At 50.9% G+C, this 60,076-nt stretch overlaps 2 protein-coding genes across 2 annotated transcripts; both read left to right on the top strand.

Moving 5' to 3' along the window:
* The first annotated feature begins 1,842 nt into the window (after positions 1-1,842).
* Positions 1,843-4,625, top strand: Myod1 (myogenic differentiation 1). The gene is made up of 3 exons (XM_076844245.2): positions 1,843-2,657; positions 3,302-3,380; positions 3,674-4,625. The coding sequence occupies exons 1-3, from the start codon at positions 2,031-2,033 to the stop codon at positions 3,922-3,924; spliced, it is 957 nt and encodes a 318-aa protein (XP_076700360.1). The 5' UTR covers positions 1,843-2,030; the 3' UTR covers positions 3,925-4,625.
* An 11,957-nt stretch (positions 4,626-16,582) lies between these two features.
* Positions 16,583-59,561, top strand: Kcnc1 (potassium voltage-gated channel subfamily C member 1). Its single transcript, XM_076846960.2, has 4 exons — positions 16,583-18,290; positions 48,399-49,332; positions 56,112-56,300; positions 58,295-59,561. Exons 1-4 carry the CDS (start codon positions 17,721-17,723, stop codon positions 58,357-58,359), a joined length of 1,758 nt encoding a protein of 585 aa, XP_076703075.1. The 5' UTR covers positions 16,583-17,720; the 3' UTR covers positions 58,360-59,561.
* The last annotated feature ends 515 nt before the right edge of the window (positions 59,562-60,076 follow it).

Raw genomic sequence — 60,076 nt, forward strand, 5'->3', positions numbered from 1 at the left:
ATATGAACAGGGCCTTGGTCTTTTTCCTTGTTACATCTCCAATACCTGCACCAGTCCCTGGCATATAGTGAATACTACACCCAAGTAGCGTCAGTCAACAACGGTGATGTAATACATGAAGAGGGACTTTTGACACTACTCCCAGTGTCAGAGAAGTAAAGAAGGTAGGTCCCCCATGAGCCTTCTGGGTTTGATGGAAAGAAAGAGCTTCCCAAGACCCAGAAAGGCCAACTAGAATAGCTTCCCCAGAAGTTAATGGGAAAGGCACAAAGATCACACTCGCTTAAATTTCTGGTGTACTGGAGGGAAGACCAGGCAAGGGTGGCTACATACATGATTAGACAAACATCTTTCCCAGGTAAGACCTGAGGCATACCCCCTTCTGTTGGGTGCCCCAGAGCTGCGAACTGCAGATTCAGAAAGAGGCTGCACAACCTCATGGGAGTGGGATATGCTGGGGCTTGTAGGGGAGCCAGAGCTCTTGGGAGGTTGTGACCTCCCCATTCTGTTCCCAACCTCTCCAGTGAGTTGCAAGGAAGAGACACAGCTGAGGCCTCCAGAGCAATAGATCCTGGAGACTTCACAGGTCCCTGCCAGGACTTAGTGCCCCAGACAAAGGCTAGGAAGCTGCTGGACATAACACTCACGCAAGTGCAGGGGACAGAAGCAAGACTCTAGTTAGCATACCCCTGCACCTCCACTGAGGGCTTCCACATGCTCCCTCTATTCAGATTCTCATCACCACCACAATGTCTTCAAGACACAGTTATTATTCCCAGGTTTATAAAGTGGAAACTGCGGGTCTGGAGGAGATGTGTCTTCCACAAAATCCCCAAAAGACTCCTCTGATGGTAGGTGGGGTGGTCTTCAGGCCAGGTCCTGGGTCTGGTGATCTTTACAAAAGGCACATCCCAAGGCTTTGCACAGTGAAAGAAAAAACAAGCCCCCCTGGCAGAGGGAGTTTTCTTCCCAACTAAAGAGGCATCTCAGCCTACCCCCAAGTCATGGCTCGGGACACCCGACAGGTTAAGGTGGGCAGGAAACATGCAGGTTAAGGTGGGCAGGAATCTGCCTCCTTTCCTTTGGACCTCTGGACCTGGGCAGGATCCGAGTTTTAGCATCGATTCCCAACTCCTGTACAGACGCAGCAGAGTTCCTAAGCTTCCAAGAAATATGGCTAAGTTCACATCCCGCAGAGCTACTCCCTGGGTAGACAGGTCGAGTGTTATGGCCTCCACGTCGTTTGTCTCAGACTCGCCCACTTGGATCTCCGACTCTCACTGTCTCTCATAGGCTTCTTGGCCCCTGACTCTAGCTTTCTGCTCTCTCAGCTTCTTTGGGTGACTCTTTCACCATCAATCTTAGGTCTAGGTGTATCTGCCCTATTGCCCTGCGTCTCCCTCCGAGCTCTCCTAGTCTGATTTCTACCTTTGTCCTGCTTCTACTTTCCTCTAAAAAACAGGCGACAGACTGGGGTCCAAAGTAAACTCCGAGATGAATGCTCCCAGACAGCATTCCCAGTGGACGCAAGTGTCCTGTGCTGGGGAGGCTTGGAAAGGGTGTGCTGGACAACGACGCGCTACTGGCTTTGGGCTGCCAGTCCGCCTCTCTCCCTATCTAGGGAGGGGCCAGAGCAAAAGCGCACTAGTACAGAGGGAGGGGCGGGGGGGGCACTCTAAGGCCACAGCGGCCACCCTGGGGACCCCAAGCTCCGCCCCGCTCCGTTCCTATTGGCCTTAGGCTCCCCCGCCCCCAGCCGCCTGCTCCAGCACCCGGGCATTTAGGCTACCACAGATAAATAGCCCAGAGCTCCTGGCGCGCGCGCTAAGTTAGGGGTAAGGAAGCCCCAGAGCGCTCGGTTTCTTTGCCACACGTCCCGCCCCACAGGACAGGGCGGGGTGAGGACAGTCGGGCGTGCATTCAAACGCCCGGCACTTTGCCACTGCACCACCGGGACTTTGGAGTGACAAGAAAGTTCTGGGCAACTCCTGCCCTTTCAAGTTGGGCGAGGCCAGGTTCCCTGCTGGGATATGGAGCTACTGTCGCCCCCGCTCCGAGACGTGGACTTGACGGGCCCAGACGGCTCCCTCTGCTCTTTTGCCACAGCAGACGACTTCTACGACGACCCGTGTTTCGACTCCCCGGACCTGCGCTTTTTCGAGGATCTTGACCCGCGCCTTGTGCACGTGGGAGCGCTCCTGAAGCCCGAGGAGCACTCCCACTTCCCTGCAGCTGTTCTCCCGGCCCCCGGCGCGCGCGAGGATGAGCATGTGCGCGCGCCCAGCGGGCACCACCAGGCGGGCCGCTGCCTTCTGTGGGCCTGCAAGGCTTGCAAGCGCAAGACTACCAACGCAGACCGCCGCAAGGCTGCCACCATGCGTGAGCGGCGCCGCCTGAGTAAAGTTAATGAGGCCTTTGAGACGCTCAAGCGCTGCACGTCCAGCAACCCCAACCAGCGGCTGCCTAAGGTGGAAATCCTGCGCAATGCCATCCGCTACATCGAGGGCCTTCAGGCTCTGCTGCGCGACCAAGACGCCGCGCCCCCTGGTGCTACTGCCTTCTATGCGCCGGGCCCGCTGCCCCCAGGCCGCAGCGGCGAGCACTACAGCGGCGACTCAGACGTGTCCAGCCCACGCTCCAACTGCTCTGACGGCATGGTAAGGCCGGCTCCCCAGGGGGGAGGAGAAAAGAAGGCAGCGCTGGGGATATGTGCGACGCATTCTGAACACAGGGAACTGAACCCTGAGGGGTGGGCCTTCCAGGTGTACTGGGCAGCGGTCGCGGGGGTCGGGGGCGTGGATCCCGGTGTACTGGGCAGCTGTCGCAGGAGTAGCCTACTACTGTGGAGGTGCGCAGGACTTCCGCGATCCGCGGTATTGGCGGAGCTATTAGAATACTGCTCCGCGAACATAAAGGCACGCTTTTTCTTCACTTTTCCCTACTTCCAAAACGCAGATACTGGCGGGGGGCGGGGGGAGGCTGGGGTTGTGGCTCAGTAGTACAGTGCTCGCCTAACATGCTTGAGGCACTGAGTTCAATCCTCAGCACCATATAAATGTAAAATAAAGATATTGTGTCCAGTAAAAACTTAAAATTTAATATTTTTTAAAATGCAGATACGTCCGTCCTTCATTTGTTTGGCCCTGCATAATGCAGATCTGAGCTCATGCCAGACGAACAGACGCGGTCCCGGAATTCGTGGCTGAAATTTTGGGAGTTGGGGAGGGGGCAGCTATAGGGAGTGGTGCTCGGGCTCCTCGCGGTCCCACCGACCTGACGTGGTCATCCTTGCGGTTTACAGATGGACTATAGCGGCCCCCCAAGCGGCGCCCGGCGGCGGACCTGCTACGACGGCGCCTACTACAATGAAGCACCCAACGGTGCGTATACCCGGCCTAGCCCTGCTCGTGCCTCCTTCGCCCGTTCCCTTTGAGAGGTTCCGTCTTCCCTCTAACTAGTACCTCCACCCCAGCACACATATATGTTGGGTGATGATGCAGGGAATGAAAACCTAAACGTTCAGCTACTTCCCCTTTCGCCCCCCACTCTCTCTGGACAGTCCCAGACTCTGGTAGGTCCTCAGTTTTCCCTCTGCCCCAAAGCACTGGACCCATGGGGTGAGAGACTTGCTTCGGTTCAACCCCTGCTTACTAGCCTACTCCTCCCCGAGCAGAGCCCAGGCCCGGGAAGAGTGCTGCGGTGTCGAGCCTCGACTGCCTGTCCAGCATTGTGGAGCGCATCTCCACTGAGAGTCCTGCGGCGCCCGCGCTCCTGCTGACTGATGCGACACCAGAGTCACCTTCACTCCAACAAGAGGCAGCTGACTCCAGTGAGGGCGAGCGTGGAACCCCTGCCCCGTCCCCGGAAGCCGCCCCGCAGTGCCCTGCAGGCACGAACCCCAACCCGATCTACCAAGTGCTCTGAAAGGGACAGGCTGCAGTGCCAGAGGGCGCCGCTGCCTACCCAAGAGATGGTACCCTTAGGGTATCTCGCACCCAAAAGATAGAACTTAAATGCCACTCCTCCCAACTGCGCTTGAAAAGCGACCCCCTCCCGAGGTGGGAGAACCGAAATGTTCTTCCTGTCCCTCCAACAGGACAAGAACTTAGCCCGTGTTTTCCACGAAGCACCCTGCCCTGATACCTACGTAATGGCCATTTGGGGTTTCTCCATGAGCCATAGCTGATCCTTGAGGAGCCAGGTTCCCTTTCCTTGCTGCCTCCCACTCCATTTGGGTTGAGACCCTCCCAAACCTAAGCCCCGCCCCTTTCCCCATGCCCAGGTTTTTTTTTTTTTTTTTTTTTTTTTTTGGAGTGGCGTGTCCCCTCTTTTCCGAAGCCCTCGCGACACCCACTCTTTCCCATAGCCGACGAGGTGCGCTCCAGTCCCAAAGGTAACTGGTGTAACCGTACCCCACCCTTACCCCGCCGCGGTTCAGGACCACTTTTTGTAATACTTTTGTAATCTACTCCTGTAAATAAGAGTTGCTTTGCCAGAGCAGGAGCCCCTAGGGCTGTATTTATCTCTGAGGCATGGTGTGTGGTGCAACAGGGACTTTGTATGTTTATAAGTCGGGCGGGAGAGCCGCGGGCGCTCACTTGCTCAGGTGTTCGAAATAAAAACGCTAATTTATACCACGGTGGCTCGGTGGCTCGGCTTTCCCTGGGCGTGGGAGCAGGATCCGAGGAAACTCCGCAGGCTGAGCCAGCTGTCCCGCAGCGACCCCTGTAGGCGGCTGACGGTTGCAAGGAGGCAGCAAGAAAGGAAGATGCTTGTCTCTATTGATAGGAGGGGAGGTTCCTCCACCCTTGAGGTATATCACCACACACAAGTCAGTGGTTCTCCCAGAAGGATGGGAGGGTGCTCATGGCATTAGAAGTAAAAACTAAATGCCCCTGGAGGAGCATTGCAAGCTGTATGGCACTTAAAGGCTCTTAATGATAGGTGTAACCACAAGGGGAGGGCACAAACAGAAAGGCTTCTCTACTCAGGAACCATGCTTGAAACATCTTTGTACTGTCTCATCTCAAGGACACAGGGCCCAAAGCCTGTGAGGAGAGGGCACAGGAACACAGTGGGTATAGGTGTTCATCAGGCTATAAACTCTCCAAGAGCACAGGAGGGGTCATTGTTTTAGCCAGAGCATGAGGAATACTTCCTGAATGAGGCACCAGTTGAGCTGTAGCTTGAGAAACAAGAGAAGACAAAGCCCACAGAGGGACACCACATACACATAGCCACCTCTGTGCGTCCTTGACCCCAGAGAGATGGCTTGGATAAAGTTTCTCCCTGTCCACATATACCTCCACCCATGCAAACCCTCTTCTCGAAAACCTACAGGCCCACTTTCAAGGCGTTGATTATGGAGTCCTGGGCCTGTGCCAGAAGGACCAGCCTTGTGCCACACATAAGGATCCACTCTCTGATCTGAGGAGAGCCTCTGTTCTCTCAACACAGGGTCCCCAAGCAGCCACCTGGAGCATTCTGTTACTAGTGATGCTCTGCTTGTCTTTTGGCTGCTTCCTCGGATGCTCCTCAGGGTTCTTTACACTCCTTTGAGGCCCTTGAGAGCTCATTCAGGACTTTACCTGTTCAACAGATGGCAAGTCCTGTGTTGGGGAAAAACAGAGAACGTTGGATGCTGTTCCTGCCCTTGGGAAACATTTGGAGCGTGTTATATTTCAAAGAATGAAGCACTATAATAGGGGTGTGTGTGCCATGGGATCAGAGGAGAGGGTTCCCTAACCATTCTAGGGAAGGTATAGACAAACACATAAACTCTAAAAACAGTCTTGAAGAAACTGGTCAGGAAAGAGGGATCAAAGGAGGGTGCTCCAAGCTGAGAAAACAGCAAGTGCAAAGACCCAGAGGTGAGAAAAAGCCATGCCTTCATAGAACTATGTGCTTAAAGGGAAGGGGCTAGAGGTGAAATGGGGGAAAAGGCAGAGACAGAGCCACAGTGGGCCTCATTTGGTCTTTATCCTGAGGGTAATAGGGAGTCACAGAAGAATCAAAGTGGGGAAAGGATATAAATAAACCTATATTTTAGAAAGGTCAGTTTGGGTTGGCAGAATGGATAAGAGGGAACAAAACTTGAAATAGGAAGATCTGTCATGAGATTATTGATTTTGCTCAGAGAAGATATGACATGTCCTGAAATGGGGCAGTGATGGGGATGGAAAGGAGGCATAGAATTGGAGACTGTTGTGCCAAATAATTACAGGTGTTGTGGGTACAGTGGAGACCTCTGATGACAGACTCCCTATTTTCATACAGCTTAAAAGCTGAGGAGGAAATGGCCATTAGACAAAGAATCAAGTGAATAAATTTAATGTTACAAATGGTGAGAAATGCTCTAAGGAAAAGCAAAGGGTGCAAGGAGAGATGAAAGTGGGGAATGAGAAGGTAATCAGGTGACAAGAGGAGGAAGCAGGATTTCTGCACTGAGTTTCACTCCTGGGGAAACTGCCTTGCAGCAGGGATCACAGCTCAGTAAGCAGAGAGTAAGCTGGACCTCAGCCCCCACTCACCTCCTTATCCAGTTGCTCTTGCACAATGACCAACCTGCATAACTGTTCACAGCCCCTTGTATGTGGAGACTGTAGGGAAGTGAAGAGAAAGAAGAACCCATGAATGACTTCAGGCTCTGGTTCACTTTGGTGCCATTATAAGGATGTGTATTTTGGTGCCATTATAAGGATGGGGACATCCGAAGGAGAAACAGGTATAGTGATACATTTAGACTGGATGCTTCTGGTCATGAATAATGGAAACCACATTCAAACTAGCTTACACCCCACAAGGAGGTGGTCTGAAAGGACAATTTGGAAGTAAAGCTGTAAGCACCACTCTATCCATGGGTGTCAGGAGCTGGGACTAGAGCCCTTTCACTTTTTCATGCCTCTCCCTCTTTGTCTCTACTCAGCTTTACCCTCTCCTAGTCCAGCAACTCATCTCAACATTGAATTCCAGTTAGAAGATTCCCAGAAGAACTCTAACTGGACCAAGTCAGTCGTGAAGCCAGGTTTGCACTCAGGCTGAGAGACTCTGTACACTGTAATCTCAGCTGCCTTGCTATGCCACCTCCACAGAAGAAGTCAAGAGAGGAGTGAGGAAAGTTAGGAGATAGGGGAGCAGCTGGAGATTAGATCATTCACAGGAAAATGGGGTTCAGGCACCCTTGTGGCCTGTGTTTTACCTTAATCCCCATGGGGAACATGTAGCCGAGCTCAACTCCATTTGCAGTGTAGCTGAAACGTCTCTTGCACATGAGGCCATTTTTACCTGAGCTGCACCTGAGTAAGCACCAACGCCATGCCCTCCAGAGATGTAGCATGTGTCTTAACATATGTGCTCCTATGATTAGAGTGCATCACCAGAGGCTGATATACCAAACCGCCCACAGAGTTTAGGCTTTAGGTCCTCTCCCTTGCACGAATCCCTTCCAAGGCCCTGAAAGAAGCCCTAGAAATATGTCCACATGGCCTAGTTCTTTTTTAATTTTCCAAAGTAAATTACTCTAAGCTATTGGTTATGACCATTGCCTCTTTCTGGTTCCTTCTTGTGTTGGGTTGCATTTTGGGCACATTGAGATCCTATCTAAAGGTATAAATTTCATTTAGGATGGGTGGAGTATATTTTAAATAAATGGAATATTTTTAAAAAGGTAATAATGTTGAACAATGATGTAAATTAAAATGATTCTAACATTAAGAAGACAAACGTATCTAAATTTAGATCATTCCAAAAAGTAGTTATTACAAGAAAGGGATAGCTTTTGAATAGATGTGGAAAAGACTCTTGTATTGTTTGATAATCCAGTCAATGAAGAATAGTGAATCATATAAACACATTGGGAAAATATTTAAATTTTTTGTTCTTCTGGCACAAAATACTGACATCAACAAAGACAGCATACGATTTATAATACGCCACTATAACAAGACGTCACACCAACACAATTTTAATAAACTTTACCAATGAAAAATATTTAAAATTTATTACCATACAAGAGAATTCAAAATGCCTTGAGCTCTTACAGCCCCCAGAGGAAAGAAACTTGATTGAGATTTCCCCAAATGTGACACCAATCCTAAAAATGTACATGACATTTCTTTTTTTTTAAGAGAGAGAGAATTTTTTTAATATTTATTTTTTAGTTTTCAGCAGACACAACATCTTTGTTTGCATGTGGTGCTGAGGATCGAACCTGGGCCGCACACATGCCAGGCGAGCATGCTACCGCTTGAGCCACATCCCCAGCCCTGTACATGACATTTCTAATAGAGCTGTGAGCCTGAAAGAAGCTTCCTGAAATTATTAATTGGTACAAACAAGTTTTGATCAAAACTTTGTTGAAAGAAAGACGGAATGATCTCTCTGTTCTCTATATCAAAAAAATCTTATTATAAAACCATGGCACTTGAAGAAACAATCAAAGAATGTGCAGCCGGGTGCAGGTGGAAAGGGGTAGGCTGCAAAAGGCAAGAAAAGGGAGGAACAGGGGGAAGGCAGAAAAATGAGGAGAGGAGGAAGAACATGAGGACAAAGATGATGTGATGATGATGAAGAACGAGTTTTTTTCTCATCTGCAAAACATTTATGCCACCTGCACACAAGTCACTACTATTAAAAAAATTTTGATTTGTGATTGGGTAATATTTGTTTTAATACCATACAGGATCATTTTTGCATAGTTAATATTTTTTCAGACAACAATTAACAGTGGGTTTTAATTCCTGTAGAACTTTCCCAGGAGCAGGGAAAAGTGAGTCCAGAATAATACATGGATGGCTACATGGTGGCATGGGATTGAGGCCTGGCTGTGCCATTCATCAGCTGGGGGCCTTGGAATGTGACCTAACCTATTTGGGCTTCAGTTTTCACTTTGTAAAATAAATTAATGATTTTAAAAGGCATATCCCATGTGTTGGTCAGCTTTTTGTCACCACCACCCAAATACCTGAAAGAACAAACCAGAGGAGGAAAGGTTTATTTGGGGCACAGAGTTTCAGAGGTTCAGTCCATTGTCAGCTCACTCCATTGTTTTGGGCTTGAGGCAAGGCAGAATATCATGGCGGAAGGGTTTGGCAGAGGAGAGCAGCTCAACTCATGACAGCCAGGAAGGAGAAAGAGTGAAGAGCTAAAGAGGAAATAAAATCCCAAAGGCACACCTCCAGTGACCTGCTCCAGCAGCCACGCCTCACCTGCCTACGGTTACCATCCATTTAGTCCATTTAGATTAATACTTTAAATGGATTAATCCAGTGATTAAGTTACAGCTCTTATAATTATTCATCTCACCTCTGAACATTCCTGCATTGTCTAGCAAGAGCTTATTGTGGGACACCTCATATCCAAACCATAACATCTCACGTCTGAAATTCTTTAGTACTTCACTTAAAGCATTTCAGGAAAACAAAAAAGATAATGAAGTAGATCTTTTACAGATAAGGGATCTGGGAACATAGACTAAGATTTTTCTCTGACCTCTTGGTTAGCTGATCTTTCCTTATATTTTTTCAAAATATTTTATTGTTATAATTCATATGATATAAAACTCACCCTTTATAGTGTATATTTCATTATTTTGTACCATATTCACAGGGTTGTGCAACCATCACCACTATCTAATTCCAGAACATTTCCATCACCTCCAAAAGAAATTTATCCCCATTAGCAATCACTCCCTACTATCCTTCCTTTCCCAGACCTTGGCAACCACTGATCTATTTTCTGACTCCACGGATTTGCGTCTTTGGGACAATTTATATGAATACAAGCACACAATATGTGTTTTTTCATAGAGGACTTCTTTCACTCAGAACAATGTTTTCAAGGATAGTCCATGTTTTAGCATGTATTAGTACTTCATTTCTTTTTGTGGCTGAATAATATTCCTGTGTATGAATATATCACATTTTATTTCTCTCTTCATCAGTTGATGTACATTGCGTTTTTTCCACCTAGCTACTATGAATATCTCGAAGGAAATGCATGTACAAATTTTTGTATACATGTATACTTTTAATTCTCTAGGATATTTACTTAAAATTGAAATTTGTGGGTATATAATAACTCTATGTTTAATTTTTTAAGAACTGCCAAACTTTTTCCAAAGCAGCTGCACCATTTCACATTCCTATCAACAACGTATGAGAATTCCAATTTCTCCTTCTCCTTGACAACACTTAAAATTGTTTGTCTTTTTTATTTTAAGCATCCTAATGGGTACAAAGTAGTATCTCCTTGTGGTTTTGAGTTTCATCTCCCTAGTAATTAATGATGTTGAACATGTATTCATGTCTTATTGGCCATCTGCATATCTTTGGTAATTTTCAAATCCTTTGCCTATTTTTAAATTGGGTTGTCCTTTTATTGTTGAGTTATGGGAATTCTTTATACATTCCAGATACTACACCTTTATCAGACACATGGTTTTCAAACGTTTTCTATCGCTTTGCAGATTGTCTTTTCATGTTCTTTGAAGCACAAAAGATCCTTTTATTTCAATGAAGTCTAATTTATCTTTTGTCTTTTTTTTTTTTTTTTTTGCTTGTTTGTGGTCACATCAAGACACCATTACCTAGCCCAAGTTCTCATAAGAATCTTATAGTTTTAACTTTTACATTTAGGAATTTGATCCATTTATAGTTAATTTTTATATAGTATAAAATATAAAATCTGTTCTTTTGCACACAGGTATCCAGTTGTTCTAGCATCATTTATTGAAAAGACTATTCTTTCTCCATCCAATTGGCTTGGAATTCTTGCCAAAAATTAATTGCCCATATGTATGGGTTTATTTTCTAGATTCTCAATTCTATCTATTCTATTCTCAATTCTATTCAATTCCATCTATATATCTATTCTTATATCAGTGCCACACATTCTTGATTACTGAAGCTTTATAGTTAGTTTTGAAATTAGAAAGTGTCAGTACTCAGTTTCGTTTTTCTTTTTCAAGATTGTTTTATCTATTTGGGTCCCTTGCATTCTGTAAATACATTTATACAGCCCTGTCCTGGTGTTATTTTTCAATAGGCACTAACCTTGCCTGGTACAACTAGAGAGCTGAAAACTGGCATGAAATAATAACGTGGTTCTTTTTGGTGCTCCGCCCAAAGTTCTATAAAGAGGGGTAATATATTTTTGACTTTCAGTCATTTTTGATGCAGCTTATACAAAATATTTTTATAACTGAATATCATTGTCAAATTGCCAAAAAATATGGCAATTGATTTTGTTGGCATTCTGAATGCTTCCACATAAGTATAACTTTCTTAAAAGTATTACATAGGTGTACAAGGCAGTAAATAAAAATAAGATTAATTTCTGGATATTTTAATGTTTGTTGTTGTTATGGATCTGGAACATTCCCAAAGGCTCATGGGTTGGAAGTTTGGTCTCCAATGCAGCAATATTCAGAGATGGAGCCTTTGGGAAAGAGAGCATATCTTGGGCTCTGACCTCATCAGTGGATTAATTCATTAATGGATACATAATTTGATAGCCTTATTAAGAGGTGGTGGAAATTGTGGGAGGGGGATGTAGTTGAAGGGAGTGGGTCTTTGTGGGTATGCACTTGGGGACTGTATCTGTCCTGGCCCTTCCCTTCTCTTTCTTCTTCCTGGCCACCATGGAGTACATAGTTTTCCTCCATCCTTCAAATAAATCTTTCCTTCTCTAGGTTGCTTTTCTCAGGTATCTTGTCCCAGTGACAAAAAGCTGAATAACAGTGGAATTTGTCAGCTTTTAAAAATTTATATTTGGTCCTGATTTATTTTCTAAGTCTAAATAAAATATTCATTTTGTCCCCAATTTATATTCTTTTTTTTTTTTTTGCCTTTTTAAAAAGGAATTACTCCCCCCCACACATAAATGTCTTGACTTTAGCCCCTACATCACCTGGACCCACCCTGGCACACTGCTGACCACATGTCTCTGGGGGCTGACACATACATACACAGGTACCTACCAGTGCAGCAAGGCACACATGGAACGGCAAGGCTTTTCCCATCAGAAGAGCCACAAGTCTCTGGTTACATCTGGGAAAACTCAGTGGCCCCCTACCCAGTCTTGCTAGGGACAGGCTTGTAGAAGAGCCCGCACTCACCCATCTTCTCTGTACATGTGCATCCCTGACCATCTTCATATACCTTACCACGCCCATCATCAACTCCCATCTCCCTACCTCATTCCCACAGTCAGCACGGAGAGGAGTCAAAGCCCTTCTGAAAGGCCAAGCCCACCCAAGGAGGCCTGATGCTCTGCCCCTGGGCCACCCTGAAATGACCGGAACCTATGAGAGAGAGAGGCCAAGTGAGGGCTGGTCACAAAGAGATGGGGGCAGGTATGCAGCCCCAAGGGAGGGAGAAAAAAGAGGAGAGGATGTGAGGCAAATTCTCACAAAATAATATTCCCTTTTAAACAGATGAGGAAACAGAAACCTAGAGACACTAGCTTACATAACTAGTAAACAGCAAAAATAAGATTTGTAACCAAGTCTGTCTAGATCAGGGATTCTCTCAAATGGAGAAAACTTCAGACCCCAGGGGACACTTGGCAGACACAAGTCTATAGGTTTTTTTTATGACTGCTATTGGAGAAGAGGGTTCTAATGACATCTAGTGGATAGAGCCCTGCTGAACTTTCTACCATGCATAGTACAGCACCTTACACATCTCCAGCAAAGAATTATCTGGTCCAAAATGTCAACAGTGCAAAAGTTGAAACATTCTGGTCTAGACATCTCCCCAGAATGTTCTTCACCTTAGCCCCTTTCTAGGGTTTTCATGGCTTAAGAGATCTGGGACCTCCTACCCAAGAGTTTGCAAGAAGGAACAGCTGTACACCCTGCTCCAGCCCAGTCCTGGTTAAGTACAAGGACTTAATCTACAGATCCTATGGCCAAGATCATCAATTTCCCCCAATGGCAGCTTTAGGTTCATTCTCCTCTGCCCTCTGGAATGAGGAGGTCTGATCTGGGGAGGGAACATCTGCCAGACCTACTGTCTTCTATCACAACAGGGCTGCCCAAAGCCTACAGGGGCCAAGCCCAGCCTAGTTTAGTTTCCAGATACAGCCACAAGGTGGCAGCCCAACCCATCAGGAATACTGAGGTTGTCAGCCTGGGAGAGCAGCATGAAGACTGTTCCAACCTGGACAAAGGCCTGAGGGTTGGACTTGGGCCAGTTCCAGAGCCCAGCAGGACCAGATCTAAGGCCTGCAAGTGCCAGGTGTGAGAACATAGGCCAAATCTGGCTTCAGATCTTCCTTCACCATCTTCTAGTCCCCATCCAGTTTAGTTCCCACATGGAGCTTCCTGGAGCCCAGTGCTCCCTCCTGTCTAACCTAAGAAAGAAAAATTACAGAGCCAAGGAGTTAAGAACATAGGGATGATTATTGCTCCCATTAAGTGATAAAGAAACTAAGGCACAGGGAAGTTGAAGAATTTGCCCAGGTCACAGCTAGTCAATGGTGGAACAGGGATTTGAACCCAAGCAGCCTGGTTCATATATACTCTTTTTTTTTTTTTGTACTGAGGATTGAACTTAGGGGCACTTGACCACGGAGCCACATCATTAGCCCTATTTTGTATTTTATTTAGAGTCAGGGCATCACTGAGTTGTTTAGCACCTCACTTTTACTGAGGTTGGCTTTGAACTCACCATCCTCCTGTCTCAGTCTCCTGAGCTGCTGGGATTACAGGTGTGCAGCCACCACACCCGGCTGGTTCATATATACTCTTTTTTTTTTTTTTTTTTTTTAAAGAGAGAGTGAGAGAGGAGAGAGAGAGAGAATTTTTTTTTAATATTTATTTTTTAGTTATGGGCGGACACAACATCTTTGTACGTGGTGCTGAGAATCGAACCCGGGCCGCACGCATGCCAGGCGAGCGCGCTACCACTTGAGCCACATCCCCAGCCCGGTTCATATATACTCTTAACCACTGACCAGTATGTTCCCCACTCCCAACCCCAGGCACAGCCACCAAAGACTTCTAGCAAGGGCTTCCCTCTGCAAGGGAAGTGGCAGATGGTTATGCATGGGGAAACTGCTCAAAAATGAAAAAGAGGTGAGGTTTTTGACTGAGTTAAGGATCCGTGGTTAGTGTTTATAGGTAAGAACCCAGGACTTGGTCAACAAGTCTTCCCCCAGCCACATTTCTTGGCATTTTTTGTTTGATTTGGTTTCTTTCCCCTTGCTTCCCACCCCCACCCTGTGTTGTCCTCTTGGTTTTTCTGGGCTTTCTGCAAATGCCAGTCTTCTCATAGTGTGAAGGGGAAGTGAGAAAAGGGACTTTTATGTCCTGCTTAAGTGACAGAAGAGGAGGGGCATTCCTTGGGGCTTGGGCTGGAGAGTGTCATCAGGCTCAAAGTGAGAATCCTAAAGCGGAATGGCTGGGATATCAGGAACGGCTACCCTCTCCCACTGGGGAGGCTCCTCTGAGTGTTCTCTCTTTACCTCTTCAGGGATTTTAGGGTGTGATGGATACCCTCCCACACTCTCTCCCTCTGACCCTGGCATTACTCTCTTTTTCTAGCACAGCCTCCAGGGCCAGGCCTGACCAGAGCTTCTAATCACCCAACCTGCTGCCTACTTCTCCCCACTGTCACCTGGGTAACACTGCAGCTCCCCATTAGGAGTACCTGAGTGGAGCTCTGTATTGACCTCTGAGAAACCCTGATCAGACCCTCCCCCTGGTTTGGCCTCAAGGATTCCAGAGGCCTTTCTTGTCTCTTGGCATCTAATTGGTGGGAGTAGGTGTCCATGTCTCTATACCCATCTTTTCTCTTGCTTTATTATCTCCTAGAATTGGACCAGAGCTTTCTGAGAGCCTGTGTTCTGGAAATCTCAATATGAGTTAGGCTGGGTTGCATAAGGCCAGGCTTCCTCGTGGTTACAGGATGAGACAAATTGGTTAGGGTAAGAAGGACACTCCTTCCTGCCTTACTCTGAGATTGAAGGGGAAGCAGCTCCTATTTAGAGGAATAATGCAGATCAGTCACTGGAGGAAGGGGGTGCCATCCTGATTCCAGATTCAAGCCCTTTTTTTGTCTCTACCCATCTCTTTGTTTCTGACTTTATTGTGCCTCTCTGTGTCTCCCTTTGGCCTTCTTCCATCACTCATTCCTGGCCCTGGCCCTTGCCCCTCCCCATGCCTCCAGGTCTTCTCTCTACCACAAACAGATTCTATGTGGCTGGGTCAGTGTTCCCCTGACCAAGTGAGTAGAGAGATGTGTGTGGCAGAGCTTTGTCCCCAGGCCTACAGCAGCATCTGTGGGTCAGGGTAGAGGGACAGCTGCCTGCACAGTTAGCAACTGCCAACAGGTAAATAAGAGCTTTGTGTCTTCTTAATTAATTCGCTCTTTGTCTAGGCAGCCTGTGTTCGATTGGCCTGGGCTTGGATCAATAAATAAGTCTCTTTCTAGGCCCAGTTGACCCTGGAACTGGGCCTGACCTCCCCAGTTCTGCCCAGTCCCACCTGCCCACTTCTCCAAAAGGCTGGGAGCTCCTTGAGGGCAGGAGTTGGAGTTTGATCTGATTTGTCCCTTGTGTCCTTGTGTCTGTGACAAAGCCTGGAACAAGTAAGGAGTAAAGGAATGATTGGTCAACTAAGTAAACTGAGGCACTGGTGGCAAGCAGGGACAAGAAAGGCTTTGAGGTGAGGGCAACTTCCACCCCCACAGTCAACTGTGAAACTGCGAATCCCAGCAGGCAGCTGCTCCTAGCCAGCCCTCAGACCTGCATGGGCTTAACTCCCAGGGCAGCTGAAGCTTTAAGGACAAAGGGAATGGCAGTACTCAGGAGCCTAGGAGAAAGTGCAGCCTTTTATAAGGGATCCCCATCCAGGGATTCAGAGTTAGTGTAGGAGGGTCAGTTAGCTGGTATTCACGAGGTAGAGTCTTGTGACACTACTCATGAGAGACTAGGTCGGTCTAAGTGATTAAGGACCTAGCAACAGGAAGGGGTCGAAAGGGGTTAATGAGGTCCGGGATTGGGTGTTAATGGGGAGCTAGGAGGACATGCATATGGGTGAATGGGAAGTGTTATCTTGGAGCCCATGCAAGAGGGTACCTCTGGAAGAATCTTGGGAACTTCAGGTTCCATGGGAAAAGTCGGTATTAAAGGGTTCTTCGGAGAGCTCCGTACTAGTCCAAGTCAAGGTGTCAGGATGTCCTGTCTTACCCAGAGCTCAGACAGTCCCTGGTTTGGAAGGAGATGGGCGAGTGCCAATGCCCTTCTCACCTCAGTTTGACCTGGGTTGTGGACCCAGACGTTTCTCAGAGCCCCCGCCCATCGAGTGGCGTTCCCTAAGGGCGGAGCGTTGGCGGGTCCCCCCTAGAGCAGGAGGAGCGGTGCCCGGCAGGCGCCCCCAGTGCTGGGGTTGAAGGAGGCCGAGTTCCGCGCTGGGCTGGGAGGGGGGCGCGGAATCAGGGCTTTTTAGGACCCAGCGCGGCGCCTCCCTCCGGGGGCGAGTGCGGCTGCGCGCGCCGTGTGCCCGTGTCCGGAGAGCGGCGGGCTGGACGCGGACCGCGCGAGCGAGCAAGCAAGCAGGCAGCCGAGCAGCAGTCGGGGTGGAAGCAGCGTCGCGGCGGCGGCCGCGGCTCCGCGCCTCGCCTCCCTGGCCTCACCGGCCTTGCGGCGTCCGGACCAGCCACCCCCGCCTACCGGGCCCGACCTCCGCAGCCCCCTTCGCCTTGGCCGGCAGCGCCACCCGCCTGCCCGAAGCAGGGAGCGGAGCGCGGGGCGCCTAGGAACCGGAGCCAGTGCCCGCCGGCCCCGCAAACCAAACCCAGCCGGGAGAACCCCCGCCCGGCCCAGCGCTAGCTCCACCAACGGTCCGGGAGCTGTCCCTTCAGCACCGCCGCGGAAGCCTGCGTCCGAGCTCAGCCCAGCGGAGCCCTAGATCGAGCCTAAGCGCACCCGGCGCAGCGCTCAGCCGCTGCCCCACGGGGCTGTACCCGTGTGCCCCTACCCAGAGGACCCGCCATCTCCTCCGGGAGGCGGGGAGAAGGAACAAGGAGGGCGGGCAGGCGGGCGGGCTCGCCCGCCGCCGAGGGGAGCAGGCAGCCAGGCGTGGAGAGAGGAAAGGGGCCGGAGCCCGCCCTGCGCCCCGAGCTGCAGCCCGGCCACGCAGGGAGAAAGCAGCCGGTATCCATCTCCCCCGCGCCTAGAGCGTGCTGCGGCGACCACCGCACAGCGGAGCTCGAATTTCCCGGCCCCCTCTCTTCCCCTCCCCCTTCTGGGGGTTGGTCTGTCCCTCTGGCCCTAGGAGCTGCTGACCTTCCCCCAAAAAAGCTTTGTGTCGATTTCTCCATTTTCCCGCTGAGATGGTAAAGGGAGCCCGGCCCCCCCACCCTCTTTCCCCTCCTCCCGGGGCTCGCTGCTGAGCGCCGCCCCCCTCCCTTCTTCCCTTCCACTCTCCCTCCCCTCCTCTTCTCTGCTTCCTCCGCAACCAGACCAGCTCCCTCCCACATCTGGCGCCTAGAGACCCTTGGGATCCCGCGCACACTCCCCTGGACCAGCACCGACCGCCAGCACCCCGAGGGGTTTGGGTCACTGGTTGGGGTGGCCAGAGCCGCGCTCCTCTGTTCCCCCCGACGGCAGGGGGGAGGGGGGAGGAGGCCGCGCGCCCCCCTCCCCGGCGCCAACTCCCCCTGGCGGCCGCTCCCATGGGTGTCGCTGGGCCGCGCCATGTCTAAGGGGGCGCCGCGATGGGCCAAGGGGACGAGAGCGAGCGCATCGTGATCAACGTGGGCGGCACGCGCCACCAGACGTACCGCTCGACGCTGCGCACGCTGCCGGGCACGCGGCTCGCCTGGCTGGCGGAGCCCGACGCCCACAGCCACTTCGACTATGACCCGCGTGCCGACGAGTTCTTCTTCGACCGCCACCCAGGCGTCTTCGCGCATATCCTGAACTACTACCGCACGGGCAAGCTGCACTGCCCAGCCGACGTGTGTGGGCCGCTCTACGAGGAGGAGCTGGCCTTCTGGGGCATCGACGAGACAGACGTGGAACCCTGCTGCTGGATGACGTACCGCCAGCACCGCGACGCCGAGGAGGCGCTCGACAGCTTTGGTGGGGCGCCCCTGGACAACAGCGCTGACGACGCGGACGCCGACGGCCCCGGAGACTCAGGCGACGGTGAGGACGAGCTAGAGATGACCAAACGACTGGCGCTGAGTGACTCCCCAGATGGCCGGCCTGGCGGCTTCTGGCGCCGCTGGCAGCCGCGCATCTGGGCGCTCTTTGAGGACCCCTACTCGTCCCGCTATGCGCGGGTAAGTGACAACTTACCCATCAGAATAACCCGGCAAGGGAGGCAGCATCTCTGCCTCCAGCGGGCAGGGGTGGACTTGAAAAGTGGCACCTAGAGAGTTCAGAACTGAAGGGGTGTGTACATGTGTAAGAGAGAGAAAGGGGTGACTTTGCCAGGGTGACTGATTTTGTATGTATAAAAGAGTCTGCCTGTGTTGCCGAATTTAATATGTATGAGTGAGTATGAATGGGTGTGTTTGTGTGTATGAGTAGATCGTGTGTGCATATTTATGTAAGTGTGGTGGTGTATATTTGGGTGGGTAAAGTATGTAGTGGGAATGAGTGAGCATGTGTATGTTGAGTGTGCATGAGGGCCTGTTCGTGCATATTTGTGTCTTTGCAGATGTACATTGTGAAGGTGTGAACTGACCTCTGGCGTGAGAGAGAAGTGGGGAACCATTCCTCCCTCCCAGGTAAAGGGGTGTCTGGAGCCAGCTGCCCAGGAAGAGGGCCTCAGGCCTGCCTGGCAGCTTAAGACAGAGGGTCCCTTCCCCAGGGAGCAGCCTCAAGCCATTCTGAGGAGGTGGTCTTGGGGGGACTCTCTGTGGCTAATTAATAGTGTGGTAGTTCTCATAGCTGGGCTTCCTGGCAGGGGTGTGGTGATCCCTCTGAGACCTGCTCCTGAGATCAGAGATTGTCCTTCTTCCTGGTGGAAAGGGGAGGCACTTGGATGGGGTCATTGGGCTTTGTGCCTGTGCTTCCTTCTAACACCTGTGGGGTTGGGCAGAGAGGGGGATTTTAAGGGGGAACCTGCAAGGACAAGGTATGTGAGGTGGGTGTGTCTTTATCTGCCACTCCTCTTTAGCGACAGGAGATTGTTGTCAGGAAGAAAGGACACAAGCAGGTGTCCTTTCTTGCTGACCTTGGCCCCTCTGATGGCCTCTCTATATTAGTTTCCTCATTTACAAAATGGAGGAGGGGCCCTGGTGGATTCTTGAGGGCCTTTACTATTGGACCATCAGTCACTAAACCCAAGAGAAAGACTGATAGCAATCAACTACCTTGGAAGAGATTCTTCAGGCCTTCCTAGGCTCTGTCCTAAGAGGCCTGAGAAAGCCACAGCCTGTGAGGGAGGGACAGACTTGGGAATTTAATGCCCAGCCTCTGAGCCTCTCTGGTATCTGTGAGCTATCCCTCTTCCCACTCCCAGGCAAAACACTGCCTCTGCCCCGCTGTCTTTTACAGTTCCACATCCCTTCCCTCCTGCCAGCAGAAGCCTGTGCCAAATCCAGGGGGATGGAGCTGGGGAGGGGCAGGAGTCTGCAGAGAATCAGTGGATGAAGGACATTGGGGGAAAGGGCGGGTAAGTGGTGGTACCCAGGGGCAGATAATAGCCACTTAGGTAGAGACCTAGCAGATTTATTACTGAGATAAAACCAGCAAGGCATGTGAGGGAGGGGGCAGCAGGTCAGAATTTTACACCTTGAATTCTAGAACAGGTGTGTATATTGGGGGAAGGGCGCAATAGAGAGAGTACCGACCTCTTATCTTGCTACTGAAGATCTTGCCCAAGGTCACCCAGGGAGTTGGAGGCCAAGTAGCACTTGAACCCAAGTCTCGTGGGACCCTATCCTCTCCTGAGCTGGCCGTCAGCTTCCTGTCATTCTTGAATGGACTGGGACCCTCTGAGGCCTCTTCCCTTTCTTCCTCCTGACAGAGGCCACCAGAGCCAGAGTATTATATAACTGGAGGCTTGCCGAACTGTGGGGAGGGGCAGAAATAGGGGAACTGAGAGGTTGAGCCAGCTCATGCTAGGGAGCGGGTGGGAGCAGACTGGGCAAAAGGCCTGTGTTAGAGCAGCTGCCCATTCAGCCCACTTTGACCTTGGATAGCATTTTCTTCCTCTTGGCCCCTGGAATCAAGGGGTAGGCCCAGCTTCCTCATGACTTTCTACCTCCACTCCCCTCCTTGGATTCAACTTTAGAGCTCTGATCAATGTCCCTGAGTTTCAAGACAATCAGGGATCAATGGGATGTTCCAGCCCCCTCCTCTGTCCATCTCCTCCGACTGGACCTTCCTAGGCTCTGGGATGTCCTCTTCTCAGTGGAGACAAATAGGCCATTCATTGTGGCTTGAGGTCTCATTGGTGTATAAAACCATACTTGAAAAGTCTTGAACTGTCTCTCAAATGAATGTCCATTGAGAATCAGACTCAGGGAAATGCTGGGGGCAGTAGAGCATGTCGGGGAGTGAGGGTACCAGGGATGAAGGTGGGTGTTGGTGGGTGTCTCCCCTTAGCATACCTATGCTACTCTCCCAGTTGCTTCCTAAAAGAAAGATTGTAGTCTACCTGAGGAGTACAGGAAGATACTGAGGCCCATTGGGGAGGGGGCTTCCCAAGGACACACAGGAACTGAATGAAGAGCTGAGATTAGAACCCGGGCTCCTGCCGCCTGCCCAGCTGGCCTAGCTGCATTGCGCTGCCTCTCTGCAGCTCCCTGCGCAGAAACCAGCGGCTGCCCGCCCTCCTCCCCCTCCGTCTTTGCTCTGCCGCTGCTGCTGTCACCTTTGTTTACCCCTCCCCACCACGGGTCCCCAAGCCTCCTCAGTTGGTGGGTCAGGAGTGGAATTTTTATTCTAGATTCTAGACCAGAATCTAGTATGTGTGTGACATTGTATGCATGTGTGAAAGAAAAGCTGTATGTGTGTGAGAAAGAATCTGTGTAAGAGAGATCCTGTGTGGGTGTGAGAAACTCTTCATGTGTGTGAGAATAAAAATATGTGAGACTCTGGGTCACGCATATACGTGTGTGGTGAAAATATGAGAGACATCCCTGTGTCAGAGAAATTCTTTGTGGATGGGAGGGTCAGATTTTATGTGTTTTGTGAGGCAAACTATGTGTGTACAAGACTGTGAGGGAGATAAAGTGTATATTAAAGCAACAGTATGTGTAAGACCAATGCAATGTGTGAGACTCGAAGTGAGTGTGTCTCTGAGTGTATTGTGTGTGGCAAGTGTGAAACTGTATATGTGGAGCTCTGCATGTGAGTCTGAGTGTGTATGTAAGGCTGTGTGCGTGAGACCATCTGTGCATGGTGGATGTCTTGTGTGTGACAGACTGTGTGTTTGTGGGGCTCTGTCAGAGTCTGTGCTAGATCCTATATGTGACAGCATGTGTTGTGTGTGTGAGAGAGACCCTGGGCATGTGTGTCAATGTTGCTGTGCTTATATGAGAGAGACCCTATGTGGCCTGGGTGTAACCAGAAGATGAAATTTCAGTGCAGCATCCTGCCTGCTGCCTCTATCTCCTGGGACTCCTGAGCTGCCTTACTGAGGGCATTTCCCATCCTCATATGTCAACAGAAATGCCATTCTAGCCCAGACCAGCTGTTGGTATATGGGCCAGATGTGAGATCACCTGTCCCTGAAGAGATGCCACCTACCCCAGGCCTTGGTGTTGGCCCTGGAAGATAGGGGCAATACTTGGCTGAGGGTGGGATATTCCATCTGAGCTCTGAGGGTTATCAGTGGTGGCTGGAGCAGCTGGTTCCCTGGCCCTTCTCTACTGGACACCAACCTGAGGGGGCAAGACAGGGCGAGGTAAGCTGGGACAAGATGGTCCTCACTTGTATTCGGGGTAGGGGGTGGGGGGAGGGGGTGCGTGTACCACAGAGATACACAGAAAAGGATGATGATATTATGTGGTAAGGGGTAGAGGGACTTCCTGGGGCCATGAGAATAAGAACTGTGCCAGAGGGGGATCATGCTGGGGCAAGCATTGGGGGGGGGGGGAGCAGGAATTAGCCAGGCAGCTGGCAGTGGACAAATAGTCCTTGCATGCAGAGTCACAGTGGTGTGAGAGCAGGTATGTTGGGCAGTCTGGGGGAACTGGCTGGAAACTCACCCTTCTTTCTTTCTTGGGGGCCAGTTCAGGTGTGAAGTCTGGCCTTTTTCTATGATTTGTATGTTGTTACTAGGAGCATTATTCTTGTCACATCAGAGCCAGTGATGGTCCCTAGACTGAAAGCCAGAAACTGTCCCCACTATGTATATGGGGTATGTGAATGTGGTCACATCTGTCCCCCAAGGTCATTTGACTTTCCAGATTTCTAAGAAGTACCAATGATCTCCAAGCTGGGGAAGCCTACCTCCAGCCACCCCACTGCCCCTCTCCACTGACCCCTTATCCCAAGTCTGTCTCTTTGCCTGGTCCCCTCCTCTTTGGGACCTGATGTAGCCCTGACTCCCCCTCAGGCCTCTGGAAAGGAAACTTACCTGGTACCTAGAATGAGGAGCCTAGACATAGAATTCTGTTTATCCCTGGGGTCCCAGTAGACAGGGAGCTCTCAGCAGAGGAGAAATCAGGGATAGAGATGTTATTAGGGCTTCCTAGGTACCTGACCTCTCACCTCAGATCCCGCTATTTGGCCATGGTAATGTGTGAAGGAGACCCAAAAGCAATGAAAAAGAAGCTGGAGGGACCTCAAGAGTCTCTTGCCAGTGTGTCCTCGTTCAGTCCATGTATTCTCTTTCCCATAGTACTTTTATAGGGGTCCTTGTGTCTTTGAATGGTGCCACCAGACCCCCCACTCCACTCCTGATAATGAATATCACTGACTTAGCATCTGCTGGTCAGAGCCCTTCACCTTTCTACAGACAAATGGGGTAATGACAGAACCATCCTCAGAGGGTTCATGTAAGGACTCGCTGGGGGTAATCATGGATAGCCATGGGCACACAGTAGGTGCTCAGTAAGTGTTGGCAGCTCTTATTACTCCTGTTGCTTGTGTTACCTCATGACATCTCTAAACTCCATCTTCTTCCTACTTCAATCCACCTTCTTCCCTCAGGCCCACCTCTCTAGCAGCTTTTTGACTGTTATCCCACCTTTAGCCCCTGCTCCTGCCAGTCCATTTTCCACTTGGCGACCACAGAGGTCTTTTCAACTCATTAATCTGTCAGGTCACTACCTTGCTTGCCTAAAACCCTTCAGTGCTTCCCTGTGCATACTGTGGCCTTGCAGGCCCCATGACCTCCCCACCCCCGTCTCTCTAGTCTCCTCTGGTGGGATATCCTCAATGCCCCCAGCCTTCAGCCACCTGACCTGTTTCAGTTTTTTGCTGGTGCTGGGTTCCCCTGCCTGAAGGCCTTTGCATACACCGTTGCCTCTGGAGCTCTCTTTCCTCCTGGCTTACCCTTCTTTATCCTTCATACCCACCACAAATATCAGTTCCTCAGCAGTGTCTTTGCTGGCCCCACAGGCTGGGTCAGGGTTCAGAACCAGGACCTTCCCTTCAGAGAAGCTATCTGGTTTGTGGGGGGGGGGGGACTCATTAACAGCCTTACTTGATTTGGGTTTATCTTCCCTCAGACTGTAATCTTCCTGCATACTCAGTGTCACAGGAACTTATAATTATGACAGTAAGAAAGGTGAGGCCAAGGGAGGAGTGCTTTTCCCCAGGTCACACATGAGCAGGTTAGCTGCCCAGCTCCTTCAGAAACCAATGTCTCCTAATGCGGGGCTCGGTGCTGCTTCATGTCACACCTCAGAGAGTATTTGAGGTTTGGCACCCTGGGGGTGGCACCTGTGTTCAGGAGGTCTGGCATCTGCCAGAAACTTTGGGCTTGAGTCTCTCAAAGAAGGAGGAAATATGTTGTCTCAAAGGTGGGGGACAGGGCCTGGTGGGGGCTCACTCCAGGGCACAGTGCTATGCTAGGCCTCCCTGGACAGCTGTATGTAGTTCCTCTGGCTATTCTGAGCAGTCTCATGACCAGTGTACTTGCTCTAGACCAAAAGGTCAGGTCCTTGAGCCACTCCTTCCCGTTAATTCCTGGGCCAGGCTGGCCACCACCCCAGTTCCAGCTCCCCATCCCTGGAAGAAGCTCAGAGCAAAAGGTGGGCCCAGGGACAGTTTGCTGCCCAGTGTCTGTTCAAGGGAATCACTTGGATGAGAGAGATTTCTTTCCAGGTCCATGGAACTTTTAGGGTGCATGGATGTTCCCAGGCTACCTCTAGTCACTACTGTTAAAGAAAAAAATATTCAATGAGGTGTGTTAAAACACATATTATTCAGGACTATCATCAGAGATAAAGGGACCACTGCAATGGGGTATTGCAGTGGAGAGAGATTAGGCTCAGCTTTGAAAACAACCTGGGTCTGGGAGTTTGTAGCCAAGGAGCAGGGTGTGGGTGGGTGAATGGAAAGTTAGGACCTGGAAATATCAGGGGCAAGAAGGGGTTCTGGTTAAACCGACCTAACAGGATTCTTGCTGAAGCAAGGCCAAAGACACCACCTGGGAGTGGTAGAGGATGAGGAACCTGATCGGATGTGGAAGGTGATGATATATTGAAGATGAGGGGTTCTGGCTAACCAGACTTAAAAAGTTGCCTTTGCTAAAACTGTATTACACATGAAGTGCACAGATGGGCCTAGGAGAAGGTTCAGAAGCCTGAGCTAAAGTTTGGTCAAGCAAAAAATCTTTGTTACTATTGTCATCCAATGTTGGAGAAATAGGCTTAGAGAAGGGCAGACACTGCCCAATACCATGAGGGAGTCTCACACAAGGGTGTGTGAGATCTGTTGGCCCAGGACCTGGCCATATGTATTTCTTTTGGGTCTCAGTTTTTAAAGAACCCAAAACTGCACCTGGAATGCTATTGCCCTCTTACTGTTCCCACTGACTTCTGCTCCTAAGGGAGGGAGAGTAAGTAGTTACCTGCCCTCCCAGGCTGGTTGAGACACCCCCCCCACACACACACACTCAGGTATGTAGACTCAGACTTGGCCCAAATTCTCCTAAGCAGGATTTTCCAGAATTATCCTTTCTTTCTCAAATCATAATATTTATGGCTACTATTTGCTAAAACACTTACTATGTGTCAGGTATTGTCTTGATTTACTTATTCTCATTTAATTCTCACAAAGACACCCACAGGACTGCAGTATTATTATCATGCCAGTGTCACAACTGGGCTGCTGAGACTCAAAGGAGTGAAGTTACTTATCTAGGGTCACTCAGCTCATAAGCCACGCAGCCAACATTCAGACCTGGTCTGCCTGACACCAGAGCATTGCCTAACCACCGCACAGTGCTGCCTCCTGATCATGTTCCAGAGATGGCAGAGTCTGTAGCCTGTCATGCTCCAGGCTTGAGTTTCCATCTGGTTCCCTCCATCAGACACTTTCCCCTACAATATGTGCAAGGATCCTGCTCAGCAAGTTCTGGCCCTGGATGAAGGCAAGCGAGGGCAATGTATGACCAGCTAAGGGACTGCTGTGGCCCTCTCAAGGAAGAAGGCTTCCCCACAGTGCCTCAGCTGCCTTCTACCCATCCATACAGGCTGGGGACTCGGTATGGCTTGGCGGGAAATGACAGAGGCACTGGGGAAGCCAAGAAGTTATCCTGCATGGCAGTTCATGGAAGGAATGCTGCTGCCCCTCAGCTCAGCATTCGACGCCTTCTGCTCTGGCCCCTGGCCATGTCTCCCACTTTTCCTTTCCACCAAGGTCTCCCTGGCCTCCTCATCTTGAGCTCTCATTTTAACCTCTGGGTTTTTGCTCATCTGTTCTGCTCACTTCAGTGTGCTATTTGCTGAACATGCAGTCTGTTCCCTCAAGGTCCCTAACACTTAGCCTGGCTCCTCCTGCCCTTGCTCACTTCCTCCTCCAGAACAGAGGGCTCCCAGCTTGCATGATTCAAGTCTACTCTGAAGGCTTGGGGCTGGGGACAGACAAGCCCCAGATCCAGGACTAGCCTGGGTATGTAGAGACATGAGGCCACAAACAAAACTCAGGTTGTGGGCATCAGGCAACTAGACCTTAGGAAGATCACCAAACCAATCAGACTGCCTGGGCAAGACCCACCACCCTTCAGGCTGCAGTTTCTCTACCTGTAATCTGTAGAGATTGATCTAAATGACCAGCCCTGACATTCTGGGAGTCCAGGAATTCTGGGCTTCCACAGCCCATAGGAGCTGGGGGCACTAAAGGAGTCTTTTCCTCTCTTGTTTCACACCCCAGCCTAGCTGCTCTCCAGGACACTGGTGGGCTTTCCAGGCAAGGGTTCTGGCACCAAGAGGGTAGGAGCCCAGGGAGGGGGTCTGAAGAACTTCTCCATACATTCGGCCTCCCTCAAACCTGTGCTCATTCATCCTTTCAAAGTCTAGTAATCCAGCCCCTGTCTGATAGGCTCACCAGCCCTCTGACAGGCACAGAAACCAGGAGTACCACCTCTTTCAGGTGTGCTTACTCTGGTCCAGTAGGAAGCACCCGTTGCCCTTTTCCTCAGGCCCTATTCCTGTCTGTGGGCCCTCAGTCCAGGCATCCAGAACAGCAGAAGGCCAGTCAAAGGCCTTATTCTCATTTAATTCTCACTAAGAATTCCTGTACTAGGCTGTAGGAGAGGGCCACAATGGATGGGTGTTGTGCTGGAGGGCTAGAGTGGAGATACTGTTGTTGGATGTCATAGGAGTCGTTACTGGAGGACTCCCACCTATGACTGACCCACAAAACTACCTGGGATGCTTCGAGAAATCCAAAACTCCCAGGCACTGCCCTGGGAGGACTCAATTCCTAAATCTGTCTACTCCCAGGTGATGCTAATGCTAGCAAGGGAGACTCAATGCTACGGGACCTCGGGCACGTGGGCTCCTCCTACTCAAAGTATGGCCCTCTGACTAACATAACATCACTGGGAGCATTTCAGGCCCCACCCCAAACTGAGCAGAATCTACATTTTAACAATATCTTCAGATGTTTCATATTCATTAGAGTCTGGGAAGCACTGATGCAGACAACAGTTTCCAGCCAAGGGGTCAGGATGGAGAGGGCTATGTGAGTGTATGCAGGTTAACAGGGCTTCATAGATAATTCTGGTTTTCCTTGTGGCCAGTTGTTGGTGGCTGGGTAATGGCACCTAAATAAGGCTGAGGCCCCATCTTAGTAAATGACCACTGGCTCCATTCAGCTACTGTAACAGAGCAGGATCCTGGCCTCCTCTCCTTCTCTTACATGTCAGCAGATCCTTTTGTCTTTACGTGTAAGACACACCCAGAACCCAACTGCATCCCCTCACCCCCGCTGCTGCCTCCTTGGGTGAAGCCACCATCTTTTTGCCCCTGGATTATTGTTGAAGCTTCCCAACTGTCCTCCTGCCCCTGCCCTGGCCGCCCAGCCCTTCTCCCCAGGGCAGTCTAGGCATCCAGAAAAGTGGTACTCAGACAAATCAGCCCTCTGTCATCTCACTTGGGCTTCTTGTCTCTCTCAGAGAAGAAACCCGAGTCTTTTAGGACTGTAAGTGTCCTTTGAGTGTCCCCACCTGTCCCCTCCCTTATGTCTTCCTCTCTGTCTCCTATGCACTCATCCAGGTGCCATTGGCCTCCCTCCAGCACACTGTGCTTCCACCTCAGGACCATCCTTTCATGGGTCCTCCACCAGGAGCACCCCACCAGCAGATACTGCAGACATTTGCTCTCTCACCTCCTTCAGGTCTGTACTCAGGCATCATCATCTCAGGGTGCACCTCTCCGGTTCCTTCCCCGTGTTGTGCTTCACTGTTTCTCTCTGGCGTTTACCACCATCTAACATACAGTATATTTTACTTATTTGTTTATTGTCTGTTTTCCCCAGTAGGACGTAAGTTCCATGGGATCCGGGATTTTCGTCTCTTTTATCAATAGTGCTATCCCTGGAACCTAGAGCAGGGTGTGGTACACAGTGAATGCTAAATAAATATTGACTGAAAGAATGTAAAAGTTGGGTGGGTTTGAGACTACCCCAGGTCAGACATGGGTTCCCCAAGCCTTTGATCCTCCTATTCCTGACTGATCCCCACTTCCTTGCCTTACCTGGGAACACAGCCCTTCCCTCCCCCAGGATGGAGCAGCAGTGAACAGGCAAAGGTGGGGCAGGACCTCTGGGGTGCCCATCAGGGGAGGGTCTCACCTGCCATGGTCCCCACTGAGATGGGTCCAGATGAAGGTCTTCCCATCCTAGTCCCTCTGTCTCTCAGAGACCAACATGCTATTTTCCAAAACCAGTAAGCACAGCTCCCAAGTCCCACTTAGTACACACAACCTAAGCCCCAAGTCCAGATCTTGGGATTCTGAAGGCCAGCCAGGTTTTAATTTTTTCTCTACCTTTCCCTCTCCATCTCCTTACCTTTCCCTTTTTATTGTCCTCTTTTCTCTGGCAACTGTGTTTATGGGAAGTTCTAAGTATTAGTCACTGGCTTTCAAAATAGTCTCCTCTCCTTGAAGGCCTAGGATGATTTTTGTCCCAAACCCCCCTGCTTTAAACCTCCTCATGTGTTCAGTAAAAAAAAAAAAAAAAAAAAATGTGTGGAGTTCACATCTCCTTCCATCCCCCTCTGCTTCCTGCCTACTTGACCTTAGAAATATGACCTAGAGCCCCTTTTTCTCCTAAGAGCAGTCCTCTGCAACCAGGAAGTCTGTGTTTGAATTCCATCCCCTCCAATTTCCAGCTGTGTGACCTTGGACAAGTTCCCTAACCTGTCTGTGCCTCAAGAGAAAGATATTAATAGCATCTGACTCATGGGGAAGTCGGGAGTATTAAATGTGTTAAGCACTTAGCCCAGAACCCAGAACATAATAAGTGCTTAATTATTGTGAGTTCCATTATCTTCTTTTCACCAGTTCTTGGCCCTAGAAAATCCAAACCCTTAACTCTTCTCCACCTGCTTCCTTCTTTCAGCTTCTGACTCTTCTTACAAAGACCTCTTCTAGGGGTCACCTTTCTGACCCTGACCCCTGGGGCCCCTTCTTTCAGACTCTGTCAGGTATCAGGGGTGTCACCCTGGGAAGCAGGCCTGGATTCTCTCTTGATCCTCCCACAAAACCCTGTGCATCAGCTCGTGCTACCTCTGAGCCTTGGTCCCCCATCTGCTGTAAGGATCTGCTTATTGCTGCTGTGCCTCCCCCTCCAGGTGTAGTGGGGTTATGGGAGAGATGGATGACAGGACTTCCGCCTGCTGGGTGAGAGAGAGGGAGGGCCGCTGACATCAGGCTCTGGCTGGAAGCCAAGCATGGGGACCTGAGATGCTGACAAGTGTGCCAGCATGGTGGGCCTGGCAGGTAGGAACCACACATCACAGCTCAAGGCTTTGAAGCATCTCCTCTTAACAGGGATGCTCAGGCACAGGGAGGAGTGGCAACAGGAGCTAGACAGACCCCAGAGCTGCTGGAGCCTTGGGAAGGAGCTGGGGGCTTGTTGGTATCAGTGGGCAGTGCCTGCTGTGAGGCTGGGCTACTCCGCCAGGCTGACGCCAGGCTGGGTGGGGACAGGCTAATATTAGCTGGGGCAGCCCTGGACAGCTGAGCTCAGGGGGCCTCAGGAGCCAGCCTTGCTGCACCCAGGCTCAGATACTGCTGTGGCCTGGGCCGTAGGAGCCAAATGAAGCTTTCTTAAGCCTGTGCAGGGCCTCAGATGCCCCTACCACCCTGGCCCTACCCAGGCTCTTTCCCTGCTGGCATGCCAGCCCTGCTCCTGCCTGACCCACTGCTCATGATGTTCCCCACCTCTTCTGCTCCTCCCCCATTGCAGTGCAGGAAGGCGTTCCTCTCCCCACACCCCTGTCTACACAGGCTGCCCATGAGTAGTGTCCCTTCATGGCCGTTGTTAGCATCCATTCATTATTCATTCATTCCACAGATATTTACGAGCACCTACTAAGTGATAGGCACTTCTCTAGAGGCTGGGGGTGAAGCCAAGAACAAAATAGTCATAAATCCCTGCCCTTGAGTCCCTATATTCCAGTGCAGGGAAATGAAACTGGATTCTGAGGCTGTATGGTCTGTTTGATAGTGATGACTGCCATGGAGGTATGGACCGGAGAGAAGGTGCCTGGAGAGCTGGAGGTGGCAGTTTGAACTAGTATGACAGGGAAGGAGGTAAGGGAGGGAACCATGTGATATCTGGCCAAAAGAGGAAGTGAGATGTGCAAAAGCCCTGAGCAGGCATATGCCTGGGGTTAAAGGTGGTGAGTTTGGGGGTGTCCAGAGCCAGGCTCAGAAGCCAGGGCATCATGATAATCAGAAAAGGTAACACTCTTCACAGCCCTGGGCTCCTGACAGTGGGGTCTGCTCTTGCTGGGCCATCTCTGGGGCTCCCTGAGCATGCCAGCACAGAGCTTGTCTGTGTGTACATTTGCCTTGCCCTCCTACAGCCACATGGGCTTGCACATCTAACCCTCCATGGAGGGGGCTCGTGTCCTACCATAATGGGTGATCTCTGTCCTCTGTCTGAAGGTCATCTGTGCTCAGGGGAAGACAAGTGAGGCCACATAAGGCTGCCACCAGGCTGGGAGGTGAGCTGTTCTCTGAGCTGGGTGTGAGGCCAGAGAGGAGTTAGTGAGGGGGGGCTCTGCCAGACAAAAACCATGCCAGCCCTTTCCTGTCCTGGAGCCCTCAAAGATGGCTCACTGGTCACACTCAGGTATGCCAAGAGAAGGTGGTTTAGAGGAGAGGTTAGGGATCTGACTGGGGCTAGACTGCCTGACTCTGCTGATTATTAGCTGTGTGACCTCTGCAGTCCTCAGCCACCTCAGCTAGCTAGTGGAAATTACAAGAGTCCCCACCTCAAAGGGCTGCTGTGGGAATCTAATGAGATCTGACATAGATAGAGAACCTGGTACACAGCACACACAGGTGTGCAAGTTATACATCATGATCATTCTCATCATTTTTCAGATGAGGTATCTTTAAAGGATGCTCAGCAAACACTGGTCTTGGCCCTCCTAGGAGGTTCTGGGAATACAAACCTAAAGTTTAAAGAGGGGTTGTTGTAACTAGGGGGACTAGGCCTGTCTGATAGTTCCCTGGCCACTAATGTGGTAGAGTGGCTCCCTTGGGCCTTGTCATGGGGCAGGGTTGTGAAGTACTTCAGACCACAGTTACCGGCCAGGGTTAATGTCTCACCACTTAGAGATTAATTTTTTATGCTCAACTTCAGGGGCTCTCTGAACTGCTTATAAGGAACACTGTCACCCGCTAGGCCACCTAGAGCTAGGCAGATCCCTGGGGTGAGGACCATGGGCTGGATTTTTTTTTCTCCCAGTACTGGGAATTGAAGCCAGGGTCTACTCATGCTAGTCAAGCACTCTACCACTGAGCTATCTTCCCAGCTCTGGGCTGGGCTCTTATAAGTCCATTTGGTGGGTCAGCCCTGTACAGTGTGCTCCCCTTCACATTGCCTTAGATGCTCCTGACTTGGCCCACACACGTGGAGCATGACACGTGCTTTTCTGGGATTTTGTTTCCTTACCTATAAAGTATATACAACAGCATCACCGATTTCTCAAGAGAGGTTAGAGAATCCAGTAAGACTAGATAAAGAAAGAGATCTTTGAGAGAGAAAATGTGGCTCCGAGTAAGGCCATGTCCTGGAAAGAGACCACAATTCAAGGGCAGGAGGATTTTGGGAGGGATCAGAGGAGAGGAGAGAGCACAGAGCTTTGGGCCAGGTCAGGACTGGTTTGGGTCTCCCTTCTGCCGCAGTGTGGAATTGCAGTGTGGAGTCAGCAAGTGACATCTAGCTAAGCTTGTTTCTTCTTGTGTGAAATGGGGATGACAGTGTGTACTTTGCAGCTCAGGCAAGTCTTCTAGGGGCAAAGCCCTGAGCACAGTGCCTGGCGTCTACGAGGCACTGACTGAGGATAGGTCCTGGCTATTTGGGGCACCACTGTCACCCCAGTCCTGGGCTCAGATCCCCTGGGCTCAGATCCCCCAGAGTACAGTGAGGCTGTGACTGAGCCACAGAGACAGGGAGGTAAGCCATAGAAGCCTCATTTGGTGGCCTCACAGCCTCAGGGCCACGAACCACTGTCACCAGTGATATATTTAGCGGCACAAAGGTCAGAAATGCCAGGCACTGGCTTCCCTTCTGGGCAGCAGGAGTTGTGTCTCCTGAGACCTGGCTGTCACTAGCAGATATTTTTTCTCTCTCTGGCAGTCTGGGTAGTTGAGTGCAAGCCTGGGAGTTAGAAATCGCCAGGGTTTGCAGTGGCTTACCGAGGCTTTGCATGTCCAGGGTGCTCTCCAGAGCCTGTTGTGCTGCCCTTGGAAACCCACCCCCATTCTGTTCTCCACACCATGCATCTTGGCCTCAGGCTCCTCATCTCTTCCCCTAGCTCCCTTGCCTGCCTTTGGGTATGTTGTCTCCTGCACTAAGGATGCCCTCTCTTCCCCTCTGTGCTTCTGAACCAGACACATCCTTGGAGACTGGCTTTGATGACCCCTTCATGATGGATCCTTTCCGACCCCACCCATGAAAGAGCCTGCTCTGTCCTTAGTGCTTCCAAAAACTTTTCCTGTCTAACTTCAGGCCCCTGATCCACTGACCTACTGAGGTCATGTGTTTCTTGGACTTAACCGCGACCTCCCAGAGGAATGAGGATCAGCTTAGCAATGGTGCCTGTTACATCAATAGCCTTTGATAATGCAACATGCCTTATGAGAGCTCTGTGAGGCATAAGGATTAGATATCAGACCTATTTTATTGATGAAGGAAATGGCCCATAGAGATTAACTTATTTGCAAGTGGTAGAAGAAGGATAAGATCCCAGGTCTTCTTTGGAAATGAAGGTAAACTCAAGCCAGGCCAGGATGTTGTGGTTCTGTGATCAAGAACAACATGGGTGAATAGACAAATAGATGAAAAGGTGGATATGTGGGTGCATGTAGATGAATGGATGGAAAGAGGGACACACACAGCTGGATGGATACACAGCTGGGTGGATAAGCGAATGGGTGGTTAAAGAAATGGGTGGATGGACGGATGGAAAGATACATCTCTATTGCTTGTCTTCAAGGTGGCAGAGGAAGTCCTGCCTCTCATTCAATGAAAATGTTCTAGAGGACTTCAGGGTGGCAGTAGGGTGCAGTAACTCAGTATACATGTGCAGTAAGTGGGATTACCAGAGGCAGGGGCTGGTTTATGGACTGAGAGAGCTGGGAGCTGAGCAGTAGGCTGGCCTGAAGTATTGGCCCACTGTCTCTCCTCTGTTGGAGGAGAGAGAACCAGGCCCAGGCATGAAAGAAGTTTTAGGCAGAGTCACTTGAAAGGGAAGATTAGCCCCTCCCTACAACCACTGGAGGGCAGACAGTGAGTGCGGGATTGGCCTCTGAACCCCAGGCCCCTCTGAGCGTACCTGCAGTTTCATCTGTTCTGCAGGGAGAAGGCCTCCTTCCCTCCTCAGGCTCCACCCCTGGCCCAAGCAGCTTGTGCTCAAGGTGGCAGTGCAGCTCTGCTGGCAGGGGAGATGTTCAGAGAGGAGGATCTTCCTGGGGCCCTGGAAGACCTTGATTTGGCTACACAAAGATCCACCATCTTCCTGCTGCTTTTGCTGTCACCCTCAGCCTCTAGCCATGAGCTCCAAGGCTTTAGTTCAAATTGCCTGACAAGGGAGTAAAGGGACCATGGGCATGGATGGCCAGTAGTTGAGCTCGGCAGTGCCTAGATAAAGGCATTGGTGCTGTGGGCCTAGAGCATGTTCTTTCAGCTGGAACTAAGGCTCTGCATTTGCACAAGGCACAGCGCTGCGAGCTCCAGGCTCCCTCCCAAAGCCCTGCTCTAGTGTTCTCCAGCACCAAGCTGCACCCCCCCCACACACATCCACTGGCCCTGGCGATCTCCCTGGGAAACCAGGTCCTGATGAGTGCCTGGTGCACAGCTAACTGCTCATTACAGTCACGGCTGCAGCTAAGTATAGCTCCAGCACACACCAGACTGAGACAACAAGGGAAAGCCTTTCCATAAAAAAACCCCACGTGCAAACACACAGACATCTTCACACACGTGCTACCCACACTCAGGCACACAGTGGCCTTGCACACACAGACACATATTTGCACGAATACAAGGCTTCCCTGTTCGTTCATTCATTCATTCACATTCATTCATTCATTTAATAAATGTGTGTTGGGGGCTAGGAGAGTTGTTAAGAACATGTGTTCTAGAGCCAGGCAAAACTGGGGTGTAAATTCTAACTCCATCACTTCCCTGTTGTATGACCATGGACCACTTACCCTGAGCCTCAGTTTCCTTCTTTGTAAAATTGAGAAGGTGACCACAGTGTGGACCTGAGAGCTGGAGTAGGGCTAAACAAGATGTTCATGTAAGAGCCCTTGGAAGTGGGGTCTGGCTCGGGATCAGTGTCAGTACATGGTAGATGTCCTCATCATCCCTGATAAATACCTACTGTGTGCCAAGCTCTGTGCTAGAAGCATTATTTAAAGCAGTTATTTCTGGAAGTAGTTGTGGAAATGGGGCCTGGTGCATAACAGGCATTCAATAAATATTTTATGATTATATGAAAGGGAAAAAATGCATGAGTGCCACATCAATGGGTGGCCAGATGTCCTTGGAACTTTCTTCTCTGGAGAAGAATCCACTTTCACTTATCTGTCTCAGGCCAGTGGTTGGAGCCCAGGGTTGCCACCTTGAGCCAGCTTACCATAGTGGCCTATCACAGTGGATAGTGTCCAGTCAAGATGGAGCCCCTGAGCTGCAGGTGCTGGACACTGGATTCTGGGCGCTGGAGTCCTACTCCTGGCTAGGACTGACATAGGCATCAGGCAGCTCAGTCAGAGACCCAGCTAGGCTGCCACATAGGCTGGGGCGTCTGGCCTGGCAGGAGGAAGGTTCTATTTGCTGGGGAAGGGACCTCAGTTCAATAGGAACAAAACAGGCTTTAGGATTTGGAGACACTGTCACTGTTCCCAACCTTTGAATAAACCGGCTGCTAAAGCTGCCCAGGCCATCTCCTCCCATTACACCTCCTCAAAAAGAAAGTGACATTTCCTAGTGCTTTTTTAAGCCTAGGCTGGCTGGTCCAGACCAGGCTGTGGGGTGGGGAGGGAGCGGTTAGCACTGGGAGTCACACAGCCTGCATCTGTCCTCACCTTGAGTGATCTCAAGACACTGGGAATAGACATGGTCTCATCTCCTCACCATGCATTCCACATTCCAATTCTAATGCACAGATGCCAGATGCCCCACTCCAGTGCCTGCATCCAGGTTTCGAATTCTACATTCCCATGCCAGTTGTGCCTCATGGGTAGGACCCAGGCTGTTGAACTACACCATGGGTAGGTAGCTTGCCAACCTGCTGGGAGGGGAGGATATATCTTCCTCCTCTCTGGAAAGGAATCCTGGTGACCTTAAATCTATTCTCCATGGATGACATGTGTAGCATGTTCATGGCCGGTGAGAATTCAGGTCTTTGTTCACTGATTATACCCATTGTCAAGGAGATGGGAGTGATTATGCCTACTGCTAGTGTAGATATGAGTCTGCTGTCAATTAGTATACCCATTGCCAGTGTAGACACAAGTCTGCTCTCAATCACTTGCCCATTGTCAGCCTAACAGACCATCTCTGTGGAGACAGAGCATGCCTGTTGCCCATGAGAACATAGCTGAATGATTAGAGATTGTGTTCACGGCCCATCTAGTCACAGATTATCAGACAGAGATGATTCTTTTGCCAGTTTGGTTGTTAGATGTGCAGTCTGTGTGGTCAGTGCCAGAGTAGATGTACGTCTGAAATCAACAATTGTGCATTTTGCCAGTGTAGATACAGATATGATATCAGTGAGCCAGTGATTGTGCCCACTGCCTGTGTAGACAAGGGAAAGGATCCACCAGAGAAGTGGCTCACTTCCTAACGAGGCTGCAGGATGCAACTATATAACCATTATGCTGACAGGGGATTGAGACATGTAACCTGGGACACATGTCCATGACCTACTTTGCCTGGATGAGAGGCTGTGCTTAACTGTGCTCCCTGGTTCTGGGGAAGCAACCTCCCTTCTCTTACTAGTTGGAGAGTTTGGCTGGACTTTCACACAGGGCCAAGCCAGATCCTAGAATTGGCTACCACAGAGACTTCACCTTCTTAATGGGGAAGAGACAAACAATAAACATAAACACTAAGTAAATCAGAGAGTACAGATTACTAACACTCATCCAACTGAACTCAAAAGTGGTTGGATGTCATTGTATATAAGTTAAACTTCAGCAAAACTGGGAAAAGTTAGTGTATTTGAAAATGATGTGTGCTGTGAGAGAAAGTAGAGGAAGGAAAACAGATTACTGGAGGTGCTTGTTGAAATTTTAACAGGGTGGTTGGAGTAGACCTCATGAGATGGTGACAGAATAGGCCGTGGGGATGCTGGGCATCCTAGACAGGGGGAGAAAGGGCCCTAAGGCATGCATGTGTCCAGCACATTTGAGGAACATGTCTGAATGTGGGTATGGCTGGAGGGAGCAAAGAGGATGGTAGTAGGAGAGGAGGTCAGAGGGGTAAGGGAGGCACATGTTCAGCAGGGGTCTCCAGGCCATTTCAAAGACCTTTACCCTGGCAGGGTTCTGAGCAGAGAAATGAGGCAACTGGAGAGATGCTTTTAAAAGATCATCAGGCAGCTGTGTTGCCAACAGTCCTAGAGCACCAGGGTTGTGGGAAAGTAGGAGACAGGTTATAAGACTATGGCCACAACCCAGTGGGGGAATGACGGTAGCAAGGATGTGGGTGGTGGCTGAGGGGGCAGGGATGGGGCTCGGAATCTGGATTTAGTTTAAGCAGAGCCACCAGGATTTCCTTACAGATTAAATGCGAGGTGTGACAGAGGAGAGGTGTCAAGGCTGACTGCAAGGTTTTTGGCAAGAATGTCCTGGAAGGATGGAGATGCTGTCTCATGAGGTGGAGAAGGCTGCGGGGGTGCTCAGGAGTTCAGCTGACATGCTGAGTTTGAGCTACTAGAACTCCCCCTGGATGCCAGGAAGGTGGGTGCGGGAGTCCTGAGTTCAGGGGAAGTGCTGGGCCAGAGAGAAACACTGGGAAGTGCTGTGCAGTAGGATTTGAGGGTGGGGGGTAGCTGAAGTCTTGAAATGAATCCATCACTAAGGAATTGAAGGGTAGATGGAGAAGAGGAGCCAGTGCTACCCCGAGAGGCATGCTGACAGTGAGAGGCTGGGAGGAGAGGTTGGCAAAGGACACCGGGATGAAGCCCCAAGGAGGTGTCAAGAAAATCAGGAGAAAATCAGGTGAGGTCCTGAGAAGTGAAACATAGGACTGAGTGATCAGCACTGCCTGCCGATGTGGGCGATGAGTCTAGGGACAGGAGGATAGAGAATTGTCCCCATCTTCTGCAACTGTTCTTCCTTACACCTTGCATTTCCCTTCTCGATTGTTTCTATCCCTCCAACCTCTGCACGGTTATCACTTCCTCTTGGAAGCCACTCTCACCCCAAGGCTTCTTCAAGTCCCATCCAATGCCTTGTACATCCCCCTTGGAGCTCCTGTCAGTGCCCCCACCAGGAGCTGTGGTTATTTTGCTCACTCTGTGCAGGCCTGGGATAAGGTGGAAACATTTGTTGGAGGGCTAGCAGGCGGGCAGTCAGCTGTCTGAGAGGTCAGACTATGTCCACAGCCCTCCTCTACATGTCCCTACTAGAGCCATCTTTTAACCTCCTTCCCCAAACACTTATAGATACACATATAGGTCCACACCTACGAGAGTCATGATCCCTTAGGATGCAGGCACACAATTGAGCCCTGGTGGGGACATTTCCTAGTGAATTCCTGGTGGACCTCACACCCAACTCCTCCATGGAACTTGGAGCCTCGGTTTTCTCATTTACCAGATGGGGTAATCAGAACTGTCCTGCTGACTACCCACCTGGGTATGTTGTATGTGTATAGGGGGTATGTTCATATGAGATTCAAAATGTGAAGATGTGTTATAAACTGAAGAAGCCTGTGTCTAATGTCAGGGCTTTCTGGAATGGGTGTGAAAACATTTGTAAGGGGAAGTACTGGAGCAGAGTGGTTTTAGAGTCAGAGACCTGGTCTCTAATCCTGCCTGCCACCTCCAAATTTGTGGGATATTTTTTGCCACTCTAAACCTCAGTTTTCTCATCTGAAAAATGGAAGTGATGATATTTTCTTCAGACAGGGTTTTAGAGATAAATGATATAATGTTATAAAGCACTTAGCCTCAGGTGAGCATGAAGTTATTGCTTTATAGCAGAGGACAGTGTGGCTCAACAAACTCATTACTCCTCTAACCAAGACGGCTTGGTGAGGATGGTAAGGGTAAAATGTAGGATCCATTGTCCACACAGGGAGAGTACTTAACACAAGCAGGCCCAAGATGAGTGTGGGGGAAGTGGAGGAAGCCTGGCCTGCAGCAATGCTGGCTGTGGCTCAGGGGTGCATCCTGAGGCCTCTGCAGGACTAGGCAGGACTGTCATAGGGAGGAAAAAGAGCAGGAGTGTTCTGGTGATCCCACCAGAAGTCTCCCCTTTCTGGGAGAAAGGGACAGAAGTTCACCAAGAAACAAATGCACCTCTCTCAGAGGTGTCCAAAGACAGAATGAGTGGCCTCATGAGTGTCTCCTAACCTATAGTGACCAACAGAGATATCTATCTCAAGGTTACTGCACAGGGAATCAGGAACTGCTTCCTGGAGGCCTGTGTATGGCTTCCTTCTCGGGGGTCTTATCATGTGTTTCTTACCTCTAATTTGTGGTTTTCTTTAGTAAAAAGGTTTGAGGCAATAAGACTCACCTCAACCAGAAGCCTTAAAAATAAATCAGAAAAGAAAAGAAAGAATATTTTAATGAAAAGAAGAAATAGCTATACCCCAAACCCAGGTAAAGCATTAGCCCAGAATTGCACACTGAGCTCCTGGATGTCAGCGCAAAAGAAGAAACATGAAGAATTGCATTCACCCACTGACAGAAAGCAGACAGGGACACTGGGGACACAGGCTTGTCCTGACATATATGAAGAGTGTCCCATGTGGTATTCTGGTATATTTCTGAGTCTAAGATGAAACTGAGAAGGTGTAGGGAGACCATGCTATCTCCCCACTTCACTATTTGTTCTCCAGGACACACTCAGGCCAGGAGTGGAGGCAGGTGGTGGTTTTTGCTCCTGACAGGGTCTTTCTGTTATGGGTCCCTCTGTGACAGCACAGATCCTAAGGCCCCTGTGCCCCTCTGTTGCAATGGCTGACAAAAATCAAAACCATATTGGAGTGGCCAAATCTAGCTCATGGGGCACAGCCTTGATGGCTTGTGCCATGGGGCCCATGTCCATCCATCTGGCTGCTTACAGGAGCTTATGGAAAGAGTTGTGGAGCAGGGTGGGACTGACCCCACCGTTGAGTACTCTGAGGCCTTGACAAGATTCTTCCCTCCTTGGACCTCAAACTCCTTGTCAGAAAGAAGTCATGATAATGAAACTTGCCTCACTGAGCTGGCGTGAGGCTTAAATGAGCAAATGTATGGAAAGTACCAGAAGCAAAGCCTGCTCACCACTGGTGAAGTTGTTGTCCTTCGTCTTGTTTCCAGAATTGGGCCAGAAAGTTGGCAGGCAGCTCTGGCTCAACCCCCACTCATCATGTGACCTTGGGTGGCCTTTCCTTCTGAGTCTCAGGTCCTTTCGGCCTAGCCTGAGGCATGGGCTCATGTGGAAACCCTGTAACCATGATGATGCTAAGTCTCTCTCCCTCTGAGGACTGCAGGCCAGAGCTGGGTCTTGGATATGGCCTGGCCTTGTCCACAGGAAACAGGCTGTGGGGATAGGGCCATCAGCTCTCCCCAGGCTGTCCCTTGCTCCTGATCTGTTGTTAGCAGCAAGTGGCAGCAGGAGCAGAACAAATTAGGGGAAGAAACTTAATGAAACACATTTCTCCCTTTAGCTATTACTGCTGCTCCTCACCCCTCTTTCCATCCCCTGCTCCCCCCAGTAACTTCAGCAAAACAAAAACTGAAGTACTGTGTTGGGAGTTTTGTAGAGGAACACTGCAGCCCAGCTTTCACAATACCGAGTGCAGGGAACTGCTGTCTGGGTTTTTTCCCAGCCCCAGAACTCACTGGTGAGGAAGTCTCAGGTCTGGCCATTTCCTCCACACCTCTCAATTTTATCTTACTTCCTGGAATGTGTTATTATTGTTTCCACTTTAATAAAGATAGCACTGAGTCTCTAAGAGATTACTCATCTGCAATGACATCCCACATGGCAGAGCTGGGATTCGATCTCAGGCTCTGAGCTGATCCAGGCCTCTACTGTTCAGAGCTGCCTATTGCCCAGCACCTAACACAGTTCCTAACATATCAGAGCTACCTGGCATTTGTCTCATCCCTCATGGATCCCAAATGCCAAGATAGAGATGGTGGCATCAGAGCCATCTGGGGCACAAATCAGAGGTAAATTTCTGCTCCCAACCGTAATACTGAACCCAAGCCTTGGAGTATGGAGCAGGGCCTACATTGTATCTCCACTTGCCCAGCCCCTGCTGCTGTCCCCTCCCACAAGCCTCTTCCCTCTCCTGCCTCCTTCTTTCCCCACAGGACTCCTCCAGGACCACAACAGGCAGCAGCCAAGCTGCTCCAGGGAAGGTTCTTCCTCCCAGGTCTTTGCCCACTCTTCTAGGGGGTCTGCATTTGTACCCCACCAACTTCTTGTTACTAAATCTGGAAACTTCTCTAACCCTGTCCCACTGGAGCTCTTTAAGGCTTTTCCCTTGGCAGATGCTCTTCACCTGTACTCCAGGGCTGGCCTTCACTGGACAGCTTGGTCACTGTGCTGCTCTGTCAGACTGATTGGGAGGTGGCCTCAGCCCCATTCATACCCCATGGGTTTAGTGTGGGTCTGGAGTGGCTCTCTTGAGGACCGTGGCAGTGTTTCAGGCCTTAGTTTCCCAGATGCCTCACAGCTCATAGGTTCCTTTTCCCGGGCTGTAAGATTCTAGGCTTTTCTACATCATAGATACTCTAATGCTATGCTCAGTGCAGGATTGTGGCAGGAGCACCAGGGCAGAAGGGTAGGAGACAGCATTCTCAGGACTGATGGTGGGCTGGAACCCCCACCTCTGACCCTCTGTGTGTTGTTCAATTTCATCAGCACGGCCACCTGGGAGGCAGGGATGCTCCAAGGTCACCCAAAGACGAGCCAGACCTGAAAGTCAGGTTGGCCCAATGTCAGGGTACTGTCATTTCTGCTCCAGTTGCTACCTCCTTTGACAGAAGGACATGAGCTGCTTTTGGCCTGGGATCTAGAAGGCAGGTTGCATCTGGGGAATTCAAGAGGTCTGGAGGGTGGGGAGGATACTTGCCTGTGCAAAAGCTCAGAGGCCACAGTGACAGAAGACTACTCTGGGGACCAATGAGGGTGTTTCAGGAGAATATACCCATCTCTGGTCATCCTGAGAGCCCTGCAACATTGGATAGGTCCCATCCTTTACTGTTCCTCCATTTCTCCATTCCCTGACAAGTAGCCTCTTCATAGAAACCTCTGCAAGCTCCTCTGTCTTGGTGCCCTGTGTTTCTAGTGGTCACATTTCTGCAAGTCCATCACACCACTGACTTACGGCATATCATTATGTCAATAATATGACCATATTGAGGATGTGGGAAGAAATATTATTTTAAGGATGTGTGCATGTTATATATGCAAAATATGCTTCTTGAGGTGAAAACATCATGGGAAGCCTTAACACCTCAGGATTTCCCAGGCCAGCTGTCAGGATGGCTCTTTCCAATGTGACCTAGGTCTAGGATCATGAGAACAAATCTCAAAGGCAGTTATCACTCTGTCTGGGGGTCTGGACTCTCAGGCCTGGCTGCTGCCTGTTGTTGTCCTGGCCCCACATCAGGTTGGAAGCCAGGATGGAGAGTGTCAGTATAGGAAGCAGGGATTCTGAGCTGGGTACCCCCTAGCCAACTTCCCTGCCACCTTTTGCTGGGCCAACTCAGGGGCCTTTTCCCTATCCCACCTTGTCTGTCCTTCTTCTTGGGCTAGTGTATGAATGACCATCTTTCGGATGGAAAAGGATCAGGACCCTGGGCTGAGTTCAGTGTCCCCAGCCAGATTCTGATCTCTCTTGGAGATAATCCATACATACACACGCACCACAAATCATGCATAACCCCATACATGTGCATGTATATGCATGCATACACACTGCCCCCAAGATTTACCCCACACATGCACACACACATGCACACCACAGACCACACATGTCTTTGAATATGTACACACCCAAACATGCACATATGCCACATCCCATATAGAGCTCCATACCCACTCATGCATATACCCCTACATACCAGAAGCCACATATCCTTACCATGTGCAGACCCTTGCACACATACATGTATTTATATGCCAAAACTCACACATAGCCCAATATACAGATGCACACATACCACAAAACAAATATATCCTTATAGATGTGTATAGTTGTGAGTACACATCTACACACATGTATACAAATCATACATGTCTGCATACATGTATGTGTGTACACATAAACATACCATACCCCATGCACATGTGCACAGAGCCGTGTACACACCCCAAACCATATATTGCCTGGTACATACACCCCACCGCATACATTTCTCCATATGCATGCACACACATGCCACTCAACACCTACCCTCACACACACACTCACACACCTCATATTTTCCTCCCACCCACACTTTTCCAACCCACATGAATCACACACAGCGACCACTTAATAAGCAAAACTCTGTGGAGAGGCCTGGAGTCAGATCACAGAGAGACACCTTCGCCATGTAAACCCCTGCTCTGCATTTACACACTGCCTTCCAACAGGCTCTCATAGGGCCCAGTTCCTATACACATTCACACTCTCCCGCTCCAGCACAGGGGACTGTGCAGGGAGCTCCTCCCGCCCACCTGCAGGAGCCAGCAGGAAGGAGCAGAGAGCAGGAGCAGGTGGGACCCACACACGGTGCCCTGGCCTCTCCAGCTTCATGGTGGAGGCATTGAATAGAACAAAAAAAAAGAGACCATATCCCAAAGAGTCTCTTCCCCTCATCCTCCATCACAGCACTGGCCAGTCCAGCACACTGCGGGCACGTCCAGCCCAAGAAAGTCCAGACAACTCTAATTCAGTTTCCAAACCCAACTCAACTGACAATTTATTTAGGACAATTGCCCATCCCGTCTGCTCTGCATCACTGACTCCACATGGATTAACTCAAATGCTGCACACCCCCGTGGGGCAGATTTAATTAGGTGGAAAAATTGACCTGGAGCCTCTGGGGGCCTGGGGCCTGGACATCAGCCAGGGCTCCCCTGGTCAGCCATCATGTGCGTTACCCCCTGCCCCCACTGCCTGCAACCTTGCTTTGCCTCAGAATCCTCAGAAGGGACCAAGTCCAACCCTCACTTTAACCTTGATGACATTAAGGCCCAGAGAAGGGAAATGACATGCCAAGGTAACACAGCAAGTGAGCAGCCAGGCCAGAATGTTGGTCGCTGCACCATGTTACAACCAGCACCTTATTCCTGAAACAATGAACTGCAAGAACACGGATCCCCAAGGCAAACCCTTGAACAGCTCTGAAAGGCAAGCACAATTTTCTGAAGATGAGTGTGGCATAAATAATTCATAAATGAAAGTCATAGCACATATTGGTCATTTTAATAGATAGTAAATTGCCTTTCTGATTTATGGTTTTGGGGTGGGGTTATGATAAAAATAACTTGGTGATTTATAAAACATCTTCTTAAGTCAACAGATCGTTAGTAGGTTTGTCTGACTTTACAGCCAACAGCTTTACCACCCAGGTTACCATAGAAATGGGATGCCTCGCTCTGTTGCCATGGCTACCACTTTCTAGAACACAATTGGTGGGTCTCTCACAGTTAGTGATTTGGTTCTGGAAAAAATAAAAAGAGCCAGAAACTACCAGCTTGGGTTTATGTCACATTGTCAGGCAATCTCTCCTACATTGTCTTGAAATTTTACAGCCACAGAGTCGGCCAGGTGGTGTGACAGTTGCCCCCAGGCTGGCTGGCAAAGGTCCCTTGGTGCCTCTAGTCAGACTAGGAGCCCAGAAGGGACAGGCTTCACAACAGGCCATGGGTGTGGTGGGGCTCAGCTGCTGCAAGAGTGGGGTGGAAGAAACAAGACCTGGCAGGTGATGGGAGATCAGGAGGCCCTGGGATGAGGATCAAGGCCCAGGGACAGGAAGTCCAGAGCCAGCATTGTCTTGAGCAGGCAAGCTCAGGAAGGGCCAGGGAGGCAAAGGCAAAGAGAGCTGTACCTACCCATGGTGTGGGGGAGAGGTGAACATCACCTTCCAGTGGGGCAGGGTGGGCAGAGCAGTGCCTGGGGTCTGTGTGCTCGTAAGTATGCTGCATGGTGCCACCACTGCATCGTCTGTGTGCTCTTGTGTGTATCTGCATGAATTGTGTGTATGCACGTGCATTTGTGCCTTTTGATCTAGCACCTGGGTATATCTGTTTGGTGTACAGTGACGTGACTCAGTGACTCTACTTGGGCTCTCACATTCTATGTGTGTGACCAGGCATTGAGCTGTGGTTCGTGTGTCCTTGTGCTCAGTGTTGGTGCTTAGGTGACAGGTGAGGTATGTTCTCTGGGTAGTGGTTGTGTCTGTGGTCTGTGGGTGACAGTTTCATGTTTCTGGGTGACTGGGGATTTGGAGGCAGACAGCTCATGGGGGTGCAACCTCCCTGCCCTTGCCCTGGATTGATAAGCCCAGGGTCCTGCAGCTGCTGCTCAAGGATTATCATTCTGGGCCTGCTAAGCAGGGCTTCCCTCCCTGCCAGGGGTCAGCTGATCCCAGGCCTAAGCCCACACCTATGCCCACACCCTTCCCTGTCCCATTGGCTCAGCTCCCCAGAAAGTTCAGGTCTTCTTCTCAGTGGAAGAAAGAAACCAGGCAGGGACACAGTCTAGGCTATCGAAGGATGCTGTCATCACAGGAGCCCATCCAGAGAGCTGCTCCTGCCCCAGGTCCTAGCAAGTTGTGGGCAATGAGGCCTAAGAATGATTCCAATGTGTCTGAGCTCCTGCCTGTGGGCCCAGGTGCCATGCTGTGTCTGTCATAAGGGAGCTCTCAGGGAGAGCTGGGCTGTGGGTACCAAGCTCCAGGATGGAACCATCCAGACATAATCAGGCCAGCTGCAAAGTGGGATGAGTTGTGTTCTTTTGCCTCAGGAGCTTTGGAGACTTGGAGGTCAGAGCTCAGGTTGCAAAGCTTGGTAAACCTGGGTCCAGTCTCAGCTCCTCACTGGCTTTCAAACCTAGGCTTAGTCCTTTAACCTCTTGGTACCTGGCTTCCTTCTTAACATATGTCAGTACAAGGTTCATGGTAGGTCCTCAAGCTCTGCTTTCCTCCTTCTTGAGCTCAGCCAGCCCTAGGCATGAGCAGAGAGAACTGGAGGCTTGACTGCTGTCACTTTGGCTGTGTCCTTGGTTGTCCACCTACTAGTCTCTGGATTTGGAGAATGTTGGAGTCTGAGCGAATCAGGAGTGGCTTGCTCCACAGCCCTCTAAGGGTCCTCTCAAACCTGAATGTTGCTAGAGCTCTGCCTATGAGGGATGATGGCCATGCTTTGAGGCAGCAGAAGCCAAGAAAGCAGGCACCCAGGGAGCCTCTGTAGGGAAGAAGGCCTAGCCTCCACTCTTCTAGTTCTTCAGCAGGGGAAGAAATCTTAGGTGTCTGGCTCTAGGCTTGGTTTCTACTGCATTCCCTTCATCTCCCCACTCCTTGGGCAGTGGATATCAGGCTACAGTTAATCCTGGAAAACTAAGGACTTTTCTATACAAATCTTACAAGGCCTGACCTCCTTCTGGGCCTCAGTTTTCCCATCAGGATCTGTAGTGAGGTAGGGCAAATGAGAAGAAAGCTAGAGGGCCTGCAAGGGCACCCGGGAGTTAGAAGGCTCCTGCGATATCAATGTCCTCTCTGGTCTATTCCCACAAGCCTCCCTAGTCACTAAAGAGCCAGGGTTGGAGACAGATTCTCTGTCTCTCTAGGGTGAATATAGAGACTCCTTGGGGAGTCCCTTTATTTACAGCCTTATAGAGACCGCAGTGCCAATGAGAGCCTCACCCCAGGGGAAGAGATATTAATGAAGGATGAATGGGATTTTCCCAGACAGATTGGAAGGGACACTCTGTCTCCCATAGAAGGAATAGCAGGTGCAAAGCCATGAAAATGGGGAAGACACTGCGGTCAGAAATGGCAGAGAATTTCACATGATATGAATGTTGGGGACATGTAGGAAGAGGACCTTGAAAAGCCAAGTGAGGCCAGGGCATGGAGAGTCTCATGTTTCAGGCTGGGGAGTTCGGGCTTTTCTCTGTAGGCAGCATGGGCAGAGCTGGGATTCCCATGGGCAGCTCCTTCTGATGGCAGTGTGGCTAAGAATGAAGCCTTAAATCTGTTGATGGGGGGTGGCCCGGTTGAGAGAGAACACAGAGGGGAATGGAAGTGGGAGAGCTCGGGATAAGGATGTCCTGGCTGGTGGTGCATCAAGAAAGGAGGTACCTCCTGGCTTCACCTTTGGTCAGATCAGGAACTCCGGGTGCCATGGGCTGTGCCTCTGAGATGCCCTCAGACTTTCACAGGGTGCATATTCCTCTCCACTCAGAACAAGGCCCAGGCAAGGGGCATCACCTATCCTTAAGGAGTCTGGATCGTGAGTGCCAAGCTCCAAAATAGAGCCCCCAGAAGAAATTGGGGACCAGATACCAGCGGATGGGGATTTTTCCCCCTAGTACTAGAGATTGAACCCAGGGCCTTGTACATTCTAGGCAAGTGCTGCTCTACCACTGAGCTACATCCCCAGCCCAGGGGTGTACTTTTTAGCTCCAAGAGATTTGGTTACTCTATTGATGGAAAGAGTTCGGGAGCTTGGTGAGCTTGAGTCTGAGGTGGTAGCCTCTTCCAGTTGCCTCTGCCTTGCTTTCCTGATCTTTCTCTGTAGACTCCCAGGTCTGAACACTATCTGCATCTTGAAGACAGAGCTTTCTGGAGTTGGAAGACATGGCTGCGGCCTCTACCTGCCTCTCTCAAGGGTGTACAAATTGTTCTCACCTTTTCCCAGCCCTTCTTGGGACTGAGGGGGCTCATCTTTAAGCCCCGTGCATTGTATACTCATCTCTGTATGGTCCTTCACCACCAGCTATCAGGGTGAAGGACCATTTTTGTTCAACTCTGTGCTTGTCATAACCTTGTGCCTGGTGAAGATTGCCAAGAAAAAAGGATGGAGGAATGAACCAATAGGTGGATGGACAGGTGAAAGGAAAGGAAGGGAAAAAGAGGAAGGGGTTATAAAAAGAAAAGAGGAGGGAAGGGAAGAAGAATGGTGGTAGAAAGTAAGGGAAGGAAGGGTAGAACGAGCACACAAAGGAAGGAGGACAGGAAGGAGTGTGAATGGGTGAACAGATGGAAGAAAGGAAGGGAGGGAGAGAGGTAGAAGGAAAGAAGCATGAGTGGACAGATGGATGGTCATTCTGACAACCTGACTCTGTCCCCCCTTCTTCCCCCTCCTCTCCCCTAGTCCACAATGTGGTTTAAAAAATCCGTACAGTTCTTAGTTCCCAGATCCCTGCAAGATCAAGTGCCAGGCCCCTTGGTCACAGTCAACCCAGACTGGGTCATTCTGAGACTCCCAGTGTGGACCCCCCACAGTGGGGGGTGGTCATCATAGCAAACTCAGGCAATTGCCAGAGGCTTTGTGGCTGCCTTCTGCTGCTGACCTGGGGTGCGATCTTGACACTCCTTGATGGAAATAGACAGGAGTTGGATAAAAGAAAGATGAGAAATGCAGCCCCTGAATAGCTGATGCCCCTACAGCTGCCCCTCTCATTTCTTTGCAATCTTCAATTCCAGCAAGCCAGGTCACCATGATTAGTCAGGGTAGCTAACTCTTTAACAAATCACCTCCAAATTGCAGTAGTTTAAGACAACAGAAGTTTATTTCCCACTCAGGTTCAATGAGGGTATTTAGTGGATGTCTTTCTTTCCAGGGACCCAGGCTCCTTCCCTCTGGTGACTGCTGGCCCCTAGGGCTTCAGTGTCTGGCTGGCAATGGGGGTAAGAAAGTATGGAAGATCAAGGAGGAGGGTTTTACCAGCTGGGCCTGGCAGTAGTGCACATCCCTCTACTGAGGAAAATGTGGCATGTCAGCTAAGGTCATGTTGGAAGGGGCCCTCAGTGGGTATCTTCCCCTGCTCTGGCCCTCTGCCTGGACCCAGCTTTCTGTAGTCTGGGTGGGAGGGCTTCCCCTCTGACACTCTGTGTTTCTTGCCCACAGTATGTGGCCTTTGCCTCCCTGTTCTTCATCCTGGTCTCCATCACCACCTTCTGCCTGGAGACCCACGAGCGCTTCAATCCTATCGTGAACAAGACAGAGATTGAGAATGTTCAGAATGGCACGCAAGTGCGCTACTACAGGGAAGCGGAGACAGAGGCCTTCCTCACCTACATCGAGGGCGTCTGCGTGGTGTGGTTCACCTTTGAGTTCCTCATGCGTGTTGTCTTCTGCCCCAACAAGGTTGAGTTCATCAAGAACTCGCTCAACATCATTGACTTTGTGGCCATCCTCCCCTTCTACCTGGAGGTGGGCCTAAGCGGCCTGTCCTCCAAGGCTGCCAAGGATGTCCTGGGCTTCCTGCGTGTTGTCCGCTTCGTGCGCATCCTGCGCATCTTCAAGCTGACCCGCCACTTCGTGGGCCTGCGTGTCCTGGGCCACACACTCCGTGCCAGCACCAACGAGTTCCTGCTGCTCATCATCTTCCTGGCCCTGGGCGTGCTCATCTTTGCCACCATGATCTACTATGCCGAGAGGATAGGGGCACAGCCCAACGACCCCAGTGCCAGTGAGCACACGCACTTTAAGAACATCCCCATTGGCTTCTGGTGGGCCGTGGTCACCATGACGACACTGGGCTACGGAGACATGTACCCGCAGACATGGTCTGGCATGTTGGTGGGAGCACTGTGCGCACTGGCAGGCGTGCTGACCATTGCCATGCCCGTGCCTGTCATCGTGAACAATTTTGGGATGTATTACTCCTTAGCCATGGCTAAGCAGAAACTACCAAAGAAAAAAAAGAAGCATATTCCGCGGCCACCGCAGCTGGGATCTCCCAATTATTGTAAATCTGTCGTAAACTCTCCACACCACAGTACTCAGAGTGACACATGTCCGCTGGCCCAGGAAGAAATTTTAGAAATTAACAGAGCAGGTAGGAAACCTCTTAGAGGCATGTCGATCTGACCTTTCACCTCCGCCCCCTGTAGCGATGATTCCAGATTCAGTCAAACTGCTTCCTTAGTTCTGTGGGCGACCCCGGACCCTGCACTCAGTCTCGAGGTGTGGAGCCTGGGGGCCCAGGGAGATGCTGGCAGCCAAATTCAGAAGGCAAGAGCCTGCTAGAGGAACCTCACTGGTGGCCCCGGGTAAGGAGGTTGATGCGGTTGGTCTCGTGACGTTCTGAAGAGACCACATGGCCCGTGGAGTTACTGAGGACTATCTTAGCAGGAGCCCCGGGGGCTGCTGCTCATGTGCGCAGGAGTCAAGTGTGAGTCTCTGACTCAGGCTACTGACCCAGTGTTGGGGCAGGATGGGGGCGGGTATGATTCGGAGATGCCAGGTAGCTTCTGATTTGGTCCTTACCACAGCATCCTTTAGGCTGTGTAGACAGCAGAAATTGTTCATGGGGTCTGGGCAGGAGGATCCCTGCAAAGGCAGTAGATTCTCAGCCCCACAAGAACCGTCTCCATAGCTGAGTAGATTCCTGCTCTGATTCCGGCTGTCTAGCTCCAGGTCCTTCTTAGGAGATGCCCCTAGCCATCTGTGACAAGCTTACTTACCCATAGCATGCCGAACCAACTCATCTTCTACCACCACTCTAGAGTTTAGCATTTATCTTTAGGAACCTGTTGGAGTGACTCTGGCTTTCACGGTGTCTGTTGGGGTTGATGGTCCAGTGGGAGTTTCTGGTGACCTGATGGAAGCGGCTGGTGAGCAAAGGATTAGGGGGGCCACCACCCTGGGCAGCTTAGATGAAAGCGCTACAGACCAGCAACAGTCTCCACCAAGGGTTGTTCCCATGTCCGGTGGTAGGGACTGCAGCAGCAATACTAGACATCCCAACCAGTGTACAACCACTTTCCCGTGAATTCACTGGGGGCTGGGGGGGAGGGGGGCCATGAAACAATACTAGTCACCATGGGATATATTCTAATATTCCATGGCTAGTGGTTCATTATGGGACTATCTCAGTTTTATGAGAATCTGCACATAGCACATAAAGTTGATCATGGGGCTCTGGTCTGAAGATATAAAGCCCATAGTCTACCTCTACCCATGGAATACCATCGACTTATTCTGTGGACACAGGGATCTCAAAGGATTGGATAACCCAGAGAAGAATGACAACAATGAGCTAAGAAGGAATACCCGGGTGAGCACGAGGTTGACAGGAGAGGTTAGTCTGTGAAGGACATCCCCAAGCCCAGGTCTGGCATGGGGGTTGCAGACTAGCTCAGACCCAGATGAGGAAGTTTCCCTTTGGTTCAGTTGGCCTCCCCCAGTGGTGATTGATCTCCTTCCCTGCCCATGTGCTCTCTGACCCACTCCCTCATCCTCATCCTGTTTAGGCTTCATCCCATAGCTAGGCCAGCCAGAGCAGTATTCCCAAGGCCCGCTTCTCTGCCCCTTTGCCCTCCCCTATACCCTCTCCCCTGGGATTTCTGTAAGCACTTGAGAGGAACATGGCTAGTGTCTTGGGCTGGGCCAGAGGGTGGACAGGGGTCTCAGAGGCTGAAACAGGGGCCTGGGGTGGGGAAAGTCTTCCAGCCAAGTCATGACTGTCCATAGAAAGCCCTGCCCCACCCCTCTTCTTCAGATTAGCTAGCCATTTCACCACAGGATCCACCATCAGGGCAAGGACAGTTCCTGGGGCTCTGGGGGAAGGTCTGGGCTGGCCTAGCTTTCAGCTCCACTATGGGCCCCAGCATGCTCAGCCTGAGGGGTGCCATCATGACACTACTTAGCCCTTCCTCTGCATCCTTCTTGACTCTCCATCTTTCAGGACTGGTATCCAAGCTTAGGAGCCGCACACCAGCCAGTCAAGGATCTCCATTTCACTCCAGGCAGGCTCAGATTCCTCTGTATGCCTAGACAAATGGTGATATTATCCAAGTGCTGAGGACACACACACACAGGAACATGGATGTGTGTATTCAGGCTTACAAACCAGCTACTTCCAGGGACAAAGCCCCATTCCCATGCTGCAGCAGACCTGCACTCCTGTGGGAGGGATTCCCCTGAGTTCCACAGTCCTTCCCCAGCCTTGGCAGCCCTGCCCCTGGGAGACACTTCGCTCTGGCTTCAGGTTTCTGAGACCCCAAGAGCTCTGGGGTTTGGATAGTTCTATAGCTAAGGAGATGTTTGGGTGCCCTCTGGAACCTAGATGCCTAGACCCTCCTGCCTTCCCCCCTCTACCTCATCCCTCTTACTGTGTTCCCATCTCCTTCCCAAGCACCTGGTGGTGTTGGTGCTGACCTAATGTTCAGACGCCCCCCCCCCCCAACCAGGCTCCGAGACCCCGTTTCCACTCTGAGCCTCATCCCTCACCAGAACACACCTCCCTCCAGGCATGTGAGACCTGAATTATGTGCCACCAGTAGGATGTGGCTCCTAGGGGAGTGTCCTGCCTCATCTCTGTGTCCTGGCCTCCCTTCCCATTTTCCTCTGTTTCTGCTTGGAACCTGTGAGAGAGTGAGGGAGAAGCCAGAGGCAAGGAAGGTAGTGGTGGTGGTGGGTAGAGACCAGACCCTCCAGGGATTTTGGCAGGTGAAATGCAGCAAACTCCATCCAGGCCTTTCCAAGGGCAAGTCAATAGTTCCATAAAACCCAGGGTTCTCCAGTTTCACTTCTGAGACCTGTGGGACCAAGTGCAATATGTGGGCCCTGAGGGCATCCCACTCTCACCTTCATGCCCAGGCTGGGCCCAGGACTGAAGCAGTCCTCCTAGCTGGGCAGTTGCACCTTCCTTTCCCCTCCACCTCTTGGCCACTCCTGAAACCTCAGTCTGTGCGTCTGTCCCAGGTTTGTTCTGACCTCCTCCTCTGAGCCATGGCTGATGGCCTCGGTGTTGGGAGTCTTGTCCTGAGAAATTGTCAAGGACCTTGTTGTCAACTTGACTGTGGGTCCTCATAGGGGGAGGCCAGACAGGCCCAGCCTGGGTCACTGGTGACCCAGAAGAAGCCACCTCTTTCACTAAAAGGGGCAGCCAGGGCCAGACCACCTGTTCTAGGCAGCTTAGAGTACTCCCTTTGTTCTGCCATGTTCATTCACATGTGTCTTGTCCATCTCTGCTGCTGTGATGTGGGTTGATCCTTTGTGGTGCCGCGTTCAGGAATGCAGGGTCTCATCATAGGTGAGCAGGAATGGCGAGGAAAGAGGGATGGTGGTATGTATGCAGGGCACCAGTGAGGTCCCAGAGAAGCCCCTACCTCAGCTTACTGGGACCACTGAGGCCTCTGGGTCATTTTTGGGTGAGGGGTTCCTCCCCTGAGAGCAGAGTACAAAGTCCCCTATCTCTGATCCCTCCGCCTGTCTCCTGGTGGGCTGCAGTGGCTGCCCAGGAAGTGGTGCTAGCCTCGGGGCAGGGAGGGTGATAGGATTGGGGGCAGAGTTGACCAGGCAGGATGTGGGGCTGAAAAGTCTGTGTGGGCCCAGCAGCAGAGTTGGCAGCGTGGACCCTGAATAGGGTCCTTGTTGTCCCTAGGTGGGCTAAGGGAGAAGCAGTGGAGAAGTGCGCTGACTCGGAAGGCCAGGCATGGGTGTTCTTTTCCATGTTGTTCACATTCTGTCTTTCTCTCTCTCCACTAATCATGTCTCCCTCTCTTCTCTCTCTCTCTCTCTCTCCTCGTTTTGTTGCATGACTTGTGCTGGTTTTCGTGAATGTCTTTCTCACAGACTGTCCCCATTTAGCCCGGGATGTTTTCCCCTGAATCCCCAGCTGGGCAGATCCCTTGGGGCATACCCAGGGAAATGCCCAGAAACCCCCACCCCACCCCAGCCCTGCGTGCGCCGCGGGCGCCCATGCTGGTGTGAACAGTAAGTACGTCGCGGTGCCTGGAGACGGGCAGTAAAGGCAGCCTGCTGGCTGAGGGCCCCACCACACAGTTCTCCTTGCTCCAAAGTTTAAAAAAAAATGACCCTCTTGCGGACACTCATCTCAGCCCATTTCAAAGCCTGGAAACCATCTCTGAGATGCTGCCCATGTTGTCATTTCATCATTGCAGCCTGTGGGTCTAGTAGGGGCTCGGGGGCCCTGAGCCAGAGGAGGCAGGGCCCCCAGCCCTCTGGAAAGCTGGTGGGAACCGAGGCTTCTAGCTGCCATCTCATCCAAAGATGGACTGGGGCAGCGGGTGGGGAATCTTGGTTGAGTTTGAATCTGTGGTCCTTTTCATTGGTTCCCCAGATTTAGACAGTTGGGTCTTTCCTGTCACCCTACTGGAGATGGAGAAGGAGGATGCCCCAGTTTCTGAGAGTATCCCGAACTGCAGACAAACCAGCAGCCACTCAGTCCTAGTTTCCTCCTCAAAGATCAAGGCTGAACGAAAAAGCAGGCTCAAGAGTGTCCTGGGAATCCCCCCAAGGACCCCTGGTGGTTGCTCCTTGCCCCTGCCCCTTCAGGGAAAATGAGCCCCAACTTGGGCCCTTTAAAGTTGTGGGATTTGGGAGTCCTTGGGGCACGGGGACTTGTGGGCAGAGCTAGAGGAAAGTCTCTGCACCATCTTGGTGGAGGCAGAGGCAGAGAGGGGCAGCTCTTCTGGATAAGAACTGCAGGCCGTGGTCACTTCCATTGATAGATCATGGCCAAGAAAGAGAACAAGCTCTCAGGCCCCTCCTAGAGGGAGCTGCTGCCTGGGAGGGCCTACTGGCCTTCTCCTGAAGGGAAACTCATGCAGGGTACTAAGGTCCCAACTGCCACAGCCTCATTTACTTCCACTTCATACTGTTTCCTTCCCCTCTGCCCAGCACACTCCTCTGCCCTGAGATCCCTGGGGAGGGAGACAAGGGCCAACCAGAGTGCAGGCCCTCTAGCGTGTCTGTGAGCACACACGTGTGCCTGCAGACACGCCCCAGGGAGCTAGGCAGCCCCCAGCCCCAGTCACATGGTGTCAGAGTTTCCTTGGTAACTGGCCTTTCTGGTTCAGAGTAAATTGGGGAGTAAAGCCCCTGGGATTTGTCAAGAAACGCACTGTACGTGAAATGCTTTGCCATCTTGTATGAGAGACTTTTTTAAGTTCCAAAATTATGATGGGTTTTTTTTTTTTTTGGATTTGCTTTAATGAATAAACCTGATTGGTCCATTTCTCTTTTGACTGACTGCCTCTTTGTAGTGACATGATGTGTACACGGGTGATGATCCCACCCACGTGTACGCCAAGTGTGTGCACGCGGGAAAGGATCACTCTGCGTGTAGTTACATGATGTGAACAGGATCATGGGAAAGTGTCAACTCGGGTGGAAATTGTCTCTGGCTTTCCCCCTCTTTAATAGAGTCTCCCCTAACATGGTTGCTCATGTTGGTTTCCTTCCACAAAAGGGCTTCCACTCTAGATGCAGTGTTTAAGTTGGCTGCACCCTGGCCAGAAAGATCCTCTTTGAGAGCCGACAGCATGGGACAGGCTTAGTCCCTAAAAGTGATGGGGCAAGGGCAAAGGCCACCTTGGCCAACCCAAGCTGCCACCACTCTGCTCCTGGTATTGGGAGAGACAGGGTTCCTTGCTCTGGCCACACATTGCCCCCAGCAAATGTGCTCCCTGACCTCCTCCCAGCTTCCTTCTCAGGCGACCACAGAGGCCAAGACTTGAATTTTCTCCACCCAAGTCCATCAGCCACTGTTGTCTTCAACACATCCATTTGCTCTGCTTTGCCGGGGACACTGACAGAGGAGACAGGAATGGGAGCCCCTCCCACATCCATGTCCCACCATCAAGCCTCATGCATACATCCCTGTTGTGCCTGTGCGAGCTGACCAGGCCTGCCAGAGCCTGTGGGCAACGATGCTGGCTTGGTGTGTGTGGGGAGCAGAGTGGACTGAGTGGTCAGTGTGGGTCTGCATGGGGACCAAGCATATGGAGTGGTCAAATTGGATCTGAGTGCAGGGCAGAGTAAAATGTGTGACCAAGCCTAGTCTGCACAGGGGATGGGGAGTCAGAATGACCATATTGGGTCCTTATGGGGACAGAATAGAAGATGTACCCAGGCCTAGTCTGTACAGGGGACAGAGTGATCAGATTAGGTCCTTGTGGGGACAGAGTAACAGGTATGAGCAGGCCTAGTCTGTACAGAGGATGGGACATCAGAGCAACCAAATAGAGTCCATATGGAGTTGTGGGGGGTGGTGGGTGGCAGAGAAATCAGAGTGTGTGTATATGGGAGAACAGAATGAACCAAGTGATCAGATGGAATCCAAACAGAGGTGGAGTGGAGAAAATCAGGTGGGGTCTGGATGGGGAGAAGTCTGACTGGTTGGCTGAGTGTCAATGGAAGGTAGTTGGGCTCTGGTCAGTGGCAGAAGGGGGTCTGGAAGTCTGCCTCTTTGGATTGGAGCATTTCTGCGTGTCTGTCTGTCTTCTCCCTGAGCTCTGTGTCTGGCCCTCTCCCCATGACCACATCCACACCATGCTGTCTCATTGGCCCTGCCTTGGGCCCTGGGCCTGGCCCCCAGCACTGCATGCGGGGCCCATCACCAATTCATCTTTTTGCAAACTTTGAGCAAACCCAGGAGCCCCTTCTCCCTTCCCAGCACGGTGGGCAGCCTGTGGGCTGCCTGAACGAGCTGAGGCCTCCCCAAACCTTGCACCCTACTCCATGACCTGCCCACTTTTCCATCCTTAGGGATGGGCTTCCCTTTGTCAAATGCCCCTCCTCTGGCCTGTCCCCCCGCTCACTAAACAGTTTTCAGTGTCTCAATAGCTTCTGCTTATATGTTTGAAGATTCCAAACTGAATGGGGAGGTGGCGAAGGCCGCGCTGGCGAACGAAGACTGCCCCCACATAGACCAGGCCCTCACTCCCGATGAGGGCCTGCCCTTTACGCGCTCGGGCACCCGCGAGAGATACGGACCCTGCTTCCTCTTATCAACCGGGGAGTACGCGTGCCCACCTGGTGGAGGAATGAGAAAGGGTATGTAGAGGAAGCTGGAGCACTATGCATCGGCCGGGCCCGCCTCGCGCTCCTGCAGGTGGGTGGGCAGGGCGGCGGGCAAGGGATGCTGAGGGGCAGGCAGGCACAGTAAGGGGGGCAAGGATGGAGGGAGTCCCCCAGGGTTGGTCAGAGTTCCTTTCTCCCAAGTGAGATGTCAGGCTGGCAGAGAAAACCTGAGGCCCAGGCAGCTGTGGGTCAGTACTGAGCTAAATAGTAGAAAGGGAATTGGCACAGGCTGGCTGACTGTGGGTGCACCTGAAGGCAGGGTGCACCCAGGGATGCAGGAGCAGCCTCGACTTCATTAGGTTGGTTTGACAGGGGCAGTCAGGTCCACAGGCAAAGTGATCTCTCTTCTCCCTTGATTGAGGAAGATGGTGAGAGGGGCCTGGCATAGCCAGGACCCTGTAAACTTATCTACCCAAGATCCATGTTATGGAAGAGGCATCCTTTAATAAGAATCCACAAGTCAGAAAGAGGGAAGGCATGAAGAGAGAGGTGGCTTCAGGGCTTGGGCATAAGGCCATTGTCCTTGCAGAGGTAAGGTGTATGCCAGTGGCAGATAGAGTATTACTAGTGGCAGATAGAAAACTTACCAGGAGGAGGTGGGTAAGCAGGACTCTGTACAGCCCCTTCCATCGCCAGTGCCCATTGGCCACTGCTGGTGTGCTCAGCGCCCCCTTGTGGTTGGCAAAGACTGAGACCAGTGGTAGCCTTTGCTCAAGTTCTCTGCACAGTCAGAACTTCAGGCTGACATGATGGAGACAGGCTTCTGTTAGAGCTTGAGCATGGGCTGGGGAGAGGACGGGTTGGGCTGCAGAGCACTCTAGGGCAAGGCTCCAGGCACGGCTGGGCTGGAAGGCAGGGCAAGCCTTTCTCTGTGCAGCAGGCTGGCTAGGCAGCTCTGCATGTCTTGGAGTGCCTCACACGCTCACACGGGTGCATGCCAATGAAGGGTCAGTCAAGTAGTCAGATTTTTGAGGGTAATAATTGGTGTAGCTTGTGGCCATTGTCAACTGCTTCAGTATTTGAAACCAGATTCGAGAAGAAAACAGATTTTGAAATCAAAGGCAGACCTAGAAGAGGAGAGGCAGTGTTCAGTGAGATGAGAGAAAGTCCTTTGGGTCACTAGTGCTTAGTTGTGCCACCTGATCTAGGCTGGTCCTTGCTTCTTTGCCCTGCCTGAGGTCCCTCGGACCTCAGTGCGGTGTACCACTCCCCGCATGGTGCTGCATGGTGGAGGGCTGCCATCCTTGGGGAGGCCCCATTCTTGGCACTGTCCATGGATGGGTCTGCTGCTCCCCTTTGCAACTGGCTTTTTACCAGGTGGAGTCTCTAGAATGTTTAGGAGCAGGGGCCACCCTGGAGAATAAGGGGGAAACAGGGAGACCATTTCCAGTAAGTTCTCCTGGGCTGCCTGTTTCCTTCATCTTGAATGTTGGCTCAGTTGATGTGGCCTAAAAGAGCAGACAAGGGAGTCTCCTGCTATCTTTCCAGAAGCCATGGGAATGTGGGACAGAAGCAGCCCCATCTCCCTGGAGCAACTGGGGAGCCCAGCAGCAACCACTGTTCACAGGTGTCACTGTCTCCCAAGCCCACGTGGCCTTAGGAGCCAGAGTCTTTGTGCCCTAGCCCTGTTCACCAGCCCCAGCTCTCATGGAGTCCTGACAGCCACCAAGGACTTGCTTTTCTCAGGCTGATTCAGAGCCATAAGCCCTGCAGATGTTTTCTGAGTCCAGGTGTTTGGACTCAGAGTAGGAGAAGAAATAGGGACTCCACCGGTTTCCTCAGGAGGGAGAGAAAGAGGCTGCTAGGCTGGCTCGCTGCATGGGAAACCAGCCAGCTGGAGAAGAACCTGCCTGCCTCTGCATGCGGCTGTTCTGTCTTTCCTCCTCCTTCCTTAAAAACTAAGTACCAAGCGGGATGGGAAAGCCGAGAAGAGAAGCTCAAGTGTTAATTGTATTCTTTACATACAGATCTTTGCAAAGAAAGCCCTGTCATTGCTAAGTATATGCCGACAGAGGCTGTGAGAGTGACTTGACCAGGCGGCTTGGCCGAGGACACTGGTGGCTATTAAGCATCTGGGTGGACCTGCAGCCCCTCCTCACCCTCGGACAGAGTAAATTCACGCCATGCAGGTTTGCCGGACGAGTCCGAGTGGCCCAGGCATTGTGCTAGGACGGACGTAGCTTTTCCTACGGCCAAATGGTAACTGACCGTAGAGGATTTCTTTTCCTTCTTTTCATTTTTAAAAATTTTATTTTATTTGGGGAGGGAGGGTGGAGGGGTTCCTTAGCATGACTTGCATGAAGTTAAACAGAAAACCCAGCAAACCAAACCCACCAACCTCCCTGCAACTGTATGATTACCCTCAACAACAATAACAAAAAGAAAAAGAAAAAGTCCTATATTTTCTTTCAGAGCTCTTTACTTTTACACACATTGTTGGAGCCAAACTGTAACAGTGTTCAGTAGAAACCTGTACATTTCTGGGAGTGGGGGACCGGGGAGGAAGGATGGAGATGGGGAACAAATTGCTTCCCCTTTTGTACACAAGATCGAGAGTAAAGGTTCCAAAAAGGGCAGTCGGTCAGTCATTGGTCATATTGACCTCACCTTCATAGTTCATCTCTCACACGGAAACTGAGAACTTTGCTCCAAATAGAATTGTGGAAACTCGCACTGCCGCCTTCTTTCCTCTCTGTTTGGCATGCTTGTGACCCAGCGGACGTCTCCCCAAGACCCCTGGCAGCGGCTAGTCTAGGTTGAATCACTCATCATATCGGTGTGTAGATCCAGTGTGACCAACTTTCATAATAAATTGTTCATAGTAAATAATCAGCACCATATGGATTTTCCAAGTGTTATTTTAAAACCAGGATGTAGAGTACCAAAAGTTCAGGACCACAGGAGGGGCAACCTCCTCCACCTTTACCAAGGCACAACCTGGCGATGTATGCAATTTAGTACTTCAGAGTAAAAAACTGCATGCCCAATGTTATGCAAAGCGATTCGAGCATGAAATAAATTTTGTATCATGGTTTCTGTATAGTCTAAAGCAGATTTGTTTTCCTGAAGCAATTGGAGGTTTGCAGAGACACGCTTCTGCATCTCGAATAAATATAGTATTTTCCCAACAGAAACAGAGGACAGTAGCTTGGCTTTGGTCTGATTCTAAAATTAGTGGGGGGGGGGGGGAGAAGGATGATATTTTTGAAAAACACATGCTTGAGTTGAAAAAAAAAAAAATGCAACATCTCGAGCTTTCACTGCAGCTCACAACATTTCCTGGAAAGAGAGCAACGATGCTTTAGCTCAACAAACTCCCCTTCCCGGGCCCTGGACCCGGAAATAAAAAGCTGACTTCTGAGATGAAGCATGGATTCGGGTTTTTATTGCCTTCAGGCAGTGTCGCGATTCTCTTCCATGGCTGGGCTGGGATAAGCCTGGGCCCTGACTATGCCAATCTCAAGGACCCACCTTGAAGTGCTGTGGTCTGCTCTCTGGGGGAAAGCTAAGCCCTAGGAGGAAGTTGCCCCATGCGGGGGGACTGGGCAGGGTAGCCCCTTGCACTACACATCCTTTTGGGGCAAGGGACAGTTCCCAGAGGCACAGAGTGTATGAAGATCTGACAAAAACCCAGCACATCCTCTAGGGAGTTACCTGTCATGGAGATTTCTCCCTGAATCATGCTATGTTGATGCATCCTTGAATCTGGCCATGTCAGTGCACATCCTGCTCCCGCCATCCATGCAGAC

This window comes from Callospermophilus lateralis, chromosome 2 (genome assembly GCF_048772815.1).
Source record: "Callospermophilus lateralis isolate mCalLat2 chromosome 2, mCalLat2.hap1, whole genome shotgun sequence".
NCBI lineage: Eukaryota > Metazoa > Chordata > Mammalia > Rodentia > Sciuridae > Callospermophilus > Callospermophilus lateralis.

Excerpts from the sequence above, each read along its gene's own strand:
- Myod1 (XM_076844245.2), top strand. The coding sequence starts at position 2,031 with ATGGAGCTACTGTCGCCCCCGCTCCGAGACGTGGACTTGACGGGCCCA. Across the intron at positions 2,658-3,301 it reads CCAACTGCTCTGACGGCATG|ATGGACTATAGCGGCCCCCC; the intron begins GTAAGGCCGGCT and ends TGCGGTTTACAG. Across the intron at positions 3,381-3,673 it reads CTACAATGAAGCACCCAACG|AGCCCAGGCCCGGGAAGAGT; the intron begins GTGCGTATACCC and ends CTCCCCGAGCAG.
- Kcnc1 (XM_076846960.2), top strand. The coding sequence starts at position 17,721 with ATGGGCCAAGGGGACGAGAGCGAGCGCATCGTGATCAACGTGGGCGGC. Across the intron at positions 18,291-48,398 it reads ACTCGTCCCGCTATGCGCGG|TATGTGGCCTTTGCCTCCCT; the intron begins GTAAGTGACAAC and ends TCTTGCCCACAG. Across the intron at positions 49,333-56,111 it reads TTTAGAAATTAACAGAGCAG|ATTCCAAACTGAATGGGGAG; the intron begins GTAGGAAACCTC and ends ATATGTTTGAAG.